At 31.3% G+C, this 69640-nt stretch overlaps 5 protein-coding genes across 5 annotated transcripts; 2 read left to right on the plus strand and 3 right to left on the minus strand.

The window, feature by feature from the left end:
- Nucleotides 1-16716: 16716 nt before the first annotated feature.
- On the minus strand, nucleotides 16717-21683 carry LOC108455694 (jacalin-related lectin 3-like). Its single transcript, XM_017754227.2, has 7 exons — nucleotides 21499-21683; nucleotides 21213-21422; nucleotides 20238-20702; nucleotides 19743-19979; nucleotides 18174-18542; nucleotides 17858-18076; nucleotides 16717-17205 (listed from the first exon to the last, which is right to left on the minus strand). Exons 1-7 carry the CDS (start codon nucleotides 21499-21501, stop codon nucleotides 16909-16911), a joined length of 1800 nt encoding a protein of 599 aa, XP_017609716.1. The 5' UTR covers nucleotides 21502-21683; the 3' UTR covers nucleotides 16717-16908.
- A 4932-nt stretch (nucleotides 21684-26615) lies between these two features.
- LOC108456706 (beta-galactosidase 5-like) lies at nucleotides 26616-31103 on the plus strand. Its single transcript, XM_017755314.2, has 18 exons — nucleotides 26616-27014; nucleotides 27117-27212; nucleotides 27301-27413; nucleotides 27511-27577; nucleotides 27688-27780; nucleotides 28311-28454; nucleotides 28525-28613; nucleotides 28691-28796; nucleotides 28878-28965; nucleotides 29037-29155; nucleotides 29247-29408; nucleotides 29494-29672; nucleotides 29770-29879; nucleotides 29954-30063; nucleotides 30138-30245; nucleotides 30331-30444; nucleotides 30527-30729; nucleotides 30814-31103. Exons 1-18 carry the CDS (start codon nucleotides 26844-26846, stop codon nucleotides 30944-30946), a joined length of 2205 nt encoding a protein of 734 aa, XP_017610803.1. The 5' UTR covers nucleotides 26616-26843; the 3' UTR covers nucleotides 30947-31103.
- Nucleotides 31104-32062: 959 nt separating this feature from the next.
- Nucleotides 32063-33270, plus strand: LOC108456709 (uncharacterized). Its single transcript, XM_017755316.2, has one exon. The coding sequence runs from the start codon at nucleotides 32200-32202 to the stop codon at nucleotides 33049-33051; it is 852 nt and encodes a 283-aa protein (XP_017610805.1). The 5' UTR covers nucleotides 32063-32199; the 3' UTR covers nucleotides 33052-33270.
- Nucleotides 33271-35528: 2258 nt separating this feature from the next.
- On the minus strand, nucleotides 35529-38285 carry LOC108456708 (purple acid phosphatase-like). The gene is made up of 8 exons (XM_017755315.2): nucleotides 37980-38285; nucleotides 37700-37900; nucleotides 37298-37409; nucleotides 36988-37217; nucleotides 36777-36915; nucleotides 36212-36432; nucleotides 36020-36141; nucleotides 35529-35931 (listed from the first exon to the last, which is right to left on the minus strand). The coding sequence occupies exons 1-8, from the start codon at nucleotides 38157-38159 to the stop codon at nucleotides 35733-35735; spliced, it is 1404 nt and encodes a 467-aa protein (XP_017610804.1). The 5' UTR covers nucleotides 38160-38285; the 3' UTR covers nucleotides 35529-35732.
- Nucleotides 38286-56621: 18336 nt separating this feature from the next.
- On the minus strand, nucleotides 56622-60507 carry LOC108454420 (protein WALLS ARE THIN 1-like). The gene is made up of 5 exons (XM_017752876.2): nucleotides 60174-60507; nucleotides 59660-59722; nucleotides 59053-59578; nucleotides 57951-58102; nucleotides 56622-57165 (listed from the first exon to the last, which is right to left on the minus strand). Exons 1-5 carry the CDS (start codon nucleotides 60395-60397, stop codon nucleotides 56970-56972), a joined length of 1161 nt encoding a protein of 386 aa, XP_017608365.1. The 5' UTR covers nucleotides 60398-60507; the 3' UTR covers nucleotides 56622-56969.
- Between the last annotated feature and the right edge of the window lie 9133 nt (nucleotides 60508-69640).

Consider the following 69640-nt stretch of genomic DNA (forward strand, 5'->3'; position numbering starts at 1 on the left):
AAGTAAAAGTGAAGCTAAGAATTTTATTCAGGAGACCCGAGATAAATTTATAAAATTTTGAAAGGTCAAAAATGTAAAATGTTCATTTATTCAAAAGGTTAAAAAAACTGAATTTGAATCATTTATTCAAAAGAGAACATTTTCCATTTAATCAAGGTTGCTAAGGTCTTTAGCCCCTTGATTTTATTATTAGACGTGAGTATTATCTTCTGATTTAGGAGTTTGAAAAAATTATGGGTAGTTTAAAAATTATATAAAAAATATTTATCATTCATATAACACGAGAAAGGATAGTATGAAACAGTGACGCCACGTCATCTGTATCCCTTTCTAATAATTTTATGCCACATCAGTACTCTTAATCCTGAATTTCAGGATTTTATCCTGAATTTTAGTATTTTAATTTGGATTTGATTTTTTTAGGATAAAATCTTGAAATTCAGGATAAAAGTACTGATGTGGCATAAAATTATTAGAAAGGGATACAGATAACGTGGCGTCACTGTTTCATACAATCCTTTCTCCATATAACACATACATAAACCCATATTTTTAGGAAATCTTAAGAGATTTCAAGTGAACTTTTAAAAAATGGCTTTTAGTTATAGGGTTTAGATTATATTTCTAAAAAGAAAAATATAATTAATGTAAATAAAAGTATTATAGAGATCTTTGTATCAAGAGTTAAATTGTATTTTGATCTTTATTAAAAAATGAGCAAATTAATCTTTGTAAGTTAGATCAAAGAGTAAATGGATTTTTATGTTAAAAATTTCATCCATTTGTATTATTAAAAATTGATGTGGCTAACAAAATAACTATATCTCATGTTGATGTACATTGACCAATTTTTTACAATAAAAATAGATGAAATATTTATCAAAAGGACTCCAGGGCGTAGCTAAAGGGTGGCAGAGGCCCCAACCCCCCTTAAATAATTTTCTATTTAGGCCCTTTAAAATTTTTTAAATTTTAAATTAGTAAAGGTAAAATTACACTATGGCCCCCTACAAATGATAAAAATTTGATTTAATCCTTTAAAAATTATAAAGATATAATATTAAAATGGTGAAATTATATTTTTACAATCGTAAAAATTACAATTTAATTTCGGCCCCTCCTAAAAAAATTTTCTAACTTCGCCTCTGAAGAACTCGTTTGTTCTTGAATCTAATATACATGGATTAATTTTTATCCACTTTTTAAGGAAAAAAATAAAATACAATCTGACTCCCAATATGGGATCCTCTATTATACTTTTACCGATGAATTTTTTTTTAAGTCTGTAAATTATGATGTTGAAAAAGAAAATTCTGAAATAATAATAAATAATTCTTGATTGGTATCTATAGACACCTGTTAACTAAACCCTTATCCTTAAAATTTATTGAATAGAAAAATCATATTGGCAAACATTAAAGGAAGATGATGCTAACATTCTATGATTTTTTGCCTTTGTCTATATACCAAACTCATTTATAGTTGGCATTAATTGTTTTTTTCTAAAGCCTCGAGATTCATGCACATAGTAATTGACCTTTTAGTTTTTATTGAAAAAATAAATGTTGTGGAGTAGGTTATATGGCTACAAATTGCTCATATTGGCATGACATTAACGCGAAGATTTGTTCCTTACTAAGACATGTCCTTAACATGTCTATGGAGAAAGACGAAAGAAAGACGAAAGAAATCCAAAACCATACTCAAAATTTGAAGTGTTTGAATGTGGTGTGCTACATCCTGCATGAAAAGCAAAAGAGTTAAATTTAATTTAATTATTGTACTCTAAATTGACAGAATTTTGTCTTTATTTTTATAATGTAATTAGCTAGTGCGGGGTGAAGTCAGAAAACTATTTTGAGGGAACGGAAATGAATAAAAAATTTGAAAGATTAAAATATAATTTGATCATTATAGACTATATAATAAATTTTGCATTTTTAAGGGCGTCAAGACCATTATCTGCCCCCTCTCTTCTCCTTTAAATTATAGTGTCAATGTACGGTGTTATCACTTGAATTATCTAAAGACGTTATAATAATAAATTAAATAATTTTAAATTAAAATATAAACATTAAAACTTAAATTTAAATATAATAACAAGTTTAAAATCGAAAATTGACCTAAAAATGCGTATGTCAAAGGAATAAAATCTAACACAAAATCTTGGTCCATTATTAAGGGGATGATATGGTTGCCACATCATTATCTAGAGAAAGATGGGGACCCTCCTTTTTTTCATCGTTTTCATGGTTTTTTATTTGATCCCCTTAGCTACTATTCCTTAGAAACACCATGGAATAAGGTGCGCACCTCTAATTATTTCACTTATATATAGGTCTACCGAATCTCAATTATGGTTTCAAGTGAGTTTTCTATTGTCCATTTCGTTATTGTTATTTATGCTTTTGGCAAATTGCAATCCCCAACACCAACATCATTGTCACTTCATTAATTTCTTTACTTAATTATTAGCTAGATTTTGTGGCGAATTTTGTGTCCATTTTCCGGCTTTCTCATGGTTTACATTCAAACATGGTTGTGATTAAATCTAAAATTTCGTTCAAATATATGAGGATTTAAATAAAAGTGTAAGGTGAAAAAAATAGAGTCGAATTTAGGTTTCAATATTCAAGATCTAATTTAACTTATTTTTATATTTTTATAATATATTGTTTTATTTTATTTTATTTTTATATTATATAATTTATATCACATAGAATTAAATATATAAAATGTAAACATTAAAAACATGTTCAACTTATTACGTTTAAAATTTTAATAAAATAAAGAATATATAAAATTATTAAATATTAATTTAAAAATAATATAGGTACTATTAAAATGTGTTTGGATTAGCCATTTATAAATATGGGTGGACTTGGATAAAATCTGAGGATATTAATTCAAACAAAACTGAATTTGAACAAATATAAAATATATTAATATTGTCGAAACCATTCTTTTGAAAACGGGGATCGACTTTGTTTGAAAGTGAAAATTAAAACGGAGTCGCCACCAATCTTTTATCGTGTGATCGGATCACCTTTGTTTTAATAAATCAATTTTAGTTTACTAAAACAGGCCTTTGGTCTACGAAACTTGAGAGAATGAGTTCGGGAGTCGGTTACGTGCAAGGAAGGATTAGCACCCTCGACACGCCCAAAAAATTGGTACCGAATTGATTAGTTAGTGTCTTAATGTCGAAAATTAAAAATCGGGAAGGGACTTGAGATACGATCTTTTCTATTAATACTGATTTTAAAATTCTTGAATTAGCTTAAATCGATTTGTTTAAAGATTTCCTTATCTCGAGATATCGGAGTATCACATCCCGTAAGTTAGGACACAATACCATGAATTCCCGAGCACAAGGTCGTCTTTTAATTTAAATTGGAAATCCGTGCATTTCAAAACTCAAAAGGATATTTAGCTATTTAGAACCAACAAGAGAACCGAAACCCCGTAAGTTAGGGCACAATTCTTCGATGTTCCAAAATGCTAAACATTCTTTATTTATTGAAATTAGTAAAAACATGAATAAAAATCTTTAAAGTAATGAACAACAGAAAATAGGCGGGAGACAAAAAATAAACGAGTTGGAAATACATTGAAACAAATAACAAAAAATAAACAAATACAGTTTTGGCTCGAGAATTCTGTTTCCCTCAGCGACGAATGTGGCATTGACAAATTCAAGGGATCGGAATGAATATTCTAAAGCATCTTTACTCACTTCAATGTATGGTGCGTCGGTAGAAATAGATGCTACAATATCTTCTTCTCCCTCGACGGTGACCAAACAGCCATCCATAATGAATTTCACCTTTTGATGGAGGGATGATGGGACTGCTCCAGCAGAATGGATCCAAAGTCTTCCCAAGAGACAATTGTATGATGGTGTAATGTCTATGACTTGAAACTCAACATCGTATATGTAGGGACCCACTTCTAGAGGGATCTCGATTTTTTCTATGACTTCTCGTCTTGTTCCATCGAATGCCCTTACTGTAGAATGGCAAAGCCTTAGATAAGACAGATCTATCGGAATTCCAGAAAACGTGGCCAAAGGCATACATTGAGTGCCGAGCCATTATCGATAAGCACATTCGGTATTATGTAGCCCTTGCAACGAGTCATAACATGTAGTGCTTTCACGGAGCCTCTACAATTGGGTGATATTTCCTCATCACTAAAAGAGATGAAATTATCCGTATTCAAGTTGTTCACCCATCTGTCCAGCTTCTCCACGGATATATTGTTTGCCACGTAAGCTTGATTCAACACCTTCAAAGAAAGCGCTGTGTGTGTCTCAATTTAGCAGCAGAGATAAAACCGAGATTCGTGCTGGTTGCTTATTCAATTGTTCCACCACATTGTATTCACTGTGTTTGATAAATTTCAAGAACTCCTATGCTTCCTCCTCATCCACAGGCTTTTTAGTTTCTTGCACGGGTGGAATTTCTTGCTCGACTTCGGTCTCATGCATCACTGCTTTCCTTTTTTGCTTCCAGTCACTGTTCTTCTTCACTGGTTCGACCTCTTTCGAATAACATCTTCCACTTCGGGTAAAATGACCTACCTCTCCAACATCTCCAGTTATGGCTTTGAGCTTTTCATCTTCCGGTGTGACGAATCGTAGGATACCCGCATCAATTAGTCCTTGAACTCTCCTCTTAAAGGCTAGGCAATTTTTCGTGGAATGTCCCTGGTTTCCCGCATGGTATGCACAACTAGCGTTTGGGTCGTACCATTTCGGGTATGGGGGCCTCAAGGGTGCCATATAATGCGGGGATATCAATTGCTTCTCCAAAAGTTTTGGGTACAGTTCCCCATATGACACAGGAATAGGGGTAAATTGTGGTCTCTCGGAATTGGGTTTTGCTGGCCTCTGCTCGTTTTTGGGTTAACCTTGGGCGGGTATTGTATTTTGTGGGAATGTGGCAGTTGGCCTCGGGTTACTTGTGGCGTAAACAGGGTAAGAAGAGAAAGGAGGCTGTGTTTGGTAGTAATGGGTTTGAGGAGGATAATAGAAATTCGGAGGTGGATAATTTCGAGGTCGGGGTTGGTTTAGATACGGATTAGGGGTATAATGGCTTCCCATTCCCACCATGTGGGCTTCTGGTTCTTTCTTCTTCATGGATGCTACCCTTCTTGAACTTTCTTGACCTTCCATTCTACCTCTCTTGACGGCGTTCTCTATAAGCTCACCGGATATTACAATATCCGCGAAGTCCTTCGTGGCGCTTCCCACTAGTTTGTCATAAAACGGGGTCTTTAAGGTGTTGATAAAAAAGACGGTTATCTCCGTTTTCGTTAGTGGGGGTTCCACTTGGGCTGAGACATCCCTCCATCTCTGCGCGTATTGTCTAAAAGTTTCTGACAGCTTTTTCTCCATCATTTGTAAAGTCATCCGATCAGGCACCATATCTGATAAATGCTTGTACTGCTCACAGAATACCGACGCCAAGTCTTTCCAAGGTCGGATCCTTTCCTTACTGAGCTAGTTGTACCACCGAAGAGCCGATCCTACTAGACTGTCTTGAAAACAATGTACAAGAAGCTTATCTTCGTTCATGTAACCGGTCATTTTTCGGCAAAACATGACAAGATGTGCTTTTGGATATCTTGTCCCATCGTATTTTTCGAAATCAGACACCTTGAACTTCGGAGGCAGGATTAGGTCAGGTATCAAATTGAGTTCTTTAGCACCTAGTACCGAGAAGGCTTCGGTGTCTTCTATTGCCTTGAGTCTTTCTTCCAAACTCCTATACTTCTCTTGAGCCTCGTGATCATCTATTTTCAACTTGGCTATTTCGACTGGATTATCTAAATCTGGAACTATAGGATTGGCAGGGGTTGCTCCGGGATTTGACATAAATGTTCCTTGCCCTAGATGAGCAAATGGCATAGATCGTTGTTCCAAGCCTGTGGATTCCCCCTGAGTATACCCTCTTTGTACTACGTGGGCATGTGGTGGAGTGAATCCTAGGGGATAGAGTGGATCCTGGTCATGATTAATTCTTGATCGAGGTTCCATACTGTCGGGGTTTTGCATGGGTCTTTTTCCTTTGACCAAAACTGATATCATCTCCATCATTCTAGCCATTTGATCCTTTTGTTCAAGTGATTCCTCTCGAGATCTTACTATCAAATCCCTCGTTTCTTGCTGTGACTTAGCCAGTTGTTCTTGTAATTTCTTCTGGGCTCTTTCCATCCTTTCGATTCTTTCATTGAACTCAGTCTCCATTGCTCTAGCTTGTCGACGCGTTTTATACGAATGGCGTGGTTCCAGATTTGAAGTGTTGCAACTGCGAATTATATGATTCTAACCTTAGCGAATAATTATGGGATACGTACATGCAATGAATGAATGCAAAAAGAGGCATTGATTCCAATTCAATTTCATTAGAAGAACTTTACTAGAAGAAAAATTTCTTTACATAGAACGGATGATTACATATACGACTTCGCCCTAATGCCCAAAGTCTTAACTTTCCTAAGAAGCCAAGCTAAGCTTGACCTCGATTCTCGACTCGTACTTTAAGCTCAATATATCACCGAATCGCCAAGGTTTGCAAGTGATCAGCTATCTCTCGAATCTGAGCTATAGCTTCGCCCATGACATAGTCTCTATCTCTAATCTGGTTTTGAGAGTGGTGAAGCTATTCTCTGTAATGGTCGTTGTTTGTCTCAAGAGTTCTACTCGAATTTTGCTATCTCGAAGTGCGGTCTCGAGTTCTTCTATTTTCCCTTTCAACTCTTCGATCCTGCTCAGACTAGCCTTTAGCTTAATTATCGAATTATGGCTACGATGTTGCTGAAGTAATCTTTCCAATTCAGCCACCCGAGCTCGTAACTTCTCCTTTTCGTTTTGGGTTTCTAACAAACTCTTCTTCAGAGTGTCCTTTCGTACTCAGGCATCTTGAAATCTTTTCTCCCAATGGTCGGCTCTAGTCTTTTCCTCTTTAATCTCTTGACGCCATTGCTCTGACGTTTTACTTAATCCAACAGTTTTTATCGTTATACGAAGCTTCTTGTAATCGATTTTCAGACTATCTAAATCTTCCTCGGCCTTGTTCTTTGTTTTCCTTAACTTCTCGGCCTCTAGCTTGTGGATATCGACGTCTAACCCCAACTTCATTTTATCTTCTTCTAGCTGCTCTATCTTCTTCCCCAACTCCGAAGTTTCTTTTCTCAAAATCTTGCTTAATGATCTCTAACTCGGATGGGATGACCCAGAATGCTCCTCTATCGGTTGTGTGTTCCTTGATTCTCGCTTAGGGATGTTGTCGTTGACTCTCCTACCCTACCACCATTCATACTGGGGTCGCCATCGCCCCGCAGTGAATCCTTTCATTCTTCGAGTTTGGTTCCATGCATCCGATATCTCGCGAACCCTCTTTTCATAATTGTTGTCTTTATAGGGGAACTCACATTGTGCCAACCCTTGTGTCACCGGTATAAACTGCCATGATCGACATCGCCTTAACACCATCGTGGAGCGTATCCAATGGCTCCCCATATTCCACCAGAGGACCCAATCAAAATCACCGCACCTATATAAGATCTCGTCAGGAATCAACCACGGAGCTCTCCATTCAATGTCTTCGGCTCGTAAATTTTGGAGAATAGTTATCCACCTCTCTTTGGAGATGTCGTCCCGCTCTTAATGGGGAATAATCCTTAGAGAATACCCGATAGGAGACCTTCTCCACCTTCCAAAAATGACTGTGGAACCAAGCCAAAAGAAGCTGTGCGCAACTAATAAATCTTCCCTCGCCCGCTCTCCGATATGTATTCAAAGATCGGAAAGTTTCTGTTAAGATTGCCGGGACAGGTGTGGTACCTTTATCAAGTCGATCGAATAAATCTGAGACGGCTTCATCTATATGTCCAAGTGCTTTAGGAAAGACGATCAAACCGTAGAGACTTAAGGCAAAAACATCAACCCTTTTCTTCGAATCCGGGTGCGCAAGAATAAAATCCCTCAAATTCCTCCAAGGAATACATTTACTATCCCCTTTTTGCTTGATGCGGGCCGCAACCCATTGCTCGCTCATCCCCGTGATATTCATCAATTTCTTCAAAAAGGGAGGGACATTAACAGGTCTTGAATAGGCCCTATCGGCCTAAATATTCGGGCAATTAAGTAACGCCATGTATTCCTCCACCATAGGTACTAAATCAACTCCTCCAAAAGTGAAGCAACTGTAAGCGGGGTTCCAAAATTGCGCGAGGGCCCGGAACAAGTACTTGCCCACCTTTACATCGAGCAAATAGGGTAGGTCGCCATAGTTACAGTAAAAGAGTTGTTTGACTTTGCCATTCCAACTATTCCATATATCCCTTAACTCTTGCAGGTCGTTCTGAGTCACACTGATGCGAGTGAAATCCCACAACTCCGATTCATATCCCTCGGTTAAACTATCTCCTTTCTCCTGTTGCGTTGTCTCAGACCACACTCGGACGGCCGCATTATCCTCCATTCTATCAAGAAATTCTTTTTCCATGCTAAACTCTTCTAATTAGTAACCGAACGTAAATCAACACCCTTTTATGATGAAATGTCATGCAAAAATGATCAAAATACAACAAGTTAGTATTATATACAAAGAATAAAATTCAAAGCAAATAGTGAGTAAATAAGCACCTAATCAGGTAACCACTAGGGTTTGGTGTGGTTCTACCTAGGGTAGGCTCCTAGGGCTCATTACATATAGTTTGGTTCTAAAGTAAAGGTACCTGAACCAGCAGATTCATCGATCCTCACCCATTAAAGGTTCATACAGACCGAGTTCGATTCAGGGGAATACATTTCCCTACGGCTATACGGAGGTGAAAACCTCACGAAGACGCAGGTACAGATGTATCCCGAAAGCGATCCACTATCCTATACGGAGGTGAAGACCTCACGAAGGAGTAGTTTTTCACTTCCACTTAAGAGGATGAAATTGACCAATAATGCGATGCGATATGCAAAGATACCTCAAAGAATTAAACCACTTAAAGCAAGCATATTATAAAGAGAGTCGCGAAAATAACAGACAACATGCAATGCAGTAAATTTAAAATCGATTTTCGATTTTTGACAAAAGGCAAAAAAAAAAAATCAATTTAAGGCTCGACTCTCGAGGTCCCTAGTGGAGTCGCCAAGCTGTCGAAACCATTCTTTTGAAAACGGGGATCGACTTTGTTTGAAAGTGAAAATTAAAATGGGAGTCGCCACCAATCTTTTATCGTGTGATCGGATCACCTTTGTTTTAATAAATCAATTTTAGTTTACTAAAACAGGCCTTTGGTCTACTTAAACTTGAGAGAATGAGTTCGGAGTCGGTTACGTGCGAGGAAGGATTAGCACCTCGACACGCCCAAAAAATTGGTACCGAATTGATTAGTTAGTGTCTTAATGTCGAAAATTAAAAATCGGGAAGGGACTTGAGATACGATCTTTTCTATTAATACTGATTTTAAAATTCTTGAATTAGCTTAAATCGATTTGTTTAAAGATTTCCTTATCTCGAGATATCGGAGTATCACATCCCGTAAGTTAGGACACAATACCATGAATTCCGAGCACAAGGTCGTCTTTTAATTTAAATTGAAATCGTGCATTTCAAAACTCAAAAGGATATTTAGCTATTTAGAACTAACAAGAGAACCGAAACCCCGTAAGTTAGGGCACAATTCTTCGATATTCCAAAATGCGAAACATTGCCTTATTTATTGAAATTAGTAAAAACATGAATAAAAATCTTTAAAGTAATGAACAATAGAATGATATAAAATAGGCAGGAGACAAAAAATAAACGAGTTGGAAATACATTGAAACAAATAATAAATATGATAACAATATTAAAACAATAACAATACATGCGATATATTAAACGTAATAATAGTATCCAATGTGAAATAAAAACAACGAATATATACATAATAAAGATATTAAGAGTATGTACGTAAAAATATATATATATATATATATATATTTATAAATAGTAATAGTGTTAGAAATATACTATATATAGTGTTTGAAGTATATACATAAAATGGTGAAAATATAACTAGTAATGTTAAGATATATATAATATATACATATGTATAAAATAGATATTAAAAAAATATGTACATAACATATATGAATATATATATAATAATATTAAAATAAAATAATAAGTGATAATAGTGAAAATAATAGGTATAATAATAAATATGATAATGTATGAAAATAATACTATATATAAAAGTATATATATACTCATATAATAAAATATATGTACTAGTATTAACAATAAATATAATAGGGATAAAAATAGATATAATAATAATTGCATAAAATATGGTATTAAAAAGCATATTACATATATGTATATAACATAATATTTATATATGTACATAAGATGATATAAAAATATATACATGGAATAGCATAAGAATTATATGTAACTAATAACTTTAAAATATATACATAATATATAAAATACATATAATATATATATTAGAAATGATAATAATATAAAAACTATTCATACGCTATATAAATACATACATATATATAAATAATAATGATGTTAGAAATATACAATGATATTAGAAATATATATAAAATAGTATAAAAGATGTATAACTAATAATGTTAAAATATATACACAATAATATATATAACATACAATTTTGAAAACATATATACATAATATATATGAAAAATATATAGATATACATAATATAATATTAAAATATTTATATAATACATAAATATTAGGGATAAAACGACTAATAATAATGCTACATAAGTATATACATAAATATATTAAAACATATACATATATATAAAATAAAAAATATACACTAATATATAGTAATCATGATAATAATAATATTAAAATATAAAAAGTAAATATAATAAATTAACAACATATATAAATATATATATACATATACGTATGTAAAATATACATTACTACATAGTAATATTAATAATAGTAATAGATTGATATTAGTAACAATAATAATAATAGGAAATAGCAGTATAAATAATAGCAAAAAATGATAAAATTAACTAATTTAATGACAAAATAGCTAAACCATAAAAAAAGATTAAATCGAAATTAAAACAGAAAGTTTGGGGCGAATTCGCAATAAAAACAAAAAGAAAGGACTTGATTGGACGCGCACAAAACAAATAAGGGCTAAAAACAAAATTATTCCTCCCCTCAAAACACAACACAACAAAAGGGACTAAATCGCTAAGCGTTACATACTTTGTGGCCAAATTAAAAAAACTGAAAAAGTACTTGATTGCAGAAGCATGAAAAAGCGGAGGGGCTAAAAGTGCAATTAGCCCCTCCAATGAAAAACACGCAGATCCTTGGAGCGGACCGGGTCAATAAACGGGTTAGGCCAAAACGACGTCGTTTTGGGGTTTAAAGGCCAACCCCAAAACGACGTCGTTTTGGGGGGCTATAAAAGGGCTAAAATTTACAAAAAAAAAAAATCATTTGGTGAGGAGAGAAAGAAAAAAAAAAGAGAGAGAAGGGAGGGGGAAGGAGATTTCCGGCCATGGGCCGGTCACCGACCGATCGCCGGACCACCGTCGCCGGTTGGCGTGTCTTGCACATCATACACTGTGGTTTAAAAGGTAATTTTTCCTCTTTTTATGTTTTAAATATTATTTTATTTCTATTTATGTATTTAGATAGGAAGAAAAAAATATTCAAAATGAACAAAAAAATAAAAAAAATAGTAGATTCACCGTAGGGTTTGATCTGATTCGATGATATTGCACTGTTTTGGTATTTTGGAATTATTCTTGTATTTTAACCTACTAGTATTGATGAAAAAAAAAATCATCTTTGTATTGATAGCCAAAAATTCTTTTTTTTTGATATATCAATGCCCCCCCTTTACATGATTTTTGAATGGCTTTTTATAGCCATATTTTACATGATTTTCTATTATTTCTTTTTCTATTTTGTAGGTGATGGTGGCAGACAATAGATATCAAAAATGGGAGGAAAATGGGGCAAGTGGGAAAGTGGCTAGGTGGCTAGGGTTTCTTAGTTTTTTTTTGGGGGGGGGGTTAGGTTTTTTTTTTGGGGGTTAGGTTTTTTTTTGGGCTTAATGGGCTTTTGAATTGGGTTTAATATTTGGGTTTTGTAATGGGTTTGGGTAGATGTAAATGGGTCATGGGTTAAGGGTTTTAGTAGGTTTAGAGGTTTGGTTGAGTTTTGATGTAATCGGGCTCGGGCAATTTGGGCTTCTACAAATATCATATATTAACTTGACTCGACTCATAAATATATGCTTTCCAACTCCATATTGAAGTTTCTTATTCTCATTTTTCCTACTTCAGTTGTCATGTCATCATTTTTCTACTTTAGTTGCCACATCATTACTATTTGACTATCAAGGGCTTCAACGAAAAATTTAATTTCAATGACTTGATTGCAATTCATAACTTAAAATGCTTAACTGAGTGTGATTCATTTTCAATATTTTACGAGTTTTTTTTAATATTTAATCCAAATTTCATCACATCACCAGATAGATTAAAATATGATGCATCATGTCAAGATTTATTTGGAGTAATAATTAAAATTTTCGCTTGACACTTATATGACATACTAATTTAAATCTTATTATTTTGCCTTAAAAATAAGACCCATCATTTGGGTTATAAAATTATAAAAAAAAAACTCATAATCTCAAAAGAATAATTTTTGGGTAAACTATAAAAATAGTCAACTTTTTTTTGCCTTAGATTATATTTTAGTTACTTATATTTGAAATGTTATGTTTTAGTCACTTATGTTATTGTTTTGTTACAAAGTGGTCACATTACCGTTAAGCTCCGTTACCTCCCTAACGATAGTTCTACGTGGTAGTCCAAATGAGTTTAAAATGCCAACTTGGATGTCCAATTGCTGGGATGAAAATAGGTTTTTAATTAAATAAATTTAATTTGGACTGTCACGTAGGACATCCAAGTTGGTACTTAAAACCCATTTAGACTGCCACGTAGGACCATCGATAGGGAGATAAGGAAGCTTAATAGTAGAGTGACCACTTCGTAACAAAACGATAACGTAAGTGACTAAAACGTAACAATCCAAACATAAGTGAATAAAATGTAATTTAAAGCAAACAAAAATGACTATTTTTATAATTTATCCATAAATTTTTTATCCATTAAATCCCCAAGATTCCATAACTTGTCTTCTTTAATAGCTAAGGAAAAGAAGAACCCATTAACAACCAAAATCAAAGTCTTTCAATATTTTTCCTTATGTGAAGTCATTTGTGTGTGTACATATATTACTATCTAGACATGAATAAATAATAATAATGTCTCTTGCTTTTGCCCAAAGCACACACACAAAAAGACAGCTAATCTTCCTCAATCTTTGCCTTCTTACATCACCTTATTAATTACGTAATTAGTTTTTTATTACCTATTAATTGTTCTTTTGTCTAAAACTTCATGGTGTCTTGTTGTCATAAGCATCTTGTTTAAGGCTAAGTTAAATTGTGTCAAATCTTAGGAGTACAAGTTTTTTAATGATATTTTTCATTCACAAAATTCAAATTGAAACTTTACATAAAAATATATATATATTAAATTCTTTATTACTCGATTTGAGAGATATTAATTTAGGTTAAAATATACTAGAAATTTTTGTATTCTTCTCAAATTTAGAATTTAATCTATATACTTTTATTTTCACGAATGTAGTCCTCTATCTTTCAAATTTCAAAATTTAGATTCAATTGTTAACACTATTAAATTTGTTGGTGTAACATTTTGAAATTAAAAAATACTCACTTGATGTAATAAAGATGAATTTAACAAAATAACTTTAACAATCAATTGGATTTAAATTTTAAAATCTAAAATAGAAAAATTAAATTCGTAATTTACAAATAGTACAGAGACTTATGATACATTTTAACCTATAAATTAATTATAGCTAATTTAAGAAGCCGTGCAAGGAGATGTAATATGCAATTTAAAGAACAAAATTTGAATATGTGATTTGTAAATAAAATATTAATATTTTTGTGCTAAATAAAACCAAATTGGATTACAAAATGGGTTGAATCATATATCCTATCATACCACTACAAATTTTCTCACCGGTCCCAATAGAACTTGCATCATGCCTTTGCTTATGGCAATAATATGATTAGAAATAAATTCGAAAGGACTGATTAGATTATATGTGATTTAAGAAGATTAATTATGTTTGTCGATGTTTATAAGAGTATGTCATATGCAAATTATGTTATTTTGTCTATATAAATCCGAGACATTAGCCTTTCAAATCAATAATTAATTAATTTAGTAATTGAGGCTTTTGAATATGAATCCAAGAATGTTATCAGCAAAAACACAAATCAATGATAAAACCAGATGGGTTGAAGGTGGATCACATGTAAGATGATAAAAGCTAGAAATTCGGTTTTGGGTTCAAAATAAAATTTTAAAAGTTTAATGGTTGAAAATAAATCAAAATTATGAGGGATTAAAAAGTTATTATTACTCCATTTAATTAATGGGCTAAGCCCCTCACTCCCTTTTAGCTAAGCTCCTGATTCATATATGCTTTTTAGTTCCATGTATTTTTAGTAAATTAAAATTTTAATTTTTTATTTTAAGGAATTTAGTCATTTCACTTTTCAGATTTAAAAATACAAGTTCTATTCTTAACACCGTTAAAACTCTTTTTTTAAATTCATATTCATTACAAGTTTTTTTTGTTACACGGCTACCAAGTAAACAATTCATGAGCCGAGCTACTCGTCCAAACTGAAGGCCCGTCTAGAATTTGAAAGAGTTTAGACAAAAATATTAATCTCGAAAAATGAAATTAGACAAAAAAATTAAATCCATTTAAAATATGAGTCGAGCTCGAAATTTGAACCTTCAAAATTTGAGCCCGATCCGCCCCATTTTTAAGTTAATAACATTTTATTTTATATTATTTTTATATATTATGTGATTTATAGCAGATAATATAATGTATAAAGTTGGTCTCAATTTCGCAGCGCAACTTATTAACTATATATGTATGTAATTTGATTCTATCCTTCTTTACCCAAAATTGATGCTATTTCATTTCAAGGGTAACATCTAGATTTGTATTTGATTTATCATATCTTTTTATGCTGTCACTAAATCAGTGGACTAGAATTGTTAGGCATATATATAGCAGTTGATGTGTTTGATTGGTTTCAGGCTGGGTTAATTCAAATATTAAAATTATTATCTCGAGTTGTATTATTTTTATTTCGGATTATTTTAAATTTTGGACATTCAAATTTATTAGTCGAGTTTTTAAGGTTAGATCGCTTTGGATTCGGCATTTCGAGGTTTGTTTTAGGGAGTTTTATGCTAAATATTTTAAGTTGCTTATTTGGGTCCTTATGAATTTGATTCCACGTTATGTTTAGTTTATTTTAAATTCAAGTCATTTTAAATTTTGATATTTTTTAATTCGAAATATTTTCAAGTCGAATCGAATTAATTAAATTGAGTTCGATTTAATTTAATTTTTATTAAATTGATAATTCGAATGGTAGAGATATTTAAGCTCACACCCCAATTTGATTCACTAGTTCATAGACTTATTTTAATGTTTATATTTTTATAATTAAATTTAAATCGAAATTTGAAAGTTACCACGAGTAGCTAATTATCACCAAATTAAGAGTTTCCTTAAGTATTAATTGAGCTTCGGGGATGCTCGAGTTTGACGTGTAGCCCAACAGGCCTAAACCCATAGTTGCAGTTTTTCAGAAGGTCTAATCATGGTTTTGATCCTTTTATTATGCTCATATTTAGGATATAGTCTATATATTTTAATTTGGTATAATTGGGTCTCTCTATTTTTATAATGTCATTAGTTAATTCAACTAATCAACATGATAAATTATTTCAGTTAAAATGTTGACACATTTTTTCTTTCAAAAACCTATTTGAAATTAGAGATAAAGCAATATTTAATCCCTAAATTTGATAATTTTTTTTAACTTGATCCCTGAACTTTTTTTTGCTCCACGTTAGTCTCGAAACTTGATAAAAAAAATCAATTTGGTCTCTGAACTTGGATTACTTTTAAGAGTAATAATGTGACACTTTGAGATTATACCACGTCATCACCTGAAAATTTAAAAAATTATATAAAATCTAAAAATAAAAAATATTTAAAATTATAAGTAAATTATAATATTTTTTTAATTAAAAAAAGGTGATGATATGACACAATCTCAAAGTGCCACATCATTATACCTTAAAAAATCCAAATTCATGGACCAAATTGAGAAAGCTGCTAAGTTTAAAGGCTAAATATTAATTTATCCCTTTAAGGTATGTTGACATGGATTATTTTTTGTGCTGAAAGAGTTTTCTTAAAAAAATTATATAAATCAATATTTTAATCAAAGAACCTCAAGATGTTGTCATTGGTCAGGTATTCACCTTCCTCAGGAATTGTTTGGGTTCGAATCGTAAGAGCGTAGCCTATTATGTTGACAGTGATTTACTACTACCAGTGGTGTGTGAGTTGTATCAAAATTTAGTAGTGTGAGCTATTTGAGCTAACTAATAATATTATAAAAATATAATATTCAAATTATGTCAAATTAAATACAAAGACTAGCTGACTAAGTCTTAGCTTGGTTGGCATTGGTATTGTTGTCAGAATAGGAGGATTTGAGTTCAAGCACGTTGAAGCACTTTTATCCTTTTATTTAAAGGTTGGAGATCGATTATAAGTAGTTGTAGGCATTATTTAACAATTATTACAAATATTAAATCCCACCTAAGCAAAACCAACAATAATCCATGGTCATTTGCCTACCAATATTATCTTAATCAGTGTACAAAAAAACAACCATATAGATTACAATTCAACTGAAAATTTTGAAGAGAGACCTCTTAGTTGTTCTTGGATTTCCTAGCCAATGCTGCATATGAACACCAATGGCATCCAAATAAGAGCTGCTCCTCCCATGGAACCCCACTACCTTTCCCTCTGTTATGGTTGAAGTGAAATACGTCCCTTTCTCCTCACCAAATGGACCATACTTGCCTCTGCTGGTGTTAAACGTTAATGACTTTACAACTTTGAGCTGCTCGTCATTGTTAATGGTGCCATAATAGCCGGATATGCAATTCAGTACCTCGTGCGGATCATCCAATTTCACCTGCAAAAAATCAAGGTTTTGGTCTGTTAAAAAAGACCAGCTTAGTAGACCTGCCAGCTGAGTTGTTTGGGTTATTTCGAGCTCAAATTGGTTCAGATCCAGATCATTTTAAGTTTCGAGTCACCTTGGTTCGGGTCTTTTGATTTACTTTCTTTTTATTATTTCAAGTCAAAGTCATTTGGGTTTGAAGCTCGAGTTTTTCTCCATGAGTCTTTATGGATTCAGATTATTTTGGGTTCTGGTTACTTTAAGTATAGGCCATTTTGAATTACTTGTTCCGGTTTGTATAGTTTCAAATTTAGATTATTTCAGGTTCAAGTTAGGTTCAAGTTTAGGTCAATTTGAGTTTAAAAGTTCGAGTTGTTTCTAATTTGAACTATTTTGAGTTCGGGTTAACCTAGTTTGGATAATTTTGGGTTCGTCATTCAAGTATATCAATTGAAGTTTTTAGGTCGGGTTATTTTTTGTTACTTGCACATGTCATTTCGGGTTCATGTCATTTTGGGTTTGTACCATTTCAGGCTTAGATCATTTCGTGTTTGGGTTATTCTAAAGTTCTGGTCATTTTTTATGTTTGGGTTAGACTAGTTCGGATTGTAAACTTTTTATGACCAAATCAGACTAGGCTGAGAGTGAATTAAAGTTTAATTACCCGATTTGTGGTAGTTCCATCATGACCTCCATGTTTCACAGACCAAACTGATTGTCCATTCCGATCATACTCAACCTGAATTGAGCAAATAGCATCAGATTTCGTTATATAAATTTGTTTAATCCCAGAATATACTCCATCATCCCATGGTCGTCCTCCATCTCCTCCCCAAGGTCCAGGTCCACAAGGTGCTGGTTCTTTCACCACACTACAAGCAACCTAAAAATATTCAATCCAAATCATATACATTAGTAAGTATATAATTTTACGCGCTATCAGTGAATCTGGTAACAACACATCACTGAAAACAAAATACCTCTTCAATCGGTCCTCGCTTCGCTAGCACTAGTTTGTTCGACCACGGAGAATTATCAATCTCGGCTATAGTCCTTTCACCTTGGATGATTGCTTGGGACAATGGTGGCTTTGGTGGTGGTACTTTAGCTTCCATGACGTGCACGCCAAACGCATCTAAGAATAAACCCTCTTTGCCATGGAATCCAACAATCTTGCCTTCATTGATTTTGTTGGAGAAAGAGGGTCCTTGTTCATCTCCATATGGTCCATGCTTTCCTTTGTTGGTGTAGAATGTAAGTGACTTGATCACATTAGGCCCTATGTACATTAATGGTCCGAACGTTCCCGTTACGTGCGTCAAAATTTCTGACGGATAATCAAACATTATCTGTGAATAATGGAACCATTAAATATTTATCCAATTTTTTTTTGGGTAAAAAACAGAAACAAAATTACAGGTTAAAAACTTCTAAGAGACTCTAAAAGCTTTGTCTTGTTGAATAGCCGTAACCTCCACATCAGGAGAGGTACTTCAAATATCAAGAGGGAAGTTTGCCAAGAGAGACTAATCTTCGCCAATTGATCTGCAATTAAGTTACACTCGCTAGGAACATGCTTAATATCCCACTGACCTTCAGAGTGCAACAGTCTTTTAACTCTTCTGAGTAAGGTAATACCAGAGTCTACCAACAATTAGTTTGACAATTAGTTTGTATTCTAGTATAACCGTATTGATTGAAGATTAATTAGTGATTAAGTATAGGCTTTGAAAACATAAAATAGGTATTAACTTTTAGAGTTTGACTTAAATACAAAATTGGTCCTCAAATTATACTTTTTCCACTTCGGTGCCTAAAGTTTTTTAAAATCAAAGGTGATACTTAAACTATTAATTTTGTCTCATTTTATTCCAAAACATGATACCAACCAATAAGAACGTGACAGATTACACATTAACGTTACAGATTACACATTCTTATTGAATATCATATTTTTTGAGTAAATTAAGACTGATTTAATACTTTATGTACCACTTTTGAAAAAACAAACTTTAAGTGTTTAAATGAGAAAAGCAATATAATTTAGGTGCTAGTTTTTTAATTAAGCCTTAAAACCTTGAGAAATGTGTAATATATGGGAGAAGTGTTTTATAGAGAGGAACAAAAGAGTTTACTAAAACACTCGGTTGACAGGTATCTAGATAATCAATATTTTGAATATCAGATTGATGGTCGAATTAGTCAAACTATTAATTTTCAGTTCAATTGGTTCAATAATCAGCCTAAAACAATTAAAAAAATTATAAACCAATTCAAGTGTTTAAATTGCTAAATTTTTGTCTTGACTATCCTTTTTTTATCAATCCTGAGCCATACGCTCAAAGGCTGATTCAATTTTGTTGTCTAGATTGATATATAGACAGGTCTAGTTCGATTCTAACAACACTACAAACAGTAGGAAACCAAAAAACGTCAAGGAGCATGGAAATTAAATTTATTTCGGGGCTCGAGTTTATCGGTCTTTTGAACTCATTGTAATCTTCATTTCTGAATATTGATTTGAATTCTACAAGAGAAGCTAGACTCACCCTTTCAGTTTTGAAACCTCCGGTGCCTCCATGTTTGCTTCCCCAATGTGCTTGTCCATTGCGGTCATAGCAAACCTTTATTGATACAATTCCAACATTGCGTGATAAAGTAATTTGCCTTACACCGGTATAGGTTCCATCATCAAATTTGGTTCCACCATTGCCACCCCATGGTCCATAAGTTATCACTCCTTCCGGTACGTTCGATGGCAGCTTCTCAGGTGTCTGAAATGAAACCTTAAACATGCAAGAAAGAAGAAATTGTATCATGCATATAATATAAACGGGATATCAAAAGTAGAGTTTAGACCCGTGAACTGAAGAGGTCGGGTTGGTTTCTATTTGAGTCAATCTAGATCGATAAGTTTGAGTCACTTGAACCCAAATTCAAAATTCAAGTCATTTTGAGTTCAAATCATTTTTAATTTGAATTAAACAAGTTCAAATTGAATCATATTCAAATCTAATTTAACCAAGTCGAGTTTTAATTCTTACCTTGCCTTTGGTTTCTCCATCACTAGAATCATCGGTACAACTCCTAGAGCCTCGCCTAGATAGCTCCCTTGGCAATGAATTCCCTATCAAATCCCTTTGTCTAACAGCTAAAACAATATCATAGCTTTCTCCAACACTTCCTTGTATCACTGAAAACCCATCTCTCTCACCTCCATTACCAGCAAAACTTTGTGCATGAACAATAGTCTTCGAATGATTCATTTTCAACATAGGCATTGAATAAACCCCAATTGCATCCAAATACCAACCAGACCTACCATGGAACCCAACAATCTTCCCCCTATTCATTGAAAAACATGTCCCTTGTTCAACACCATAGGGTCCATAAACTTTCCTATTGCTTTGTAAAGTGAGTGACCTAACCATAATAGGTCCCCTTTCATTAAGGTTACCATAGTATCCATGGATTGATGTAAGAAACTCATTTGGGTAATCAAGTTTTACCTAAAACAAATTCAAAAATCACAAAAATAAGTATAGGTTTCTAAGGTCAAATTTTACTATTAGACCTTGTACTTTTTGAATTTTGAAAGTTTTAGTCCTGACCAAACGGTTGCAGTTAAATTTGTTTGGTTAAATTCTTATATTAGTCTTGTATCATGTATAGTTGTAGATTTAGCCCATATTCTACAACTAGATCATTATTAGCCACTATATTTTTCAAATTTTCAATCTTAATGCAAACAACAGTCAATAAATCTATTAACTGTTTTATTTAGTATGGGAATAGCAAGTTGACATAGCATTACACATGTGAAAATACGTTTGATGCATCAAATTTTGAAAATAAAAAACTTAACTTACAAATTTAATAGCTACCATTTGGTCAGGACTAAAATTTTAAAATTCTAAAAATTCAGTAACCAAAAATGACCAAATTAAAATTAAGGGACTAAATCCATAACTTATACCTAGTACTGGCGTTAATAACATAATTTAATTCAAAAGGCTAACCTTATCCATCTTAGACCCTCCATCACCTCCATGCTTTCTTGACCAAATAGAGTTCCCTTTATTATCGTATTCGATTTGGATCGAGTCAATTCCAAGTCCATGAACTATCACCAATTGTTTTATGGTGAAGTTCACTCCATCGTCCCAGTATGATCCACCTTGGCCTCCCCATGGACCGTACAAAACTGGTTTTTGATCGCCGTCAAGATTCTAGCAACATGATCATGTAGGAGAATTAAATTAAAGCTGAAAATTAATAGAATTGTAAAAGGAAGTTCATGGTTACCATTAATTCTTCGAGCAAGGGGCAAAAACAGGTGTATTTGAGTGACAAAAATGGGTGTTTCTGAGTTGAAATATTAATGAAACAAAAATGTAGTTTTCAAATTGTGATGAAGAAGAAGCTTATTCTGTGTTCCACTTTGTAGGGAATCAATGCAAAGAGAAATGAAGGGAATCCAATTTGATTTGAATTGTATGGCTTTCATATGGAACAAAATGTAGTTTTCAAACGATCTAACTGTAGATGATTATTCAAGTGTGATTTTTAGTTACGGTGATATTGGTTCGGTTCAAATAGATTTTGAGAAAAAATTTACTCAGTATTCTGGTTTTTAAAAACTCAAATTGAAACTACATTTAAAAATTAATTAAACTAAATCAAATTCCACTGATTTAGGTCGATTCGGTTTATTGATTTTAATTCTTTTAAAAAATGAATTTTTTGAGTTCGTTGCAATAACAATTATATTCCAATTAAACTAATTTTTAATAGGTGGAATCAAGCAAATATTCAACATCATTGTGAACATTTTTAGTATGGTAATTTGGATTTATTGCCTAATTTCACATTATCTTGACAAATACCCTTTCATATATTCCACTTGCTGAGGCCCAATTTTGTTAAATTCAATCTAAAATATTTTTGCAATCCAATTATATTTCCCCTGTTGGGCTCATATTATGGCACTTCAAGGTTCAAGCAATAAATTAAAGGCAATAAGCCTCAAGGCAACTAAACAATATTGGAAAGTTAGTTAACATGTGAGACAAATCGATTGGCCAAAACTCCATACTTTGTTCGAATATTAATTAGGACATCAGTTTAGGATAGTTAAAGTATGTTTCAGTTTGCTAGTATTTATGACTTAACAATAAATGATTATTGATTCGTGTTACAAATAAAACTGATTATATTAAAATGTTATTTTTATTATTTGGTCGAATTTGAAGAGAGAAAAAGTATTTCTAAATGGCTTGTAACTTTATCCATATTCATTAAAGATGAAATCGGATTATTTTTTTTATTGATGTTGGAAGGCATGAATTCGGAATTTAAAAGAGGAATTTTTTATGAATAAAGTCAACTTAAATTTAGAGTTGAGTTATCTGGTTTTTTGAATTGAGAAGTATGTCGTTTTTTTACTTTTCGCACGTAGATGTGTGATTTTCGAGTACTTTTATTCAAATAGTCATTCATCTTTGCTTGTAAGTGAGAAATTGGTACCAATGATTGTAACAATTTGGTTTATTATTGGGGTTACAATTATTTAACGTTGTAACTTGTAAAGGTAGATTGGGTTTTAGTCAATAAGTGATCTAGACTAATTGTTAGATAAAATCATTCACTAAGTAAAGTTTCATATAGTAATATTATTATTCGAACTACATTACCAAATATTGTATGTCAATTTATCTCTTTATCTTACTCTCTTTTCAAATTTATTAGTTATACTCCCTATTCTAACCTATGTTGCATCATCAATTAGGACAACAAATTATAACATTAAGCAAATCGAAAATTTTTCCAAAATATTTTAATATTCAACTCGAGAAGCTCGTAAGTCTAGTCAAACTTTAAATATTTTTAATATTAGATTATTACTTTATTTTAATACACACTTAAAACTTAAAATTGTCATTTAAATTTTTAAAAAATTAGGCCAATTGAAAGTAATTCAGTTGACATTAATATTATTATAGGAGATAGTAAATTCGAGTGGACTTAATTGTGCAATGTAGCTATTATGTTAGTGCAAATTTTAAAATAATTTTAAACCTAAACTCAGATATATAAATTGAATAAACAAGTTTAATTTAATCAAATTGAAATAGCTCAAATTTCTTAAAGTGAAGGTTGAATTTTTACAATATCATTCGATAAAATTCTAGCCAAATTTAAAGCAATCATTTTTTATTATTTGAACTTAATTCGACTCTATTAAAATTTTAACTAACCTAAGGCCCTAAAAGAGGAAAATCCCTAATAATGGAGGAAAGGAGGGGGTCTAAGTCTATAAGAGTATACCATTACTTCACGTGATCCAAGAATTGTGGTAAGCTGTAAGCAAATATTTGTTAATTTCAAAAGTGAACAAATTTTCTCGAATATGTTGCTTTCACCGACGTAAACGGGATGGAGATCTAGCAGCACAGTATTACTTGCCTTAAATTTGACAAACAAACGGGGCATCGACGCTGCCCATTTTCCCAATCATTACATTCACTAAATCGGAAAACCGCGGATCCCATGTAGGGATAATAATTTAGATTGATTTAAATTTTTATTACGGTTTTTAATTATATTTAAATTTTGTAGTTAAATTTATTGTTCATTACAAATTCAGAACAAATGTAAATTTTTATTTGAATATCGAATTTGAATATTACAAATTTATATCAGTATTACAAATTTAGATTATGATATTCGATAAGTTTATAAATAATTAATTTAAAATTAAATTTTTTATATTCAAATATATATCTAACTCGTTATCATTCCTACTACCGACACCACCCATCCTCTCTCAGATCACTTTTTCTTTCATCATTTTTATCGCATTGCATGATTGATTGAAATTTTCAAATAAAAAAACTTGGGTTAACGTCGTCAAGTTCAATATATTTTCCACGTATCGTTTGTAGACAACTTTTCATAGTGATAATAACCATTATAAGAATAATGAAGATTGTGGTTAAGCCTCATCCATCACAATCATGATTTATATATTAGTTCCTAATAAATTTGTCTGAAATTTTAATTTTAAAATTATCACATTATTTTGTTTTACTATTTGATTGTTTCCAGCTTAAATAATTTTTTATTTAAAATTATTTCGAATTTTAAATAATTGTTTCCTAATAAATTCCTAATAAATTTAACCGTCAAACGAAGTAAAATTCAAACAGATTAAATTGACTCAAATTTAATGGTTCCAATGTTGATTTTGTCAAGGTGAGATGAATGTGTTGATCCGAGTTCATAAATATAATTAGCTCATTTCGATGCATATAATTACGTTAATTTTATTTATAAATTTTAAAAATCCTATTAATAATATATCAAATATTTTTTCATATAATTAAAAGAAAGAAAGCACAAGAGAAAATAAGAGGACCCCCTGCATGCAAAATAATGGGGAAAAAGTCAATCATACAATTCTTTTAACAAAAATAATCATACAAAAGAAAATTCCACTATATAACTTTAAATTTATTTAATTTTTTAATCTAATAAATTCCTTATGCAACACATAAAGAAGTCCCAATAATACAAGGGAGTTTACTTTAAAAGTGTTCCACACATTTTAACAATCATCCATTGCCATAGGATTATGTTTACTTCCCAACTTTATTTAAGGCTGGCCTTAATGCATATGCTTACTTATGTTTTAAGTAATTTATTCAGAGTTCGGATTATTAGTTTAAGTCTAAACTTTTTCGATATTTAAGAGAGTTTAAATAATATTTGATTTAGAAAATGAATTTCGTAAAATTATTAGATTCATTTAAAATATTAATCGAGTTTGAATTTAACTCGATAATGTTTTGTTTTACTTTTTATATTATGTAATTTATATCATTTAAAAATTAAATCTATAATTTAGTTAAATTGGTATCGATGCTATTATCAATACAGAAAAATGTGAATTTGAGTACACCAAAACATATTATTTTCCTAATTAAATATTAAGGAGAGACTATTTACTACAAATATTTTATGTGAAATTTAACTTGAAAGGAATACAATGGGCAAAAATAATAAAGAAAATGCTAATTTCAAGGTAATGTTTTTCTTATTATACTATTGAACCTTGAAGTGCAAAGTTCAATCCATCATGATTCAACTATAGTAATAATATATACAAAAATTTGTCTTATTTATTAGTCCTACTAGTATACATCACAACTATGAATTCTCGTGATTCTTCGCTTCAAATTCTAAATATTCAGTCTTTAGGATAATATTAAAATATAACATATAAACTTTAGAGTAACATGCAATTAAATTTGGTAAAATTTTTCTATATACATAACTTATGAATTTAGTTTATGTAATTTAATTTATTCAATTTTAGTGATTTTTTTGATTTGGTTACTTAAAATTAAAATTTTAGTCTTGACTCGATCGCAATATTTAAATTTGTTTAGTTAAAGTTGTAATTTAATACCATGCGATAATTGTAGATTTAGTTCATACTTTTTAAATTGATTAATTTTAATTCCTATATTTTTGAATCATAAAATTTTAATCTTGACGTAAATGATAGTTATGAAATTTATGAACTAACTTTTTTAGTAATATGTGAAAATAGTAATCCGACGTTGCATTACATGTGTAATATTATTATATTTGTCGCTTCAGATTTTGAAAATAGTATAACTGGATTTAATGAATCTAACCATCATTATTTGGCTATGATTGAAAATTTAAAATTCGTAAAAGTGTTATAGACTAAAAATACCTAATAAAAGTATAGGAACTGAATACAGAACTTATGCATAGCACATAAATTAATAGCAAAACTTAACCATCAAATTTTTCTTCACGTATTTGTAGAGTGCAATACTACTAAGGTTTCAAGTTTGATTTCAGATGAAAAAATAATATTGAAAGAGTTTTTAAGTAAAATTGTTATGGAATTCCTTATATCAGGAGTTAAGTTGTTTTTCATCTCTTTTACTAAAAAATAAGTAAATTAATTTTTGTATACAAAGAATAAATTAATCTTTTTTATTAAAAATTTCATATAATTCTATTGTTAAAAACTAGTGTAGCTAACAGAATAACTAAATAGTTACATATGAGGTGTCACTTATTCCTCATGTTGACGTACATGAACAAGCTTTTAACAGTAGAAATAGATCGAAATTTTTAAAAGGATCATTTTACTATTTAATTTAATATTGAGAGACTATTTTACTATTTTTATAACAAAAAAATAAAATATAATTTAACTCTTACAACAATTACTTACTCAATACTTTTATTGAATTTTTATCATTTAAAATTTGATCTAACTTAGTTTCAGATATAATCGGGGTTTAATTGATCTACCAGATACCGAAATTTCAGAAAAAAAAAATGAAGTTGTAATCATGTATTGATTAAATAATTTTTTTTTAGACAAATTTACTTCCATTAAAGCTACCGCTTTGTTTCTTTCTTGTCACTTATCAGTGTATAGTACCATTTTCTTCTCTGGCTGAAAAGCATAAAACACACACTGTCATAACATTTCACAAAACATGATCCAACTACACAATGCTAGATTGTTAATCACAGAGTAGCATCATTCTTTCACCAAAAATTCAAGCTTTCTTTTTTTTTTCTTCAAAATTGAAGTGAAAATGGAAACTATCTCAGTTCCCAAGTTCATATTTTTCTTCATCACAGCCATGTTTATGAGCTTCAATCTTATCCACTGCACCATTACCTATGACAAGAAATCTATTGTCATCAATGGACAAAGAAGAATCCTCATCTCTGGTTCCATTCATTATCCAAGAAGCACCCCTGATGTGATTCTCTTTTCAATTTCATCCCTTTATTTTTCTTTCTTTCTTTCCATTTCCCCCCTCAAAAACAATACTGATTTCTGGGTTTTTTTTTCGTGAATGTAGATGTGGGAAAGTCTTATAAAAAAGGCTAAAAATGGTGGCTTGGATGTTATAGACACATATATTTTTTGGAATGGCCATGAACCTTCACCAGGCAATGTAAAAAACTTGTCTTTAGATCTCAAAAAACTATGCCTTTTATTTTTAAGTTTTGATTTTTACTCCACTTCCCCCCCCCATTGTACAGTATAATTTCGAGGGCAGATATGATTTAGTACGGTTCATCAAGACAGTGCAAAAATTGGGTTTATATGTTCATCTTCGAATTGGTCCCTATGTTTGTGCAGAGTGGAATTTTGGGTACTTACTATTTTTAACCTTTTTTTTAGCATTTTTTAAGGTACATGCATGTTTGATTATGATTAAAGATTGTGTTTGTTTTTTTTTTTTAATACAGAGGATTTCCAGTTTGGTTAAAGTATGTTCCGGGTATTAGCTTTAGAACAGACAATGAGCCCTTCAAGGTAAAGATTTAACTTTTTTTTAGATTTGAAGAAGAAAGGGATCAAATTGGAAAAAAATCATTAAGTTAATGGCTTTTTTAATAAAATTCCATTTTTTTTCTTCCTTGCAGAGAGCAATGCAAGGATTTACAGAGAAAATTGTCCAAATGATGAAGAATGAAAAGCTTTTTGCTTCACATGGTGGCCCCATTATCCTTTCTCAGGTTTGAAACTAAGATGCCTTACCGTGTTGACTCATGTATATGTATACGTAGATTGAGAATGACTCCTTGTAGGTTAGATGGCATTTTCCCCCCCTTACTAAAAAAATGGACAAATCAGTCCCTTTAGGTTAGATTAAAGAGCAAACTAGTCCTTTTGCTAAAAATTCCATTAATTTCTACTGTTAAAACTAGTCCTGTTAAAAATTATTAAAAACTAGTCTTGTACTTCAGCATGAAGTATATGTGACACAACACATGTCTATGTTTGATTATTTCATCAATCAAGACAGTTTTTAAGAATATAGAGGGATGAAACTTTTAACAAAAAGGAGTTTTTGATCTAATATACAAGGACTAATTTGCACAGTTTTTAGTAAAGGGGGCAAAATACAATCTGACTTTTACGACAGTGGCCTGTGTGGTACTTTTATCAATGCCTTACTATGTTGACTCATATATGTATATGTATATGTATATGTATATGTATATGTATATGTATATGTATATGTATATGTATTTCTGTGTTGTAGATTGAGAATGAATATGGTCCTGAGAGTAAGGCACTAGGAGCAGCTGGTCATAGATATGTTAATTGGGCTGCGAAAATGGCGGTCGGATTAGATACCGGAGTTCCATGGGTAATGTGCAAGGAAGATGATGCACCAGACCCTGTGGTAAGCTGTCTTGTGCTCTCTCATTCCTGGATTTTCCATTTTTTGGCTGATGAATTTATCTTGAATGCAGATAAATACGTGTAATGGCTTTTACTGCGATGCGTTCTCTCCGAACAAACCTTACAAGCCTATGTTGTGGACCGAGGCTTGGAGCGGTTGGTGAGTACTTTCTTTTTCGATGGATGTAATGTTAAGCCTGTTTGTTAACCGATGTTTTTGCTCTTGATAATGAGAAGGTTTACTGAATTTGGTGGCCCAATTCACCGTCGCCCAGTTCAAGACTTAGCATTTGCAGTTGCTCGCTTCATACAAAAGGGCGGCACGTTTATTAACTATTATATGGTTAGTTATCGTACTCATTTCGGTTTACAAATGAAAATGAGTCATACGACTTACGGGTTATGCTCTATTTGCTTTGGATAGTACCATGGAGGAACCAACTTTGGACGGACTGCTGGTGGACCGTTTATTACGACCAGTTATGACTATGATGCTCCGATTGATGAATACGGTGAGGAACTGAGTTCATTTGGTTGCTGTGTTGTCATAGATCCTTTGTACTTACAAGTTCGAGTTGTTTAGGATTAATCCGGCAGCCTAAATACGGTCATCTAAAGGAGCTTCATAAGGCTATTAAGCTATGCGAACATGCTTTAGTTTCCTCGGATCCTACAGTTACTTCATTGGGAACCTTTCAACAAGTATGCTATCTCTTGTCATCCATAGGTGATATGAGAATTTGGTGTTAATTAAAACTTTACACTCGTAATGTTAATTATGTTTGTCTTTCAGGCTCATGTATTTTCTTCGAAAGGAAGTTGTGCAGCTTTTCTCTCGAATTATGATATGAAATCTGCTGTTAGTGTGATTTTCAATAATCGGCATTACAAGTTGCCTCCTTGGTCTATTAGTATCCTTCCTGATTGTAGAAACGCGGTGTTTAATACTGCAAAAGTAAGTGAATCCTAAGGCCTTATTGTCATTATATCTGATGATTTTCGTATGGAAGTACTTATATAATTATCGGATGCATGTCAAGGTCGGGGTTAAAACTTCGCATACCAAAATGTTGCCAACGAACTCGAAGATGTTCTCGTGGGAGACCTACGATGAAGACATTTCTTCTCTAGGGGAAAGTTCAAGAATTACGGCTCGGGGACTCTTGGAGCAGATGAATGTTACCAGAGATACAAGCGACTACCTTTGGTACACAACGAGGTGCGGAACTGCATTTTATATGCTCGAATTCTTTTTTCGTTTTTCGTAATTGTTGAAATAACAACTCAATTAAATCTCGTATGCACTTTCATTCCAGCATTGACATTAGTCCATCGGAATCGTTTCTACGAGGAGGAAAAAAGCCAACACTCAATGTAGATTCAGCTGGCCATGCCCTTCATGTCTTCATCAACGGACAGTTCTCAGGTATATTTGTTGATTTACTCAGTGACTGAAAAATTTTGATATATGTCTTCTAAGTCATATGATAAAAATCACAGGGTCAGCATTCGGGACTAGGAAAGACCGAGGATTCACATTTACGGGGCCGGTGAACCTACATGCTGGAACAAATCATATCGCACTTGTCAGCGTAGCTGTTGGATTACCGGTTAGTTGCTATTTTACCATATTTAGCTCTATGCATATTCAACCATCTAATACAAATTTATGGTCGTGTTGAAGAATGTTGGACTGCATTTCGAGACATGGAAAACAGGAATCGTAGGTGTTTACTTGAACAGCCTTGACAAAGGAAAGAAAGATTTGTCGTCACATAAATGGTCGTACCAGGTTCGATAACTACTTGCTTTAACATGCAACGTCTACAAATTTTCAGGTTCCGATAATGCTTTATAAAAACCATACTCTCAAACAGGTTGGTTTAAAAGGAGAAGCAATGTATTTGGCCTCACCGGAAGGAGTTTCATCCGTTGAATGGATCCAAGGTTCACTGGCCACACAGAGTCGCCAGTCAATGATCTGGTACAAGGTAGAAAAACTGAAGGGACCCGAGATTGGGATTATTTAGATGGTGTGTCCCGACTTAACTATTAGCTTCGATATTGTTGCAGGCATATTTTGATGCACCAACAGGTAACGAACCATTGGCTTTGGATATGCGGAGTATGGGAAAAGGTCAAGTATGGATCAACGGGCAAAGTGTAGGAAGATATTGGATGGCGTACGGGAATGGTGAGTGCAGTAAGTGTAGTTACTCGGGGACGTACCGACCTACAAAGTGCCAGAGTGGTTGCGGCCATCCAACACAAAGATGGTAAACTCTCGAGAAATTACTTGGCTTCCTAGGAACTTGAATTTATGCAACTCTAATCTCGGTATGTGATTCTGACATTTTTAGGTACCATGTTCCGAGAACGTGGCTAAAACCGAAACAGAATTTGTTGGTAGTGTTTGAAGAACTCGGCGGAGATGCATCGAAGATTTCGCTTATGAGGAGATCGGTTTTAAATAGACACCATCATAATAAGTGATGAAAAGGTATGAAAGTAGAAAATGTTGCAGTTTCATCGTCTAAATGCGCCATTTTTGTTTGTTTTAGAAGAGATGTTATTAAACAATGTTTTTAGAGTGCATGTTTTGAAGAAATGAATCATTCTTGCTTTATCAATTCCAATTCCAATTTGAAAATCCCAACCTGAAATTACCAAAGTTTGAGTGTCGAATTTGTACTAAACAAAATTAAAAATGACCAATTGGGGTTTGAATTAATTCAAAATCATCCCAACTATTCCATTGATAAAAATCGGTTCTTGTATATTAGTATGAATTACATATGGCACGCCACGTATTATTGTTCGATTATTTCATCATCTACGTCAATTTTTAACAGAACAAATAGATGAAAATTTTAACAAAAAAATCAATTTACTTTTCGATCTAATGTATAAAGATTAATTGGTTCATGCAATCTGATTTCTAATTAAGGGCCTTCATAATTTTTATCTCTAATTATACATTTAAAATGTAAAATATATTTATAAAAAGTTATATTAAAATTAAATGAGGGGTTGATTAAAGTATTAAAGTTCGGTTTTAAAATTTGATATCTTAAGTTTAAATCTTTACGAGTTTAATCATTTAAATTGACTTTTATGTATTTTATAAAATGATAAAAGAAATTGTAATCACTAATAATTTAAAAATATAAAATTTTAATTATTTCTTTACTAAGATGATGTCTAATTAAATCATGACACCCAATTCAGTTAAAGAATTAAATATAATATTAAATTATGATATACATATAATGTGAATAAACAAAATTTATGTAAAATTATATTTAAAAAATAATATTTAATTGAAAAACAAAAATAAGAAGCAAATTTGATATAAAAATTAAAAAATACTATTATAATAATATTTATTATTTAATAGAGTTGTCTAAGCGCTAACCTAATTTTATTTTAAGCGAATCCCATCCAAATTAAATTCAATTTAAATAATTAAAATAATTTTAATTCAAATTAATTATATTTAAAATTATAAACAATAAAATGGGCAAATAAAATATATCGAATTAACCCAAAAACAGGTGTAAGCTTAATTTTTTCTGGCCCGACTCGACACGACTTACATATTGCTCTTGGTATCAAATAAATCCACGTGACAAAGATATATCTGGATAAGGCAAGTGAGTTCCACGTAATAATCCTTTCTATTTATTACTTTATTATTTTGTTTTCACTTAGGCAATACATCAAACAGTTTCTGGTCATTTTCTTCAATGGCTTCCCCTCAATTAATCCCTTCCCATTCATCATTCAATCATCAAGCTTCGATAAACCCTAATTCCTCCAATCCCTCTCTTTCAAACCCCAATTTAAAACCCATTGCAAATCCATCTTCGCTCCTTCAATGGCGCAAATTCCAAAGGTTCACCTCTCTCCGGTGCTCGGCTTCTTCTTTCCCGGAGAAACACCGCATGAACTCGGCCAAATCAGACGACGTCGTTGAGCTTCCTTTATTTCCTCTCCCTTTAGTTCTCTTCCCTGGTGCTGTTCTCCCTCTCCAGATCTTTGAGTTCCGTTACCGCATCATGATGCACACCCTCCTCCACACCGATCTCCGGTTTGGCGTTATCTATTCCGACGCCGAAACCGGAATCTCCGGCGTCGGTTGCGTCGGAGAGATTGTCAGACACGAGCGTCTCGCCGACGATCGGTTCTTTCTTATATGTAAAGGACAGGAACGGTTCCGTATAACCGACCTCGTCCGTACGAAGCCGTACTTAGTCGCAGAAGTTGACTGGCTTGAAGATCGGCCCTCCGTTGACGATGAAGATTTGGAAGGGTTGGCGAATGAAGTGGAGAGTTGTATGAAAGACGTGATACGGTTATCGAATCGGCTTAATGGTAAACTGGAAAAGGAAGTAAAGGATTTGAGGAAGAACCATTTTCCGACACCGTTTTCGTTTTTCGTAGGGAGTACATTTGAAGGGGCACCGAGAGAACAACAAGCTTTGCTTGAACTGGAATGTACGGCCGCCAGGCTAAAAAGGGAGAAGGAAACTTTAAGGAACACTCTTAATTACTTGTCCGCGGCATCGGCTTTGAAAGATGTGTTTCCCTCTTCATGACGATGGGTTTAAGTAAATTTAACCAAACTTTGTTGAAATTTTGGTGAATGTATATAGATGTTTTGATGGGTAATTTTATATGCATGAAGGTGGAAATTTTTGATATATATGTTTGTATGTATGCTTGTTTTTTTATAACTAGTCATTAGAATCTTGAATGATATGGTTAATTTGCACTTAAGCTTATTGGAGATGTTTTGTTCTTGATGTTACTGAAAATTTGATTGTGTTCTTAAGCTTGGAGTGAATTAATGGCATGCTTGAGGACGTGCTTTAGTTTTTTTGTAGTGGGTAGTAGCTAGTTTTTCGAGCAGAATCTTGGAATGGGTTTTCCTATTTAATCATTTCTCCTTCATGTGCTCGTTATTTTACTACTAGTCATTACAATCTTGAATGAATTATTGATGTTGATATGGTCAGTTTGCACATAAGCTAGCTGTTTGGAGTTGTTTTATTCTTATTGTTTCTGCTAATTTGATTGTGTTCTTAAGCTTGGAGTGAATTGATGGGATGCTGGATGTCCTTTAGTTTCCTTGAAGTGGGTACTAGCTAGTTTTTTTAGTAGAATTTTGGATAGGGCTTTCCTATTTAATAATTTTTCCTTCATGTGCTTATTATTGTACTACTAGTCATTAGACTAGAATGAATTACTGATGTTAACATGGTTAGTTTGCACGTAAGCTAGCTTTTTGGAGATGTTTTATTATTATCTTACGTTGGATAGGAGTATTATTTTTTACACATGTTTTAATATATGGGTTAGCAATAAACTAACTCAATTAATAATATTTAACCACTTCTGTAACTTATTTTTAGCAAAGAGAAGGAAAATTTTCCGCTTACATTGAAGAGGTCAGTTTTTACATAGTTTTTACTTATCTTTCTAGTTTCAAACTTAAATTTGTACTAACTATTCTTTATTTTCATGTCTAACTATTGTAGTACATAGGTAATAAATAAGCTTTACACTAGTTTAACGAGGCATTAATGTTACTGCAAATTTGATTCTATTCTTAAGCTTGGAGTGAATTGATTGCATGTTTGATGTGCTTTAATTTCCTTGAAGTGGGTACTAGATAGTTTTCTGAGTAGAATTTTGGAAACGGCTTTTCCTATTTAATCATTTTTCCTTCATGTGCTTGTTATTTTACTATAGTCATGAGAATCTTGATGCTTATTGATGTTAACATGGTTAGGTTGCACATAAGCTAGCTTGGAGAGGATTTCCTTGAAGCGGGTACTAGCCAGTGAATTGTTATTATAGGGGGCAAGTGGAGACTTTGTTAGTGTGTTCTAAGCTGATACATTGCAGCATTACTGGTAAAAGTGCCACAGAGGCTCTTGTATTAGGATTCAGATTATATTTCTCCCCTTCTACTCAAAAAAATTGGCAAAATAGTCTTTGTAGTTAGATCAAAGAGTAAACTGGTGGTCCTTCTAAAAATCTCACCCATTTCTACCGTTCGAATTAAAATGAGGTACACGTGGCACGTCATGTGTGAGTATTTGGTTTTCTGTCAATCGAGCTAGTTTTTAACAATAGAAATGGATGAAATTTAAAAAAGAAAAATAGATTACTTTTTGATCTAATGTATAAGGATTAATTTGCCCATGTTTTTAGTAAATGGAGCAAAATGCAAGCTGACTCTTAATACAGGAATCTACATGGTACTTTTACCCAGCATGAGCCATGGTAAGAAAGCTGCAAATTTTTTTTACTCAACTCAGCTTGTTATTTTAGCATCAGTCGTTAGAGTCTTGAATGAAATATTGATGTTAACATGGTAAGTTTGCACATAAGCTAGCCTTTTAGAAATGTTTTATTGTTAATGTTACTGCAATTTTGATTGTGTTCTTAAGCTTGGAGTGGATTGTCGTTTGATGTGCTTGTGTACTAGCTAGTTTTTAGTGTAGAACTTTGGCAGGAGCTTGACTATTTAATCATTTTTTTTATGTCAATTCCTCCAAGTTGACTGCTATTACAGATGGAAAATGGAGACTTGTTAGTGTGTTATTAGCTGATTAATTGCAGCATTACACGTAAGAAAGCTGTTTTCATCAATGTACAAAGGTGAATTTAGAGTTCTTATCTTTGGCTCCATTTATTGTCCCATAAGCATTCCTAAGATGGAATTTCAAATTTGGAGCATATTAAATTTATCATTCAGATCATTTTGATTATAAAAATAAAAAATTTGATTACTTTTAATTTGAACCTAAATTCATTTGAACCATCATCAAAACAACTTTAAATGACTTTAATTTGAAGTTATAAAAATTGAAAAAGGATAATATAATTTTTAGCTCTTAAACGGATTGGAATCATTTTAGTATTTGAAAATTTTTAATCTATTTTGATACATAAATTTGACAATTAAATTATTTTGGAGATCTACAATGCTTAAACTAGGAACATGTAAAGGTAACTCGATCGAGTACTTTGGTCATCGTGTGCCCCAACGGAACATCAAACTTGGTTTTGTAGGACGGTTGATGCCATTTTCATTGAAAAGAGTAAAAACCGAAAGATATCCCAGGTTGCCCCCCTTTTCATTTTAAAGAGGAAAAACCGAAAGAAATCCCGGGTAATTACGGTTCTTAAAACTCGAAGTCTGCAATCGGAGCAATGAAGATAATTAAACACTAGGTTAAAGCTATCTGGTTTTAATCACATTGATTGATCAATATGAAGCTACAAATGATTTCCCATAAGGATTCCAATATCTATTATGAAACCATAAAGAATCAGCTTCAACAGCATATCCGTCTTGATTACGATGCCAACCGAAATAAGCATGTGTCCGGTTCTTGATATCGAATATACCATGACCGAAACTCGCCTCCCTATAAGCTGAGAAGTTCGGCTGTGGTTCCACCATGCTGTTTTAAACCAAGGAATGCTCATTAGTTATGTTCCGAGATGATCTCGGATAATATATCAACAAAATCCAAATATAATAACCATTACCCTAAAGCCGGTCCATCATGATTTCCACCGTCTCCGATTGTTATGTAAACCGGTGCAAACAGGTCATGAACAGGAGTACACTTTCCATTCAATATATTGTATGCAATGTTGGATATCCGCTTCTGCAATGTGAGTTTACGAGTTATTATCCATCATAACTTTTGCTTTTGCAAATTTGGGTTTTGTACTTACCGATCGTTCATAGGCATGAACATGACCGGAAAACACAACGTCAACCTTGTACTTTACAAACCATGACTCGTATACGACTCTCATGGTTTCACCTTCCATGTAATGATGCGAATTACTGTTATAAATCGGGCAATGCATAAGAACAATCAACCATGGTGTCTCACTTCTATTCACCTTTGGTAACTCATTCTTTAGCCATTTGTATTGAGGAGTCGATTTTCCTATTAAAATCAAAGTTATATATATATCAGTAGGGTAAAACACGATAAAAGTATTATACAGGTCCCTAAAAATCATATTGCATTTTGTCTCTACTAAAAAATTGGGTAAATTAGTCCCTCTATGTCAGTATAAAGTACACCTGGCATGTTCGGTTATTTTATTCCGCCAGCCAAATTAGTTTTTAATAGTAAAAATAGATGAAATTTTTAATAGAAAAGACCAATTTGCTCTTTGATTTAACACACGAAGATTAATTTACACATTTTTTAAGTAGAGAGAACGAAATGCAATCTTACTTCTAATACAGAAACACATACATTCATAGGTCAAGTTTTAGCCTTACCATATGCTGAATAAGAAGACAAGACAATGGTATAAGCCGAAGCTCTCTTGATCGAATACCATAACGGGGACGTACTACGTGATGATTCATACGGTACGTAGTATCGATGTGTATATGGTTTAAATGGCGTAGTTTCTTCCTACAAGACAACGATGGCCGTTAGACCATTAGGACAATTGTATGTAAACAAGTTAGTGTTTGAATGGCATACGATTTCCGGAGCGAAATCGAGTTCGTGATTCCCGGCAGTCCAAATCCAAGGTTGATACGCAGCGTTCCTCTCGACTAATCGTCCCCATGTATCCCACCGGGAATTATCGTGGAACGGGTAATCGTTTGAGTATGATAGATCCCCTACATACAACACTGTTTGCCCTTTTTTCGGATTCGATTCGTAATGCGTGAGTGTAACATTTGAATCATGTGTTTGACCAAGATCCCCTGTTTTCAAAAACCAAACCAAACATAAAACGAAGCATAATGAAACGAGACAAAAACCAGCATTATAATAATCAAAATACCTATTAGACCAAATGTATAAGGAACATCAGGACCAATTCTTGGTGGTGTTACAAACCAGAATTGTCTAATGGAATCCCCTCTTCCAATCTCATATATGTATTTGGTATTATACTGCAATTGTTAAAAAAAAAAAAACCAGATAAAAATATAGTCATTGTAATAGGATTTAAATTGTATTTTGTCCGTTCTACTTAAAAATTTAGATAAATTAACTTATCTCTTGCTAATATACATGGACAAGTTTTTATAATAGAAATGTATAAAATTTTAATAAAATAACTAATTTGCTGTTTGATCTATTTTTGAATAAAAGGAAAATACAATCTAATTCAATCAATGCCTGTATAGTATTTTTACCCAATTTTGGCCTATAATGAAACAAAAATCAAAGAAAATTATACCTCTAAGTTGTTGATGGTGCAGTGATGAATATAACCAGAGGTGTAATTGAAGAACTTGTATCTCACAAAAATCCCTTCAGCTTTGTTCTTATGGTTACTATTTTCAGGCCAATAGTAAACCATGTTGGAACCAGGTTCATCAGGGGTTATCCATGAGATGATCACTCCACTACCATCCATATCCCCTTGTGTAATATGCACCTATAGAAAAAAAAGAGAGATATGCAACGTCTGAAAAAATAACAAAAATTTGGGATTTTGAAGAAGAAACCAAACATACCTGTTGGGGTGCATTGTAACCAGAAGGAACCTGGAAAACATCACTGTCAAGGGGCATATCAGGTGAATACTTTTTTCTTACAAAGTTACCAGTTATTCCACCATTGCTGATACCAAATGAACACAACATGAAACATAGGAAATAAAGAACGAAAGTGTCTGAAGCTGTAAGAAGGGCCATTTCTTCTTCAACCTACTACCGAATGGAACAGATATGTTATGTAAGAAAAAAGAAGTGTGGTAATGGTAGGTAAAGTGATTGGTTTCCTTTTAGAGTGTGTCTTTTTATGAATAAATGTATATAAATTTATATGTAGTGGATTCAATTGAAAGGACATGAAAGGTATGTGGAGAAACTGTAGGAAAGCCAACCACGTGTCTATGTTGAACTCCAGAACTCGAGAAAGCGTGGGTTTTGTCATAATGTGTGTTTGTTTCTGATATGGCAGTTTTTGGCTATGATGACCTACCAAATGAACAAAACATGACTTCTTTTTTCGATTTAAAATACTATCGATGTTGGTTTTACTATTTATAAAAGTTAAATTTTAACAGTCATTTATTTTAATTTTGAATAAATTATACCATTAGTTATTAAATTATGAATAAATTTTAGTTTTAGTTATTTAATTAAAAAAGTTATAAAATTATTAAAATTTTTATTTAAGTCATTGACTATTTAAAATTTTTATTTAAGTTACTAAATTATTAAATTTTTTTTATATAAAAGTTCTGACAATAAGCTCTAAGCGATGAGTCAACGATCAATACGGTAGATTAGTACCCATTGATGAATAGAATAATATACTTTATATCTAAGTTGACCTGACGGTCAATTTCGAAGATCAAAGAAAAAAACTGTTAGAATTTTGGTTCATAAATTCGTAACATCTAAAGTTAATCCATAAAAAAAAACTTAATTGTAGAAGAGAAGGGGAAAAAAATTTTCGATTAGTACAGGCAGTGCAAATATAAAAAGCCATATATTATCAATTTTAATAGCTCAATGACTTAAATAAAAACTATTAATTAGTTTAGTGACTAAATTATAATTTTTTAATTAAATGACTAAAATAAAAACTTAACCTTAATGATGTAATTACCCTTTAACTTTAACGTTTATATGTATTAATTGTAATGATGGGAATTTAAAATAATACACATTGTAATGATAGGAATGTTGATGTCTTTTAGCTGGGGAGGTAAGTTTTGAATTTCGTGAAATTTTTAAATAAAAATAATTTTGTAGATACTAACGATTTTGTTAATATTTTTGAATCATCGATTTAATTAAATAAATTATTAAAATAAAAATATTTTTAAAACCAAAGAAGCAATTTCAACATTAGTTTATCCTTATAGTGTGGCACCCAAAGAAGCAACTTCTATATTTTTCTATGATTTCATCTTGTCCTTTCAAGTTTCCTTCAAGCTCATTTCAAATGTTTGAAGAGATTCAATCAATTCATTTATCTTTATAGTGTTGATGTTATTAACCTTTTTAATGACAATCACTTTGAAGGAGGATTTTTTGAGAAATCTCAAGACTTTACAAATTAGCTTTGCATTAGAATATCTATTGTCGAGAGAAAAAAATTGGTTAGAAATGTCATACAACTTAGCATAAAAATTTAAAATTGTTTATTTTTTCTAATAGTCTCAAATTTTCAAACATGGTTCTTAACATCTAGAGCTTGGACTACTTAACCATAGTAGTGCCTTCCTGTATTGTTTTGAGAATTTTCCGAGCTTTATGAGAAGAAACACACTTGGAGATGCTTATGAATGAAGATCTACTCCATTAAAGATGACATTCAAGACTTTTGATTTGTAATTGGCTGAAGGGAGCCGGTAGGCCCCTAAAATTGGAAATTCTATTTTAGATCCCCAAAACCTATAAATTTATAAGTTGATAATGGTAGAATTATAATTTCATCTCAAAAATAATAAAATTTGTTTTAGTTCTAATTGTAAAATTATAAGCTAATATAATAGTGAAATTATATTTTTCTTTGTATTCTCCATGTTAGGTTTTACAGTCCATGTTTATAGTTCATGACTGCGCCTCCCAACAATGTTGACTTCAACGTTTGAACCTACATATCCCCTTGAGAATGCAATGTACCTTACCGCTGCACCCAACATAATCCCTATGGAAAAGAATTGTTGGCATCACCCCTATCTCTAAGTGGTTTAAGGTTTGATGGTTTGAACTCTATTAATTTCTTTAGTAGATGGTTCCTCACTTGATAAAATGACTTCCACTCCTTGTCAAAGGTTGTCATAGGTGCCTTTTAATAAGCATAATTCAAACTATCAAGCATAAGTGGCTAAGAAATCAAGCTTCTTTTCATGTCTCATAAATTAACAAGATTTTCACTAAATTGTTTTAGTGTCTAGCTTTGATATGAGTTAAAAGTGTTAGATTGTTTTGAGCTCAACCTCACACTCATTGCAGCCTCATCTCTACAATTATAAAGTTAAACTCTCTTATTAGGCCCTTCCCGAATGAAAGTTTAGTTACAAATTGATAAAATAGTTTATTTACAACGTCAATTTATTAGAAATTCTAGAAAAGTTGTTAGGGTTGGGCAATAAATTTAAAAAAAAGCTCTAAAATGGATTTTATTGTTATTTATAAAGTAATAAATCTGATCAAATAATTACTTGTGTATCGAGTCTCAAGAAGATAATCAAAGTCGTAAAATGTCTCGAGGGGATAGTCTAAATTGTAAAAGGCCTAAAAAAAAAGTCGAAATATGATGTCTTTAAGCTTTCAACCAATTAATTTTTTTTATTATTTTTAAACTTTTGATTGCTTAGAAAGTGGACTCAAACTTAAATAATCAAACACAGGATAAGAATAAGACTCCCTTGGAAGAACCTTGCACAAACCTATGGTGAAGCCAAACCACAATTTTTAACTTCTAAATTCAAATTATAATTGCTAAATGATTACACTTATAATTGCTTCTAATCTAAAATCTCAACTCAACAAAAAAATATATAATTTATTTGAATAAAAAAAATACTCAAATATTAAAACCACTAAATTTTTACCGTGAAAACACTTAATGGTTGATACTTGATAATTTCAACTAGCACTTTGTATTTATTGAGAAAAATATATATGAGTTTAATCTTCATATGAAATTTTTAATTAATTAAATCGAAAGAGTTTTAGTTCAAGTAAGACTTCTAAAGGAACACCAAAGAAGGAGGTTCTTAAGCCACAACATTCATAGTCCGCTTAAATCAACTGAGTTTACAAAAATAAAATTGATATATATGGATGAAGTTTTAATAATAAAAATGGATTAAATTTTAATAAAATAATTAATTAATTCTTTGATCTAACATATAAAATTAATTAATCTATTTTTGAATAAAAATTAACATATAATTCAACTTTTACTATAATAATCTTTATAAAAATTTTACCATACATCCTAACCAAATATTAAAGTAATGACCATCAATGATCATAATTCTCATTTGCTTTTTATAGCCTGTATCGATTTTTTCCTCACATACCTCTTCATAGCATTCCAACACTTCGTCATTAAAAAAAGTTAACTATGAAACAAATTAGTGTTGTTTTTACATCTGTTAATTTAGATCTTTTATGAGTATTAATTGACTCTCGTCAACTGTTCATACCGAAAGTTATTAGAAAATTAAAAATAAAAACCTGAGGGATGTTCCAATAACTTGTGGTGCTGACAAAAGCTACAACATTTCAATCAGATTGCCTTATCTTGTCTACCTGACTATTCCTTTTTATCTCTTCCACTCTTAAGAATGTTAAAACTTTACTTTTTCTCCCTAAATCAGAATTTGTAATTAATGAAATGTTTATTAAGACAATGAAAGAGAAAAAAATTATAATAAATAGAACAATAATGTAAGGGATTTCCATCCATATCTTGGCAAATCATGATATTTTTTCACATCATTATCACCCACAAACAAAATATCATGAAAAAGAAGAACCAAATGTCACATTTAATAAACTCTACAACCCAATACCCCAAAGACGTGTTCTCAACGTTGTCCCAAGTGAACCTTGATTTTCAATAAATTTGCTGACAAAGGTAGAGCCAGGGTACTTTTAATATTGACATTCTTTCCTCATCCTCCACGACTATTTCAAGTAAAATTTTGGGGTTTTTTAGAAATAAAAAATGATTTATAGAGATTAAACTTTTTTAATTTATAGCTATTATTTTAATTTAAAATTTGAATGTGGTTTTTTTTAAAAAAAATACAATTTGTTTTATTACTCCAAACAACAATTATTGATCCCTTTATCATTTAATTATTATTATTTAATTTGATATAATTTAATTACTCTATAATTTATTGATCCAAATATTTCACATTAATTATTCTTTAACCTGAATTTTTCTTAAAAATATCCTCTCTTTTTTTAGCATTGTTATGCGGAAGCGTGTGAAAGAGTAAAATTATTGGACTAAAAAATCACACTAAGTTCAATTCCCAGGAAAGAGAGGTGGATCACGAGGATCACTTAAGTACCAAGTCTTTCCTAGCCAGAATATCCATCTATCGTAATTTAATAGCACAATAAATCACTACAATCACACTCACAAAATATGAACAATAAATAGTAAAGAACACCAGAATTTTAACGAGGTTCAGCAAATCTTGCTTACGTCCTCGGGCACTATCAAATATATTTCACTCCAAAACACAAGTGAAACTTTACAAATAGGGAGAGAGAACAATGCCTTAAGTAGAGAATGGCAAATGTGGGATGATTAGAATAGTAATGGTTGGCCTATTTATAGTTGAGGTTCAAGGGCCACCTTGCAAAGTCCCTATTCACTTAGGGACCAAAAATTGCTATTATCCCATGCCTAACACTAAATAAATATTTGGTGCCCATAACTTTGACCATTCTAAGGTATGGGTAGGTATGGGAAAGGTATGGGCAAGGTATGGGCAAGGAATGGGGTATATTCTAATAATCTCCACCTTGAAGATTTGATTAGGATAATCTTATCTTCACACAATTCTTTCTGCCTTTGACAACAATACTTGATAGTGCCTTCTTCAACTGTTAAACTTGCAGGATATTGATCAAGTTCAAACAATGTTCGAACTTGGTTGCTGTTACTACCTTGGTCATCATATCTGCGGGATTATCTGCAGTCTTGATCTTCTGAAGACAAATTTTCCCTTCTTCAATAATTTCCCGCACAAAATAGAATCGTACGTCGATATGCTTTGTACGTGCATGATAGACTTGATTCTTTGCTAAATGAATAGCACTTTGACTATCACAATACACGTTAATATTCTCTTGAACCAACCCCAAGGTTTTAGCCATACCTTGTAACCAAATAGCCTCCTTTACAGCCTCTGTTACAGCCATGTACTCGGCTTCTATGGTTGACAACGCAACTGTAGACTGTAATGTAGACTTCCAACTTATTGGTCCTCCAGCAAGTGTAAACACATAACCGGTGGTTGATTTTCGCTTGTCCAAATCACCGGCATAGTCAGAATCAACATACCCAATAACACCTTTACCAAGTGTATTATCCTATTTGAACAGTAATCCAACATCTACGGTCTTCTGAATATACCGTAGAATCCATTTCACAGCTTGCCAATGTCCTTTTCCAGGATTATGCATATACCTGCTCACTATACTAACTGCCTGTGAAATGTCGGGTCTTGTACACACCATTGCATACATTAAGCTACCCACTGCATTAGAATACGGAACTTGCAACATATATTCTCGTTCCGTATTCGTCGAAGGAGATAGTTGTGCAGAAAGCTTGAAATGAGAAGCCAGCGGGGTACTTACAGGTTTTGTATGCTCGTTCATGCCAAACTGCTGTAGTACCTTTTTCAAATACTGCTTCTGAGTCAAGCTAACTCTATCATGAGCTCTATCTCTCCATATTTCCATGCCGAGAATCCTTTTAGCTTCTCCTAGATCTTTCATCTCAAACTCGAGATTGAGTTGAGTCTTCAATCTTTCAATCTCAACTTTGCTCTTAGATGCTATTAGCATATCATCAACATATAAGAGCAAGTATATGAAAGTTCCTTCTTGTGGCTTTTGAAAATACACGCAATGATCAAATTTACTTCTTGTATACCTTTGCCCTTTCATGAACTGATCAAATCACTTGTACCACTGCCTCGGAGATTGCTTCAATTCATAAAGCGACTTTGTCAGTTTGCAAACCCAATTTTCTTTTCCAGCAACCTTGAATCCATCTGGCTGAGTCGTATAGATTTCCTCTTCTAAATCACCGTGTAAAAACGCGGTCTTTACATCAAGCTGAACTAGTTCAAGATCATATTGCGCAACCAAGGCTAGCAAAATCCGAATAGACGAATGCTTCACAACTGGAGAAAACACTTCATTGTAGTCTATTCCTTCTTTCTGAGGTAACCCTTTGCTACCAATCTAGCCTTATATCGAATTTTATTTTTACCAGGAAATCCTTCCTTCTTTGCATATACCCATTTGCATCCAATTGCCTTCTTTCCCTTGGGCAGTGTCACCAACTCTCAGGTCCTAGTTTTATGAAGAGACTGCATTTCTTCATTCATTGCTTGCTTCCACTTTACACCATCAGGGTTACTTATTGCTTCTGTGTAAGTAGAAGAAACATCATCATCTGCAATTGGAAGTGCATAGGCCACTATATCATCAAAGCGAGCAGGCTTACGAATCTCTCTTCTTGGCCTCCTATATGCAATTGAATCTTGTTGCTGTAGAGGTTCTTGGGTAGGAACCTCTTCATCATTTGTCCCTCCAATATTAGCTGGATCATCGTTAACCTTTTCAAGCTCCACCTGCTGCAAAGTACTACTGGTTTTGTTATCCTTTTGTGAATCCTTGTTCTTTAACATGGTTGATTCATCAAAAGTCACATCTCTACTAAAAACCATCTTTCTTGTATCAGGACACCAGAGACGGTATCCTTTTACTCCATCAGTTATACCCAAGAATAATGCTTTTTTTGCTCTTGGGTCTAACTTAGATTCTTTTACATGATAATATGCAGTGGAACCAAATACATGTAAAGAATCATAATCAGTAGCAGATTTACCAATCCACATCTCCATAGGAGTTTTTCCATTTATTGCAGCTGATGGCAAACGGTTAATTAGATGGCACGCATATATAACTGCTTCAGCCCAAAATTTCTTGCCCAATCCAGCATTGGACAACATACATCGAACTTTCTCCAGTATAGTTCGATTCATGCGTTCTGCCACCCCATTCTGCTGTGGTGTATCCCAAACAGTGAAGTGTCGCATAATGCCCTCATCTTGGCATACTTGTAGAAATGGATCGTTTTTGTACTCAGTACCATTATCTAATCGAAGTCGTTTGACCTTTCGACCAGTCTGAGTCTCCACCATCTTCTTCCATTTCAAAAATGCATCCAAAACTTCACTTTTTCTTTTCATTAGATACACCCATACTTTTCTTGAATAATCATCAACAAAAGTAACAAAATAGTGCATACCTCCCAAAGAAGCCACTTTGGTAGGTCCCCACACATCACTGTGAATGTAGTCCAGAATTTCTTTCGTATTATGAATTGCTGGACCAAATTTTACCCTCTTCTGCTTGCCCAGAACACAATGTTCACAGAATTTCATTTTGCAAGAATTTGCACCTTTCAACAAGCCTTGCTTCGCCAATGTCTGCAAAGCTTTTTCACCAGCATGTCCTAATCACATATGCCATAATCTGGTAGCCTCTGAATCTACATCTTTTGTAGAAACTGTTGATGTTGATCTAATACCTGTACTTTCATTTAAAAAGTACAAGTTATTTCTTCTTGTGCCTTTCATCACCGTCAGTTGCCCAGCTACTACTTTTAGTAATCTATCTCTCAAAGTGATTGTGAGCCCTTTAGATTCTAGGGCCCCTAATGAGATGAGATTTTTCTTCAGGCTAGGTACATAGCGAACATCTGTCAAGACTTGGATTGAGCCGTCGTGATTCTTCAATTGGACTGTACCTATTCCCATTGTCTTACAAGCACTATCACTGCCTATAAGAACAATTCCACCTTCTAGCTCTTTAAGACTAGAAAACTAGTCCTTATTAGGACACATATGGTAAGTACATCCTGAATCTAAAATCCACTCATCCGTTTGACATGCCATTGCCATGCCAACCAAGCTAAAGTCTGACTCTTCATCATGCTCCGCTACACATGCATTAGAAATAGCCTTGCCCTTTTGTAGCTTAGGACAATTCTTTTTTCAATGCCCTTTTTCACGGCAAAAGGAACATTCATCTTTGGCGGGTCTCCCTTTAGACTTTCCCCTTCTACTAGATTTGCTGCTGTGTGAACGACCTCTTACTGTTAAAACTTCTGTAATTGCATCTCTGTGATCTTTTTTATCTTTCTTTCGAGTCTCAGATCTATACAACGCACTACAGACTGCATCAAATGTGATCGTGTCCTTCCCATGAAGTAATGTGGTGGTAAGATGATCATATTCATCAGGAAGGGAATTCAACAACAATAATGCCTTGTCTTCATCTTCAAATTTCTCATCCAAATTTAGCAAGTCTGCTAAAATTTTATTGAATGAGTTTACATGGTCATTCATCGATATACAGGGTGCATACGTGAATCGATAAAGTTTATTTTTCATATAAAGCCTATTTTCAAGACTTTTCGTTAAAAACTTTTCTTCCAGTGTATCCCATAGCTTCTTCGCTGATGTCTCCCTCATGACAGAGTACTTCTACTCTTTGGCCAAACATAGGCGGATTGTACCACACGCCTGTCTATTGATCTTGGCCCACTCCTTGTCATCCATCTTGTCAGGCTTTTCTTCAAGGGCTATATCTAGCTCTTGCTGACATAAGACATCCAGGATCTCACATTGCCACATATCAAAATTATTGGTACCGTCAAATTTCTCTACTTCAAATTTTGCATTTGTCACAGTAGTTCTTGCTGATGACGATGCTGCTGCCATTTTTCTCCTCAATCCCAACTACTGTATACGTAAACAGTACCGTATATGTAAATAGTACCGTATACGTGAATAGTACTGTATACGTGAATAGTACTATAAACGGTCGTATTCCCCAAGTACGAATCTGGCTCTGATACCAATTGTTGTTCAGAAGCTTGTGAAAGAGTAAAATTATTGGACTAAAAAATCACACTAAGTTCAATTCCCAGGAAAGAGAGGTGGATCACGAGGATCACTTAAGTACCAAGTCTTTCCTAGCTAGAATATCCCTCTATCGTAATTTAATAGCACAATAAATCACTACAATCACACTCACAAAATATGAACAATAAATAGTAAAGAACACCAGAATTTTAACGAGGTTCAGCAAATCTTGCTTACGTCCTCGGGCACTATCAAATATATTTCACTCCAAAACACAAGTGAAACTTTACAAATAGGGAGAGAGAACAATGCCTTAAGTAGAGAATGGCAAATGTGGGATGATTAGAATGAGTAATGGTTGGCCTATTTATAGTTGAGGTTCAAGGGCCACCTTGCAAAGTCCCTATTCACTTAGGGACCAAAAATTGCTATTATCCCATGCCCAACACTAAATAAATATTTGGTGCCCATAACTTTGACCTTTCCAAGGTATGGGTAGGTATGGGAAAGGTATGGGCAAAGTATGGGCAAGGAATGGGGTATATTCTAATAAGCATGAAATAAATCCATGTCAACCTAATAGGTTGAAACTTTTTTTATTAAATTCCCAATAGTTCTTGTGGAAGTGTTGTCCAAACATCTAGAATCAGCTTCCATACCGTCTTTGTATGTACATGACAACTAAAAGCAATTTCAAATTATTTGAGTCGTTGACTTGTATTAATATTCTAAGTTTGAGTTGATTAAAAAATCAAATAATTTAAATGGTAATTATTTATTTTGAAATTTATTCGATTGAGTCTTAATGTAGTTAATATCGATATTATTGTTAGTGTATAAAGATATAGATTCGGATACACCTGAAATGCGTTTCTCCTCATTTTAAAAGTTAAAGAAGGGTTATAGATAATTCTAGACATTATAACAAAAATTAAAATTTAAAAATTTAATCAATTTTACAATTCAAGTTAGAATTTTTCATCCTAGTTATTATATGGTTAAAGTTATAATAGTTTCAATAGAATAAATCATCATATTAATTAAACACAAATATTTATATAAAGTGAAACTCGAGTCATACATACCATTAAACCATGTATCATTTGCTTCTAATTATATAGTTAAACCACAAAGAAAATAATGTGAAAGGTGTTTGATACTCGTTGGGGTTAGACTTCAGAGAAGTCTTGCACATAGGGTTAGATGGTTGAGATACCCAAGAAAGAATGCCAATAAACCCAAATTAGCCCATTTGGTCCCTCTTTTTATCTGCTTGTATTGTGGAACATGTAATCTAATATAGTAAAAGTATTATGGAAGTCTTTATATTAAGAGTTAAATTGTATTTTATCTTTTTTATTCAAAGGATGGATAGATCAAAGAGTAAATTGGTCATTTCTTTTAAAAATTTCTTCCCTTTATATGGTTAAAAATTGGCGTGGTTGACAAATTAACCAAACAGTAAAACATGGAATGCCACGTGTACCTCTTGTTGATGTACATGGGCCCGTTTTTAATAGTAAAAATAGATTTATATTGTGCCATGCAATGATTAAATATGAACTTAGTGCATTAATAAGATCAAAGAAAAATAAATAGAATAAAAAGAAACTAAATTGATATTTTGGGCGTGATTTAAGGAGTTGAAAATAAAGATAAAGTAATATATTTAAAGGTAAATTACATCAATTGCCTCTAAACTTTGATTAAAATTATAATTGTTATTAAAATTATCGAAATATTACATTTTAGTCACTCATTCGTTAACTTCCTCTAAAAGGATTACGTAGTACGTTAATTTAAAGAGTTAATAACCAATTTAGTTAATAATTTTAAAAATATCAAATCGATATTTTAGTTATAGTTTAAGGGATAAATTAGTTATTAACCCTTTAAATTAATGTGCTACGTCATCCTCTTAATGGAAGGTAGCGGATGAGTGACCAAATGTAACATTTCAATAGCTTTAGTGACAATTATGTAACTTTTAAAACTGGGTGACTTAAATATAATTTTAATCAAAGTTTAAAGACAAATGGTATAGTTTACCCTATATTTAAATATAATATTAAGGAAATAATAAATTTAGATATGATATTTTTCTCCAAACTTGAAAATTAAATATTTGGATTAAATTGAACGTGATTGTTGATATTAATTAATAGGTGTATATATACTGATCTATAAGGAAATTGTATGAGTTTCTAATTTTGCTCTTTGTATTGAAATTAAAACATTAATTTCTCCATTAAAAAACTAATTGCAATAAAATTAATTAATTTCCATTTTTATAAGGAAATTAATTAATTAATTAATTTATACTTTCATGGCCAAGGTATTCAACTTAGTGATAATATAATAAGACGTTTTAAGAAGGGTTTGTAATATGTCAAATTATAATATTTGCTCAATTGTTCAAATACGGCTAAAAATTCCAAAATCCATAATAATTATATGCTTAATAATTGCTTCAAAATAATTAGGGGAGATGGTTTAGGTTTTTAAAGAATACTAAGGATAATTGAATTTTAGTTCGATTGTTTATATAGGAAGACGTGGGTTTAAGTCATTCAAGTGAATTATTCTCCTATTTAAAAGTTGGGAAAAGACTATGGGTAGTTTTAAGTATTATGTCAAAAAGAGCAAATTTATAATAAGAATATAAAGATATAGATAAAAACATATTAAAATAAAGATTCTTTTAGAAATGAGATCTCTATATATAAAATAGAGATTTATTGCAATAATATAAATATATAAAATATTTAGATTAAAGGAGGAGGAGCTAAAGGATCATGCTTAGTGTTGGAACCAGTTTCTGCATAATCTATGGTTTCGATTAGCATCCTTTCTTCATTGAATTCATGTCCCGACATTTCTTTAGCTTCATTTGATTTTTTCACATCCTGCAAAATATAATCATATATACAACCTTAATCTAATTATTAATTATATATACTTTTAAGAAGCAAATTTATAAAGATAATTAATTAATCTTTTTCTCCTAAAAATGGCAATTGTTTAAGAAGACAACAATATTCAAAATTGTAAGCAGAGGTGAAGCCAACAATTCATTATTGGAGGGGTCAAAATAAAATTTTAAAAGTTTGAGAGATCAAATCTAAAATTATTGTTAAAAAAAAGGCTCAAATCGAATACCACATAACTAAAAGGGATATTATGCCCCTTAGCTAAGGTGGCTAGAGCCACTGTTTGCCCTTCTAATTACGCCCTTAATTGTTGGTATTAATGCTCATTCAAAAGTATCTCTTTTATTTTAAGATTAAGAATCTATCAAAGGAGTTTATTTTTCTCCCTAAAATATATTGTTATATTATTCTATTTTTAGAGTTTAAAAACTTTAACGGTAAAATATCAACTAATATATATATATATATATATATATAAAACTTGAAAGATAGAGAAGAAACCTGAGGAAGTAAATTTTGGAGGGAAGAGGGAGTAATTCCTCATTTAACTTGAGGTTTCCTATATAAAATATATAAATAAATATCAAAGAAGTTTTGTATAAATTAATTAACCAAATTGTTAAAAAAAAAAACTTAAACAGGTAAAATATTGCCCTTACTTGTTGTAGGAACAGCAACACAAAGTATCAAAAAACAACATAAACCCAAAAAAAGTAGCATGAATCTAATATTAGAACTTTTGTTCTCCATGCTAATCATTAACAACAACCTTACAACAATGAGAAAGGAAAAAAGAAAATGGGGGATGGCAAAGGATAGCATTTGAGCTTTGGTAATTGGTAGTTTATATAGAGATTATTGCTTTTACATTAATATCAAATTAAATCAATTATATCCTCTTTTAAGATTTATTTGAATGATACTTGTTTAATATGTAATTTGTATTTAATGTAGATTTGGATATACATTCTTAATTATGGATATCATAATTTTATTAAAAAATAAATAACTCTACTACCATACATATTACAACTATTTCAATATTGGTAACTTTATGAACACAAAGTGTATAAAAGGATTATTAGTTTTGTCATAAAAAATATTACACATTTTATTATACAATTATTGTTATGTTAATATTGCAATAAATGATATTATATCTTTCTTTGTTTAAAGAAATTAAATCGAAAAAATAAACTAACTGCACATAAAAACTTTGAACGAGGCTGTTGCTTGCTTTAACGACCGGAGTGATTGTTAGAACCTATTTTGGAATATCTTCAAACACCTTCAGATTTTGTCTTGTATCAAAAGCCATTTTAACCAAACAATCAACAATATTATTAGACTCCCTGGGCATGGGTTGCATGTCCCAAACTCCAATATTGGCTAAACGTTGATGAATTTTTCTAATAAGAGTAGAGTTCGAATCATTGAAGGAAGTAGCTTGACTGGTCTTGATCGCCTCCAAACAATCTGTTTGAATCATCACCCTAACAAATTGCTTATCTTAGATAAGAGTTAATCTGTTATAGCCTATGATCCACTCGCCTTTTCCATTTAGTAATACTCCTCCAGCTATAACAGTTCCATAGCCTACATGTATTGCACCATCAGTGCATAAACTAAACCAATTATCTAGGACTACTGACCTCAATTATCTAGGATCCATGGGTCCTTCCATCATCTAATACTATTCCCATTACCAATAGACCAAAGCAAATTTTATTGGAGAAGGGGCCAAACCTTAGAAAGGGCCCTCCAAAGGATAGAACAATGTCCCCGAGAAAAACAATCCGACATACCTCCTTCATTCCATACTTGGATCTAAGAAAACAAACCCAGAGAGCGTCCGTTTTAGAACCTAAACTACACCCCAACTTTATCATACTATGTCATTTTTAACTAAACACGCATTTTCAAGATATTATAAATGTTAATTATTAGTTTTATTTTTAAAGTCAGACTCTAACAATATTTTAAAACAACTATTTAGAGTAGAAAATGAATGTATAAAACATTGACTTCATAAGTTCATTTTAAAAATTCTAAATTTTTTATTATTTTAATAAATATCAACAATTAATTTAAATTTATTTTGAACATTCATTAATTTATATTTATTATAATACAAATTATCTTAATTCTACAAACCTACTATAATTATATTCATTATCTTACTATATTCTAACATTTATTTCATTAAATCTCATATATATCATTACAAATATAAATAACAAATGCTATGAATTATATAATGTTTAAATAAAACTTGCTAAACATATGCATGTTACCAATTTTATCTACCTTCTTTTATTTCAATGGAAAGTTTAATTAGAAATAAATGCTCGACATTGACTTTCTAATCACTTCTTATAAAAATCTTATTCCATTATTTACTTCGTATTTAATAATTTAAACAAAAACATATCATATTTAATCAGTAATAATATCTTAACTAACCATAATTTTGGGTTAATAACCCATAATTGTGTTTGAAATGACATTTTATTAATTATTTAATACTAATTAAGTTGTAAATGTTTATATTAAAAGTTAAATTACATTTTGATCTCTCAATTTCATCAAATAAAAAAATGTTTTATTTTTAAATTTTATATTAATATTTTAATTAAAATTATCAAATTATTTAAGCTAGTGAAATAATATGAAAATTAATTTTAAAATTTGAGTATAATAAAAGGACTAAAATTAAATGTTAACTGATAAATGTCATATGACATGTCAGATTGCTTTGTAAGCATATTCCAACTAAAAGCAAGCATGGGTGTTACTTCTTTGTACCTAATATTGGATGAATGATACATGGTTTTTAAAATTGGATAGGTAATCGGTTGAGTCAATTTAATCGATTTAAATTTAACTCAATTTTAAATAAATAAATTATTAAAAATATTATAAAATTATATTCGATTGATTTTTATTTCAATTCCATCAATTATTTCTTATTATTTTAGGTTGGTGTTAATTCTCAATTTAATCGGTTTGTTTAGCCTGATTTTAACAATTATGGTGTTGAATACAGTAGCAAATCAATGTACATTCCGCAAATCAATGTACATTCCTCAAATCAGTTTATCATATTAAATTGTCTTTTTCTTTTCTTTTTTCTTTTTTGTTCTAAAAGAGTTTTTCAAATATGTATGACTCAAATTTACCTGCTCTAACTTGGAATTTAGTCATATTGTCAGCAAGATTTCATCTTGACTTGTTTACTTTTTTAAATTTAATTCGAACTGATTTATTCGACTCAAATTTCATTTCACTCGATTTGATTTGAATAAAAATTGAGTTAAGACGATAAAATAGGACTCATCAACTCGAATAACTTAAAATTTTTTACTCGATTCAATCCAACGCTAACTCTTAATTTTCAATTTCAAGACCTCAACATTATCATTAAACAAATGTTTCGTTTGGTCCTAATTATATAATTAACCCCGAAGAAAATAATGTGAAAGGTGTTTGATACCCAAGAAGGAAGGCCTAGAGACCCAAATTAATATCTGCTCGTATTGGACCATTCAATCTAATGGCCTATGCTTTCTTTCCCTAAGGAGTGGTTCTGCCCAAGCTGTTCTGCTTCCATGTGTCATTGGCCGAGACTTTTATGGGCGGATCGTGAAACGTGCACGGTCTCCGTCGAAACTTTACTTTTTGTGAAAAATTTCACTATATATGGAAATTAAATATATGATTATTTACAAACTATTGGTTGAGATGGTAATAAATTTTGAGAGTACAAATTTTAATATTGAAAAATATATTTGTAGGATTAATTTATTTTTTAGTGCTTTGACTTGATATGGAACAAACTCAAGTCTATTGCTTATAATTATTAAAAATTCAAAACTACGACAAAAATTTTCTTTTGTGGGGTTGGTGGGTTAAAACATGGCTATTATTATTAGATAATCAAATAAAAGTACACGAAAAGAAAAAAATGCATTTTGATAGTTAATAAAAATGACGTAGAATTCTGGAATTGTGTGGTATCGGGAGTATGGTTGATTCATAGAAGAAGAAGAACTATATTGGGTAGTAACTCGTTAAGGGTAAGTCCCTTATCTCATATCTTTTTAAGTTGGTTTGGAATGTTTATGTGTATTTCATTTGGTGCAAAAGAAATGGTAGATTTTTTGGTGAACCTGTAATTTCTGTGAATCATCTATTAGCAAGAATTTGGAAAGTGGTCTGTTGTCGTCTTACCGAAAAGCTTACTAATTTTTTGGATCGTTATAATATGCAATTTTGTTTGATTTAGAATTTGTTGAATTGATTTTTTTTGTTCTTTGATTCTTTGACTTGTTGTACAAAACATTGTTGTTCTTCGTTCTTTGTATCAATTTTACTGCTTCTTGGATAAAATACAAATACTTATCCAAAAAAAATGATGTAAATAAATATTGAGAACATTGCAAGTAAAAATATTATATAAAGGGCCATGTATTACGAGTTATATTGCATTTTACCCTATTTACTAAAAAAATGGACAAGTTAATCCCTATACATTAAATCAAAAAGCAAACTAGTCTTTTTTGTTAAAAATCTTATTCATTTCTACTGTTAAAAACTGGTGTGATTAACAAAATAACAAGGCAGCCACACGTGGCGTGCCACAGGTACGTCATTTTGACATACAAGGACTAATTTACTCATTTTTTTAGTAGAAGGGTAAAATGCAATCTGACTCTTAATACAAAGGCCTCCATGATACTTTTACCATACATGGCACTTTTAGGAAGGGAACTCAATTTGATTCTTGGAGACAACATTGTTAAGAGAGATAGCCATAAAACTTAAAAATATTAATGTTTATGAACCATAAAACAAACAGAAAAAAAATTAATACTTTAAATTTAAACAAATGGTGTGAATTTTTATTTATTTATAAAATCAATTACATAGTTATTCTTGTAAATATATAAGAATATATGCACATATATAATACTAGCTATATATATTTTTCTTATATGCAATTTTTTGATACAATGCATAGAACTACCTATAACCCCTTCCCAACCCTTAAATAGGAGGATAATACATTTTCAACGCACTCGAATCCATGATCTCTTACACTAACGACAATACCGATATCAATCAAATTAAAACTCAATCTTCAAAATAAAGTTAAAAACTATGTAGGATTTGCAGTTAATTAGGACAATGCATTGAGACAAAAACTTTGTGTAGACAAAAGAAAGAGTAATTAATTAATTGGAAGACAAGAAAGATAAGTAAAAGTTCTAAGAGAAACAAAATGATGCATATTCCATTCACATCATTAAAGCATATTTTGATTGCTGAAGAAAAAGAAAAGGGGATTATTGCCTTTGAAAAAGATTTTACTAATTAATGTGATAATTAAAAATTCCCTAATGATGTCAATCTCTTTAATATTAATTAAAGCATTAATCTTGGGATCCCTTCACCCACCTTTTGCTTTTAACTCTATTTTCAGTACATAATTTAAGAGGTGGGGGATGAAGGATTTGAACCAAGACACTTCTAATTAAGTCAATCTTCTTAAAAGGTTCGTTAGTTCCTTAATTTTGGCAATTTTTTGCTTATCTCCACTAAATAAATAATATATATTTTTTATATTTCTCTAACATCTTTTTGTTTTAAAATTTATAGTTGAAACCCAATGCACCTATTTTGCTTTTCCCCTTGGTTGTTTCTAAAAGCTTTATGGGTCATATCACTTACCTATACTATATAATATAATTTAATATGAAATGATACTGTATTATATATTATATGTTTGTCATTTCTCATTGCATGTCATTTCTTTCGCTCCCTTCCAACATAATATATAAATTTAGTTACCTTCCAAAATGTAGGGTTTGGTGCTATGCTGTCGGTCTCTAATTTATCTTTATTATGAGCATTCATATATTTCCAAACAGCTTGTTTGGTATGATGGGAATTTGTTTAACTTTGGGTGAAGTATCGTCTGCTAATTGAATTTGATAATTTTTTAAATTTAATTTTGTTGATATATTGGATTAAGGGATGTAGAAATCGAGGGAGAGGATGAAGAACTAGAGAAGAAAAGGATTAAAAAAGGGGGTCTGGATTGTCCTCCTCTAAGAATTTGAAATTATTTTTTAGGGGTTTTCAAGTCGATTTTTCAAGTTAGATTTTGTATCAGACTCTGAATCGGATTATTTTGTTATCATTATATAACAAAATTTTAATTTTAATTTTATTTACATTCATTAAGAAATTTGTTAAATTTTAGGATTAATGTGGATTAAAAAAATTTAGAGACTAAGGGCATAGACGGGACAAGCTCCCAAAATGGTAAAATTATTTTGTAACTTTTTAATATTTTAAAATTACAAGTAAATATAATGGTAAATTTGCACTCAAAAAATATGATTTATTTTTTACTTTTTAAAAAAATTTTGGCTTTGTCCTCTTAGAAACTAAGTTGAGAAAACCTATCAAATTGAAGGATTAAATGTTAATTTATCATTTTAATTAAAAAAGGATTTCATATTATTTAAGTTCGTGGGTCCATTTGGATACATGCATGATGATGATTTTGAGCAATTTAACTTGATAATTTGCATTATCTTTTTATCTTTAAAACAAACCATAAGACTAACATATAAAAAAGCATATGGAGAATTTCAGGCCCCCCATAAGCCATCATACACAGCTGTGACAGTGATCATCATCATCTTTCAAAAACCCTCTCTGCTACTCAGAGAACAGCCATTGACGACTAAATTAAAAAGGAAAAAGAAAAAGAAAAGAAATTAAAAAAAAAAAATCATACACACACAAACTTTCTGATATAGGGTAGTGCTTCGTTTTTTCCCCATTTGTTTCTTTCATTTTTTGCAGCAAAGCAGAATGGTTGAAAGTTTAGGAATTTTCTTTAGGGGTCAAACATTTTCCGTTGAAGGTGGCAAAAGTGGCTGAGTAAGGGATGTTTTGATATGGCTCGATGCTCTGCTGTTGCCGTGCTCCGCCGTTGACGATTGAATTGCGGCTTTTTCTTGAGCTGCGAATTTTCTTTCTTCGCTTTTACCCCATAGCACTAAATATAATCCCGTTATAATCAGCACTGCCCCTATGATACTGTAATATATAGTGTTTTACCACAAGGAAAATAGTGTTAAATGGATGAAAGATAATTAAAACAAGCAATCAAATTGTAAATACGAGTCTATATATTATATGGATAATTTGGACTTAACTAGTTGGTTTTAAATATGTTAAATTTAAGTTAGCGATGTGATCGGTATAGATGTTTTAAATTAACGACTAGGTTGTAAGGACGTAGTCAAGGGCCTCAACTTTTCTTGATTAAATAGTATAATTATAATTCTAGTATCTCCTAAATGTATATTGTTCAATTTAATCTCTCTTAGTTTTTATTTAAATGGAATAGTTGTAATTTTAGTTTTTTCCAAAAGTTAAAAAAAAATAAATCAATTTAAGCCATTTTAATACAAATTTTTTAAATTTTGGACACCTGAATTTTTTTAGTTTTATCTCAGTCTCCCATCACTTGATTCTTAACTTCGCCCTTGCTAGGTTGATGGGAGCACTTAATTTTAAATGTGTGATCAAATTTTGAATAGTACCTATTGTAAAGATAATTTGGATCTAGCGCATTAAAAAGACAAATATCAATACTTTTTTAAGACATTGGATCTAAGTTGCCTATTTTTCCACATGCTTCACATTATATTCAAGCTAGCAGTTAACTATTAAGCTGATAAATAAGTTGACAGAAGGATCTAACTGATGTGATATTGGTACTTTGAAGATTTAAAAAGTACTGTAATAATTGGGGGATGTATAGTGCAATTAACCCATTATTAATTGTTGAAAAAGGAGAAACAAAATGACCCACTTACCCTCCCAAATAGAACTCTTCGCCTAAAGCAACGGAAGACATAATAGCGACAACAAGAGTCTGAACAGGTTGATAAACAGCAACGAAGACAGGGCCACCTCTGTCAATGCACCATATTTGTACAGCAAATGCAATCCCCGATGCCACCACTCCCTGCACATTTCATTTCCACACCAAAAAATTTTTGGGTCTTAAAATACTATGCACATAAAAGATAGCTGTAGGCATTGCTTTTGTTATGCATGTACAATAAAGTAATTAACATGCACAAAGATTCACACTCTACAAAATAAAAGAAAAAAGCCAATCTGTGCTAAGAATTTCAACAAAGATTATTTCTCTCTTCTCCATGTGCCTAAAATGTTTATTTTAGTACCATTTGGCCAATTTCCCAAGTAGCTAATGGTATTTGATAACCATCTTTTATGTTAAAAGATATATTTGGGTGTTAGAACCATTAATTGGTCGGGTGTTTATGTTGTTAAAAGTGTGAATAGTATACATAAAAGATAGGGTAAAAGTATAATAGAGTACTTGAGAGTTCGATTGCATATTTTATATTTTTTACTCAAAAAAAATAAATTAATCCTTATATATTAGATCAAAAAGTAAATTGATCATTTTGTTAAACATCTCATTCATTTCTATTGTTAAAATGGTCTATGTACGTCAATTTGAAGTACATGTATAGTATATCATGTGATATTGTATGATTATTCTATTAGCCATACTAGTTTTTAACAGTACAAATAGATAAAATTTTAATAGAAAAGACCAATGTATTCTTTGATCTAACATATAAAAACTAATTTATCCATATTTTGAGTAGAAAAGTAAAATATAATCTGACTCTTAATATAAGGACTTTGATAATTTTACTTAGAAATATATATTTAGGTGCTCAAAAAATCTAAGTCGTGACATAGTAAGTAACTATTAGGACCCGAAAACATTGTTGGAAAAGAGGTTGCAGGACCAATAAACTGGTCACTTGGCATAGTCCTCCGAAATAACTTAAACGTTAGATTAATAATCTAAACGTATCCCGAAACACAAATTCCCATTAAGAAAAGAAGAAAATTGCATAAATGGTTTCTACTAACCGCATAGAGAATAGTGAAGAGTTCACCACCAGAGTGAAAAACCCAAGCTTGAGCATCCCTTTCAAAAACCGCAGCAATAACAAGGAACTGAATGAGACCAAAGAAACATGTATAGGACGTAACCGAGAGTCTAGCCGGGTACTTCTTCAGCACCGGTGCTTGTAACACTAGCCAACCAGACCAAGACAAGCAATGACCGATCAAAAACAAACAACCAAGTGTCCAATTCTTTCCATTTGCGTCACCCAAAGAAACAAACATAGGTGGTGTGGGTCTATTCAATGGTGGTCTTGGACTGTATATGGTTGGACCTTGGTATAATGTTATCACTGATGCACCAGTCACGCATAAGGCTGTTCCTATTACCTTTGATATCCCATCTTTTCGATCAAGCCTCACTTTTTCTATCCTAAGCAAAGCAGCCATTAGAAAAGTAATGGCGGGGACTGAGTTTTGTATTGCAGATGCAAAGGTTGGTGATGTGTTATCCAAACCAAGCAAATAGAAACCTTGATTTGCTGTTATCCTGAAAAATAAAAATAGGGTTAGCTTTTTATGTTTTTCTTTTCCCATTGTTCTTTACATTTTATGTGTGTTTAAAGCATACCCGACAAGAGCTAAGAGGAAGAACTGTAAAAGAAAATTTAGTGTAATGGCTGGTCGGTCCTTCCTGTGGAACAAAGAAGAATCAAGTTAGGGTTTTAATTTAAAAAGCATATCATGCTTGTAGGTAAAAGTATTTGCTCTATATTAAGTGAAATTCCATTTTGCCCTTTATTTAAAATTAGATAAATTAATCCAAATTTATTAGATTAAAGAGTAAAATAATCATTGTTATTAAAAATTTTATCTATTTCTACTATTAAAAGCTAGTATGATTAATAAAATAATACCAAATGTACCTTATTTTGGCATATATGAATTAATTTTAACAGTAAAATGAATAAAATTTTTGATAGAAGGTCCAATTTATTCTTTAATCTAAGATATAAAGATTAATTTATCTAATTTTAAATAAAAAGATAAATATAATCAAACTCTTAATATAAGAGTTTTATAATACTTTTACCTATGCATGTAATATATATATATATATATATAATATGTATATTTGTATTTACTTTTCGAGGAAATATGCAAATGGGAGGAGGAGAAGGAAAGCAATGATGTTTCTGTAGACTGGGAAGACGAGTTTGCTAACGCCCATGTTAAGGGCAGCTCGAGAAACAACATGGAACCCTGCATATCCGAACTGCAAGGCCAACATGGCCATATGCAGCTGGAGTCTTTCGGGAACCGAGCACCACATCCTCTTAGAGACGGCTGAACCACCTGCATCAGCCATTGAAGCAAAGGTCTTGAACTAAAAGAAAAAAAATTTTAGGGATTTTTACGAGAGAGATTAAAGGGAAGTTGAGGATGGGGAGCTAGGGAACGAGGTGCTGGTATATATATAAATACATTTGAAGAGTGGGAGAGAGAAAAGAGTTTTGGTCTAATTTTGTTTTTGGTCACTCTACTTATAATTTGAATCCTTTTAAGTTTTATAATAGTGTTGGTAGGTTTAAATTAATAACATTGTTACTTGCTACTGTTTACATAATGATGAAGATTTCCTTCTAAAGTAGTATTAAGTAATCTGCTGACATGCATACATATTATTTGTTCAAATACAGTTAATTAGATTTTCATGTCATTCTAATTGTATAATTTTGTCAATAACAACTAATAGTATTATCAATTTAGACTACCGATAATATGTAAGAATAGTAGCAAGTCAAATAGCTACATTTTTGCTTTATTTAAATTTGAGTTCACAAATTTACTTAAAATCTGAATCCATTTATTATTAATAAATTATCCTAGTATTAATATTAAAATTTAAATTTAAATTAAATACTATTATCAGTCCAATACCCAAATCTACAAAAAAAAAAAATGATTTCAAAATTTCCAAAGTAAGTCTTTGAATATTGAGGTCCACAAAAATCCGAATTCAAATCCTTTAAAATTCTTTATCTATGCAATATCAAAACTCAAAAAGTAAATTTCTGCATGTCCATTTTACAATCCATGACGATCAATCCTTTCGAAATTTATGGTTGTTCTCTCCACAACATCATCTCTGGGGTTCAAACCTAAGTTTTTTATCTGAAAATACAATGTGTCTTATCAATATATCAGCACTTGTTATTTGATCCTCTACTTTAACTTGACATAATTTATCATTTACTTTTACAATGTTATTAATAATTCTAAATTGATAAGAATGTTATTTGCAGCTAATTAAATGGTGACACAAAATTTTCTTTTAAAAAAATTTTAAATATTCAATTCACATATAAATTTATTATTTCTTAAAAATGATTGATTGAATTTTCACGTAACTCTAATTGTATGATCAAATAATAGTTAAAGATATCTACTTATAACATTATCATATTAGATAACATTGTTATCAATTTGAATTTAGGAAAATATTATAAAAATAGAGAGTTTAAATTATACCAAATTAAAAAGAGGATTAAACCTCAAATTTCAATATATTAGAAGGACTAAAACTAGAATTAGACCAAGAGATTTTAAAGTGGAGGGTGTGACCCACAATGGACCTAAAAAGACGTTATGTCAACTGGTGATAGCCCTTCAAATGTTTTTGGGTTGTCTCCCACATACTTTTCCCTATTCCACACTCTCTTCATTAGCTGACATGACATTAATTGAAAAAAAATTAAAGAAAAAGAAATGATTACTTACTATACACTATTATCTAAGAGGTTTCTGTTTTGGCTCCATGCCATTAATGATGATAATTGAAGGTGAGTGAGCCGCCATTGATAAATAACACGCACGAGGGGTGAATGATGGGTACACACCCCATGCGCCTTCATGCTCCATGAACCCCCCTCACTATTCTTTGTAATAAAATATTAATCAACCCATGTATTGAAGAATTCGGCAATTGGCCGTAAACTTCTTTTTCAACTATTTGGATCTTGAATTTTAAATATGGTTAAACTCAGACATATAAAACGAGTTAAAACACTTATAATTATACTAAAAAAGAAAATATCCCAACATTATCACCTGTATATAATCTCCAAGAGATCACAATTTCTTACTACCAATCCCTACCATTTAATAATCAAGGTTAAATTATGGTTTTGGTCCTCCCATTATGTTAAAATTTGATATGTAGTTTCTATAGTTTTTTGGGTTCAGCCTAGTTTCCGTAGTTTAACTTGATATAATTTGATTTTTATACTTTTATAATATTATTTGTTAATCGTTTAAAACTCATACTCTTTTTGGAAAATACCTTTTCTAGCTCATTATGCTGACATAAATCATTTCTTATTAAAAGAATGTTTTAAGAAAAATTACATCGAATTTAAATTGGAATAGTTAATGTTGTTAATTATTTAGATTGATTAATGACATTATACAAGTAGATACCAAATTATGCCAAATTAAGATATAAGAATTAAACTCCAATTTTGAGCTTAGTAGAGGGACAAAATTATAATTTAATAAATAATTAACATAACACAATATTGTGGAAAAGATCTATTGATTTATATTATTATTTTTGTGTTTGACTAAGTTATTGTCATCCATCAATCACGTTTCTCATTCCTTTTACAAAGTGAGTGTATTTATGTATTTTTATATTTTTTAGTAAACTACACCTAATGTTATTAAATTACTAGTAAGTTTATGTTTTAGTAATTCAAGTTCAATAAGTTACTAGGCTGTTAACATCACTATTGAATGGCCTTCTTAACTAAAGTATTATTTATTTTTTATTATCAATTTTAATAAATATATTTATCATATATTTTTCACCCGTATTACAGATATACTTATTTAATACAATCTAATTGTGTGTTTCTTTAATTTGCTCATAGAATAATCAAAGCAATCTAATTTTCATTTGAAAGCCAAATAATTAACCCAACAACAAAGTTGTCAAACAATTCAAGATAATTAGCTCTAAGGCTTTTTCCAAATGAGATTAGGGTCCACTAGGTGCTTGCAAAAGAGAAGTTAAAAAAGAGAAAACGTTTAGAGCAAGTAGAGGACCATGGTATATATGTGTGTATATATATATATATATATAAGAGTAGGTGCCATTGCCAACATGAGGAATCCAACTTTTCAACAATTTGTAACTTTTCTTTTCTCTTTCTGTTTTGTAAACAATTAAAAAAAATCATATGTACTAAAGAAATGATCAAAAGTTGTTTTAGTGTAGAGCAGGTTAATTACCATAATTAATTGAATTAAAGGGTCTTTAAACATAAAAGATGTTGAACCTAATGAAGTGTTTCCACTAAAAAGTTCCCACTCCCAAAGTATGCTCAATTCTGGGCTTTGTTTATGATCTCATCTACTTTGCTTTAAGGGACATGTTGACCCCTGCCAATTGAGACCACCATCATTCTAGATTTCAAAAAAGGAGGCTTGCCTTGCCCCTGCAAATATATAATTTAAGTTAATTGCATTAGATATCCTTAAATTATTAGTTAAATCATGAATTGATCATAAATGTTTTAATTGAATGTTTCTTTTCAGTCAGGTGCTTCCATCAGTGTAACATTTAGCTTTGATATTAAATATTAACTTAGATTTAGTGTTGTTCTTTTTTTTAAACATGTATGAATTTGATGGCTAAGGTGATTTCATAAATGTTCCATAAACTTAATGTCAAAGCCGACGATTAAACTAACAGAAGGATGGAATAGTACTTTAGATTTCAGTAGTCAATTGGAACTTTTTTTATTTGTCTAAATTTAACCTCAAAGCTGATTACTAGACTAATGTAAAGGTTTGATTGGTATGATATTTTAGTTTTGAGGATTCAATTGGAATATTTGTGATGTTTAAGAATCAATTTAAAATTTAGCTCATATTTTAAGGGACTAGTGTTGCAATTTATCTTTGATTTTTCTAATGTCTAATCTTGAGATTTGAGTCTTGTGAATAGAGAAAATAATATTAAAGATGTTTTGTCCCTCCATTTAGGGATTTTACATAGCTCAATTCCAAATCTGGTCGAGTCCAATTTAATCACCAAATACCAAGGTCTAAGACCCCAGAACAAACGATCTGAGTCTAACTTGACTTGTATAAATCAATCAAATACCAATCTAACCATTTAAGGGTTTGACACAGCTCAATTCCAAATTTAATCAAATCTAATTTGACTACCAAATACTTAAGACTCTATAATAAAAAAACGATTTGAATCTAATTCAACCTACAAAAATCGATTAAACACCAATTTAATCATTTAAAAACTTGGCATAATTCGATTTTAAATTTAATCAAACTCAATTTAACTATCAAATACCAAAAAATCTCAACTCTAGTCTCACTCAACCTACACAAACCGATTATATAGAAACTAATCAAACTAGTTGTGATTTTTTTTTTAATAAGAGATAGGGATAAAGATTATTTAAGTAGATGATTGACAGCTAGCTAAAATAGATTTTATTTCCTCGGGAGAATCTTCAATGCCAGACTCTGGTCGAGGTCTGAGTCGATTCGTTTGACTCAATACCACCCTCCTTTTTTTTTTTTACTTTAATAAAGCATAGTACTAATTTCATTGATGGCAAATACAATGGCCATATATATAATTAGCTTATTTGATATTATAAAGTTTAATTTAGAAAAGGAAAGTCCATAAAACATGGGATCTCTTTTGAGTCTACGGAGCACAAAGATGGAATATCTCAATAATTCAAGATTAATGGTAGGGCATATGAAAAATGAAAGTGCACATTTATATAGTGGACTTCTATTTAATCTATTATTATGCCTATAAATAGAATAAAAAGAGAATGTTACACATATCAAACAATGTTTTTTTCCCTTTGGGAGTATTAGTTGGTTTATAAACATTTTTAAATAGAAAAATTTTAGTTAAATTTGATGAGTTTTGATAGTGACAAAATCATAACATGTGCACTAAGGATAGTTTGATTCATTGGCTAATATGATGTATATATATATTTTTTATTTTGGTGTAATTATACAAAATAAAATTTTAATTTTAATTTTAATTTAACTATACATATTAATTTTAATTTTATTTTTAATTATATGTTTTTTAATAAATAAATAACTGCATTCATTTATTTATTTATTTTCCTATTGGATAAACATATTTATTTGGATTATAAAATATTGCTACATTGACATTTAGTAGTTTGTGAACACATGTAGTGCATTGTACATCATCATTTTAATGACAACAAATAATGGGACTATTAGTTTGAACCTACTAATAATATTATAAAAGTAGAGAGCCAAGTTATATTAGATTAAAGCTGAAGTATTAAATCTTAACTTTTAGTATAGGATCAGGACTAAAACCATAATTATACATATTCTTTTATCTAACAAGTTTTACATGAAATAAATCCGATTGAAAGTAGTAAAAGTTATCATCCAAATAAATTAGATAATCCACCAAATCACTGATATTTTCTTTTTGAGATGAAAAACATATATAAAATATAATTGATTTAAACCCCAAATCAAAAGTCAAAATCTTAGGATTAAGCATACTTATGTAATAAACTTATAAAAGAATAACAAAAAATCATATAAGTTATGTGAGTGAATGTGATAGTGTTTTGGTTTCTGTTGGGTCTCTGATTTGCTCCTTCCATGTTCTATTTGAATGAGAACGAATTTTTTGCTTGGGTCGTGGGATGTTACGACCTCATGGACAGTTATTGTTTTCAACCTTTCAAAGTAGTGACATGTTTGATAAAACAATAGTTGGTGTTTGGTTAGAACTCTTTAACTCTTTAATTGATCATATTGAAAAGTTTAAAGTGTAGAAAATGTTTATCCTTGTCCTTACCTATAGAGAGAGCTTTAGAGCTGTTGGAAGATTGGTTTATGAAAGATTTTATGTGATAAATATTCAAGATTATTAATTGGATAATTTTAGCCTTTAAATAAGTATTTCAAGCTTATCAAAACACTTTTTGCTAATCACGTCGAAGGGCATATTTTGATCAACATTCTTCTTTAGTTGTATGGGGTGTGTTTAGACGCTCCCTTTTTAGAGATTTGTTATAGAGAGAAATTGTATGAAATAAGGTATAGAGGGAGAGTGATTTATACAATTAGAGCCAATATTGGGATTGTAATTATTCTTTGTGTAAAAGGTAGATTATGCTTGAGTCAATAGGTGATCCGAACAATTGGAAAATAAAATCATTCTTTGACCAAAGCTATGCAGATGTAGGATTGAAGAATCTGAACTGCGTTAACAAATATCGTGTGTCAATTCTCTCTTTACTTATCTCTTTGACTCACTTGCGCTTTGAATTTGTTTTACAAACTCTCTTAATTTTGTCCAAATTCCGTTCCAACAGAAAATAAGACGAGGCTGTTTTTTTTAAATGGCTATATATCAAGTTTTGTTGTTTTACGAGTAGTACATACATCAATAGTGGAACAAAATACAAGCCAAAGGTCCTTTCAATTTCAAATCCCATCATATGTACGTATTTTTAAAAAAAAATTATATAACAAATAAAAATATAAAGATACCCTTAAAATAATATTTATTGTTTTATAAAAATAATAAATTTTATTATAATTTCACAATTAAGTGAGATTTAGTTTTCATTAAAAGTTTGTAAAACTTTTGATTTATTTGTACAAAAAATATTTGCTGATAATGGATCAATGCAAGCATGCAACATCTCCTTAATTAATACAAATTATTAGTTATAATAATGTTTGCTATGACTTTGAAATTGGTCATGACATAGATGACCTTTTTTCTTTTTTTTGAAATTTCAAAATTAGTGAACTTTATTGGGTGACATATAATTAATTGCTGTTAAATTTCATGATTAACAAAGAATATGATATATATATATTGGGGGTCTGAAATCATTCTTTTTTCACACCATGTAACAATGATGTTGAGCACTTTGAAGACAACGTGAAATTACATTGTTTTTTGTTTCCTATGGTAATGTGTCTCATCACTAATCTGCATGGAATGTTATGCCCGGAATTTCGTTTTTAAGGATTAAAATTAAATTAAATTTTAAATGATTAAAGTGTAAATTCATGATTAGATTATATTATAATTTTATAAAATTTAGAGGAGTTTAGTATAATTGTATTGTTTTTGAAGGCTAAAATCACCGCCTATCCCGGTGTCTATTATTTTGTGATCAACCCCCAAATTTTATTCAGCTTTTTCATTAAATAAATATTTTACTATATTTTGTCTTTTTTTTAAAAAAAATATTAAAGTATCTTTCATTTCGTTTTATAAAACATAAAGATTAATCTTTTCAAAGTTCATGGTTATTTCCTACGATAATATAATCTTCAGCGTTCGAACTAAAATTTTCTCCCTAAAAATGCAATATATATTACTACTACACTCAACGGTTGTTGGCATTTTGACTTATTAAGTTACATTCAAAAGTATAAGATTCATTTTCTGGATTGGTTAGATCTAATTAAAGTTTTCGGTAGTAATCTAAATTCGAATTTGATTCAACTTAACTTAATAATAAAAGGTCAAGAATCTAAAATCGTTTAACTCAAAACAACTTGAACTCGAAATGACTCAAATCTAAAATAATTTAAACAAGTAATCCAAAATGACTCAAACTCGAGTGTTAAACCCAAATGAAAAAAATATTAAAATTACTGGTACAAAAATAATCGACCTATAAACTCGACTAATAAACACAAATTATCTAAACCCAAAATCACTAGAAAATTTAAAATTTTAAATGACATAAACCTACCACTCGATTGACAGATGCCTGTTTTTAGCTCATTAAGTGACCCAGGGCCACTAAATTGACAACAGTGAAATGCAACATTAACGTAGGATATCAATCAGCAATCACCAATATACCTATTGACGAAAAAACCAATCTAGCAAGGAGCCGAAAAGTATGGGAAAGCTAATCTCCCTGTAAAAACAAAGATCAATTGCAGTAAAAGCTACTATAGAGTTGAATCAGGCCATATCTCATTTGGCTTGGAGCTAGTCACTGTGATGCTATGAAACAGAAGCCTAGCTAGGTCAAGTGGTGATCCTTTATGCACGGCACTTGGTTTGTGGCTTAACCTTCAGCATATGAATCATTTAATCATATTCAAGTTTGGGAATATTTGTTGAACTGAATTCACAAACAAACTTCCAAAGACATAATAAGTTAAAGAGGATTTTCAATAGGTGTATCTCTAGGGGATCATCAAAGCTTGGAAGTTTGTATTAAACCTTACTTACAAAAGTAGCAAACATTTTTTTCCCTTCACTTTTTCTTTTTGGACCCTATTTGTTTTTGGATATCGAAAACAACAATAATGCCAATGTATCCGATGTCATAGCTTTGATGAAATTGAGAGATTTTATTTTATTTTATTGGGTAAATTGCACTTAACATCACTAAAATTATTAGTAAGTTTATGTTTTGGTCATTCAATCTCAAAAATTATAAAAATGGTCATTAAACTATTTGAAAATTTTCATTTAAGTTATTGAACTATTAGAAAGTTTTTATTTAAATCACTGGGTTGTTAAGTCGTTTTTTTTTAAAGTCTAGCTAGCAAGTTTCAAGCGATGATTTGACGATCGATACGGTGGATCAATACCCATCAACGAGTAGAAGAACATACCTTAAATCTAAGTCAATCTGACGGTCAGTGTCGGAGATCAGAGAAGAAAGTTGTTTGGATTTTGGCCTACAAATTTGTGATGTTCAAAGCTATTTCATGAAAAAATTGATCTATAAAAGAAAAGGAGGAGAACTTTTGATTGGTTCAGACGGTGCAAACAGAGAAAGCCATACATCAACTATTTTAACAGCCTAGTAACTTAAATAACTTTCAAATAGTTCAATGATGATTTTGTAACTTTTGTAAAATTAAATGATCAAAACGTAAATTTACTAATAATTTAGTGATCTTTTAAGTGTATTTCACCCCTTATTTCACCCGTTTTTTTAGATTTAATTAGAACTAAAAACTTAACTCTATGCCTTTGGAAAAATCCCCTTAGCTATATATGGGTTGGCACCTTTTGGGTTTTGCACTCGTTAGAGGATAAGCCACTACTACTAGTGATGCTTTTTATTGCTTTTGCTTGGCGCTTTTAGCACATAAAGTTATTCCACCCACCCACACTCACACTCAGATTAAAAATTTTCATGACTCAAATTTGGTCATGGCTTGCTTTCGAAATATATATATATTTAGATTTAAATTTAATTTCACTTGACTTAACTGCCCACGTAGACATTTTAATCCAATATTCATAAACCGGTCTAGTCTGAAAATAGTCCAATAAATCTGTTTCAAGGTAAAAATCATCTTGTCCTAACAGAATTTAAGCTAAATTTATTAAATCATGCAAATTATTCAACTCAATTCATGAACATATTTATTGTCGGTGAGTTATGATATATAAATTTGTGTCAAAGTAAAATTTATCTTGTCCTAATACGATTTAAATCATATTTATTGAAACATGCAAGTATGGCATATATTTGGTAAAACTATGAACTATCTTGTTGTTTTACAT

This window comes from Gossypium arboreum, chromosome 6, assembly GCF_025698485.1.
Source record: "Gossypium arboreum isolate Shixiya-1 chromosome 6, ASM2569848v2, whole genome shotgun sequence".
NCBI lineage: Eukaryota > Viridiplantae > Streptophyta > Magnoliopsida > Malvales > Malvaceae > Gossypium > Gossypium arboreum.

What these genes read in the sequence shown, in the direction of transcription:
- LOC108456706 (XM_017755314.2), top strand. Translation starts at nt 26,844, where the DNA reads ATGGAAACTATCTCAGTTCCCAAGTTCATATTTTTCTTCATCACAGCC. An exon ending in GCGTAGCTGTTGGATTACCG is followed by an intron (nt 30,064 to 30,137) that starts GTTAGTTGCTAT and finishes GTCGTGTTGAAG; the next exon opens with AATGTTGGACTGCATTTCGA. An exon ending in AGTCAATGATCTGGTACAAG is followed by an intron (nt 30,445 to 30,526) that starts GTAGAAAAACTG and finishes ATATTGTTGCAG; the next exon opens with GCATATTTTGATGCACCAAC.
- LOC108455694 (XM_017754227.2), bottom strand. An exon ending in GAGGGTCTAAGATGGATAAG is followed by an intron (nt 20,703 to 21,212) that starts GTTAGCCTTTTG and finishes AATTTGTTTTAG; the next exon opens with GTAAAACTTGATTACCCAAA. An exon ending in ATGGAGAAACCAAAGGCAAG is followed by an intron (nt 19,980 to 20,237) that starts GTAAGAATTAAA and finishes TGCATGTTTAAG; the next exon opens with GTTTCATTTCAGACACCTGA.
- LOC108454420 (XM_017752876.2), bottom strand. Translation starts at nt 60,397, where the DNA reads ATGGCTGATGCAGGTGGTTCAGCCGTCTCTAAGAGGATGTGGTGCTCG. An exon ending in TTCCTCTTAGCTCTTGTCGG is followed by an intron (nt 59,579 to 59,659) that starts GTATGCTTTAAA and finishes TTTATTTTTCAG; the next exon opens with GATAACAGCAAATCAAGGTT. An exon ending in GAAGAGTTCTATTTGGGAGG is followed by an intron (nt 57,166 to 57,950) that starts GTAAGTGGGTCA and finishes TATATATTACAG; the next exon opens with TATCATAGGGGCAGTGCTGA.
- LOC108456708 (XM_017755315.2), bottom strand. Translation starts at nt 38,159, where the DNA reads ATGGCCCTTCTTACAGCTTCAGACACTTTCGTTCTTTATTTCCTATGT. An exon ending in GTTACAATGCACCCCAACAG is followed by an intron (nt 37,901 to 37,979) that starts GTATGTTTGGTT and finishes TTTTTTCTATAG; the next exon opens with GTGCATATTACACAAGGGGA. An exon ending in TTCATGCCTATGAACGATCG is followed by an intron (nt 36,142 to 36,211) that starts GTAAGTACAAAA and finishes CTCACATTGCAG; the next exon opens with AAGCGGATATCCAACATTGC.
- LOC108456709 (XM_017755316.2), top strand. Translation starts at nt 32,200, where the DNA reads ATGGCTTCCCCTCAATTAATCCCTTCCCATTCATCATTCAATCATCAA.